The 70,717-nt window shown below is 31.4% G+C and overlaps 8 protein-coding genes and 2 long non-coding RNA genes across 11 annotated transcripts; 8 read left to right on the forward strand and 2 right to left on the reverse strand.

Moving 5' to 3' along the window:
• Window positions 1-5,961: 5,961 nt before the first annotated feature.
• Window positions 5,962-12,890, forward strand: LOC112714902 (serine decarboxylase 1). The gene is made up of 6 exons (XM_025766599.3): window positions 5,962-7,125; window positions 9,405-9,709; window positions 10,564-10,795; window positions 10,877-11,070; window positions 11,156-11,292; window positions 12,063-12,890. Exons 2-6 carry the CDS (start codon window positions 9,430-9,432, stop codon window positions 12,633-12,635), a joined length of 1,416 nt encoding a protein of 471 aa, XP_025622384.1. The 5' UTR covers window positions 5,962-7,125; window positions 9,405-9,429; the 3' UTR covers window positions 12,636-12,890.
• A 5,298-nt stretch (window positions 12,891-18,188) lies between these two features.
• LOC112714903 (vacuolar iron transporter homolog 4) lies at window positions 18,189-19,143 on the reverse strand. The gene has a single exon (XM_025766600.2). The coding sequence runs from the start codon at window positions 19,056-19,058 to the stop codon at window positions 18,408-18,410; it is 651 nt and encodes a 216-aa protein (XP_025622385.1). The 5' UTR covers window positions 19,059-19,143; the 3' UTR covers window positions 18,189-18,407.
• Window positions 19,144-21,771: 2,628 nt separating this feature from the next.
• Window positions 21,772-24,636, reverse strand: LOC112714904 (cytochrome b-c1 complex subunit 6-1, mitochondrial). The gene is made up of 4 exons (XM_025766601.3): window positions 23,990-24,636; window positions 23,153-23,237; window positions 22,094-22,183; window positions 21,772-22,000 (listed from the first exon to the last, which is right to left on the reverse strand). Coding segments are annotated over exons 1-4 (210 nt in total). The 5' UTR covers window positions 23,992-24,636; the 3' UTR covers window positions 21,772-21,967.
• Window positions 24,617-27,665, forward strand: LOC112714905 (actin-7). 2 transcript variants are annotated; one of them, XM_025766602.2, is made up of 5 exons: window positions 24,617-25,035; window positions 25,461-25,530; window positions 25,644-26,037; window positions 26,384-26,997; window positions 27,120-27,665. In XM_025766602.2, the coding sequence occupies exons 2-5, from the start codon at window positions 25,471-25,473 to the stop codon at window positions 27,183-27,185; spliced, it is 1,134 nt and encodes a 377-aa protein (XP_025622387.1). In that variant the 5' UTR covers window positions 24,617-25,035; window positions 25,461-25,470; the 3' UTR covers window positions 27,186-27,665. The 2 variants fall into 2 exon arrangements, with proteins under 2 accessions (XP_025622387.1, XP_025622388.1); XM_025766603.3 differs by having other exon boundaries at window positions 24,639-25,031.
• Window positions 27,666-27,797: 132 nt separating this feature from the next.
• Window positions 27,798-32,612, forward strand: LOC112714906 (fructose-1,6-bisphosphatase, cytosolic). The gene is made up of 13 exons (XM_072204497.1): window positions 27,798-28,732; window positions 28,813-28,860; window positions 29,007-29,081; window positions 29,170-29,231; window positions 29,319-29,385; window positions 29,469-29,582; window positions 29,656-29,742; window positions 30,009-30,079; window positions 30,291-30,356; window positions 30,428-30,514; window positions 30,752-30,827; window positions 31,037-31,990; window positions 32,330-32,612. The coding sequence occupies exons 1-12, from the start codon at window positions 28,574-28,576 to the stop codon at window positions 31,151-31,153; spliced, it is 1,029 nt and encodes a 342-aa protein (XP_072060598.1). The 5' UTR covers window positions 27,798-28,573; the 3' UTR covers window positions 31,154-31,990; window positions 32,330-32,612.
• Window positions 32,613-36,677: 4,065 nt separating this feature from the next.
• LOC112714907 (WAT1-related protein At1g68170) lies at window positions 36,678-39,225 on the forward strand. The gene is made up of 4 exons (XM_025766605.3): window positions 36,678-36,929; window positions 37,154-37,216; window positions 37,982-38,098; window positions 38,191-39,225. The coding sequence occupies exons 1-4, from the start codon at window positions 36,730-36,732 to the stop codon at window positions 39,086-39,088; spliced, it is 1,278 nt and encodes a 425-aa protein (XP_025622390.1). The 5' UTR covers window positions 36,678-36,729; the 3' UTR covers window positions 39,089-39,225.
• A 6,158-nt stretch (window positions 39,226-45,383) lies between these two features.
• On the forward strand, window positions 45,384-46,799 carry LOC112714910 (uncharacterized). The gene is made up of 3 exons (XR_003159398.3): window positions 45,384-45,600; window positions 45,710-45,938; window positions 46,430-46,799. It is a non-coding gene; the product is annotated as an uncharacterized lncRNA (long non-coding RNA).
• A 5,461-nt stretch (window positions 46,800-52,260) lies between these two features.
• On the forward strand, window positions 52,261-59,391 carry LOC112714909 (WAT1-related protein At1g68170). The gene is made up of 5 exons (XM_025766606.3): window positions 52,261-53,185; window positions 53,635-53,697; window positions 58,190-58,306; window positions 58,377-58,946; window positions 59,053-59,391. Exons 1-5 carry the CDS (start codon window positions 52,992-52,994, stop codon window positions 59,246-59,248), a joined length of 1,140 nt encoding a protein of 379 aa, XP_025622391.1. The 5' UTR covers window positions 52,261-52,991; the 3' UTR covers window positions 59,249-59,391.
• A 1,475-nt stretch (window positions 59,392-60,866) lies between these two features.
• On the forward strand, window positions 60,867-61,789 carry LOC140175453 (uncharacterized). The gene is made up of 2 exons (XR_011866259.1): window positions 60,867-61,172; window positions 61,260-61,789. It is a non-coding gene; the product is annotated as an uncharacterized lncRNA (long non-coding RNA).
• Window positions 61,790-68,102: 6,313 nt separating this feature from the next.
• LOC112714911 (WAT1-related protein At1g68170) lies at window positions 68,103-70,075 on the forward strand. The gene is made up of 4 exons (XM_025766607.3): window positions 68,103-68,582; window positions 68,661-69,183; window positions 69,377-69,528; window positions 69,614-70,075. Exons 1-4 carry the CDS (start codon window positions 68,326-68,328, stop codon window positions 69,795-69,797), a joined length of 1,116 nt encoding a protein of 371 aa, XP_025622392.1. The 5' UTR covers window positions 68,103-68,325; the 3' UTR covers window positions 69,798-70,075.
• Window positions 70,076-70,717: the final 642 nt, after the last annotated feature.

The following is a 70,717-nucleotide window of genomic DNA, read 5'->3' on the forward strand; positions in this document are numbered from 1 at the left end:
GAACTTATCCCAAGGCTAAAGGAAGGCCTTTCATCTTTCCTTTTCCTAGGTTGAGCAGCACTACAAGATGATGGATATTTAACAATGATATTAAACAAAAATGATATCTAATCACTATAGTGAACCGAAATCCAAACAAATAGTGAACGTAAATCCAAACTTACAGTGAACCGAAAATATATTAAACAAAAATGATATTAAAGAAAAGAAAGTAACATACCTGTCAAACGATGACAAGATTAGAGTTTCTTTTTCTAATTGCCGTGCCACTTGAGGTTCTTGTGATTGTTCTTCATCAGAAACTCGATAGACATTGGCATCCTTGAAAAACTCTTCAATAACAGAGCTTGTAATAGACTCTGTAACACCCTGCTTGTTTGATTCTGGCGGACAGCTATAAGAAATAGAAGAGAGTCATATTTAACAATGATATTTAACAGAAATTACACTAATCATTATAGTGAACCAAAAACCAAACTTATACTGAACCAAAATCCAAACTTATAGTGAACCGAAATTATATTAAACAAAAGTGATATTGAAGACTTTAGTGCTTACACATTAACAGCTGCTTCTTATTCTGATTCTTGTTGCACCGGTGGTTCTTGGGCTTGTTGCTGTTGTTCTTTTGCAGGGCTGTTGCATTAAATAGAAAACAGTTCAATAAAACCATTAAAATTAATAAAAAGAATTTTTATGCGCAATTTACTCTTCATTAGAAACTTCATACACATAGTCATCTTTCAATAAGTCTTCAATTACAGAACTCGTAAGAGATACTGCAACACCCTACTTTTCAGCTTCTTGAGGGCAGCTGTAATAATCAGAAGAGAGTCCAAAGACAAGAACACATTGAATTCTTTTCTGGTTTCAACTGAACCATAATTAAACCATTTATAAGCAGTAAACATTGAACAAGATTCGTGTGGTGAATAAATATTTATTAACTTACTCATTATTAGAAGTTTGTTGTGTTTTCTCTTGTGGAGGGACATAGATGATGTCATCCTTCATCAACTCTTCCTGAACTGAACTTGGAAGAGACAATGCAAGAGGAGGTCTAAGGAATGTAAACAAAAATAAAGTTAATGTTGAATAATTAGAATTTGTTTTGAAAAATAGGAATTTGCACATTGAAAAACTCACACTTCTAAACGTTCAAAACGAGTTTGTTGTTAAAACTCAATGATTTGTACTTTAGATTCAGGTATAGCTCTAGTGACATTTAAACACAATCTCCTTGTGATTAATTAAACAACAATTATTAACTAAATTTAAAAGAGTAACATAAATATTTTTAACTTACACTCGTGGAGTTTTAGACATCTTTTTTGGGAAGATTTTCTTTTTTCTAAAATATTTGACCGAGATTTTCGGGATATTTTTCCTAAAAAAAATAACAAATTAAAATTAGAAACCAAGATTAAAAGCAGATGTCTAAAAAGACATTAAATTCATTTTTGGGCAACCACCGAACCGAAAATACAATATGCAGTGAACCAATTTACCTGGTATTGCTCGCAACATTTACAGAAGGTGTAGAGCTTTCTTGAGTCTGTAAGAATTGTTCACTATCCATATTTACAGTCGACACCCTAAGCAATATAAATAAATATTAGTAATTGAATCTAGAGGAATTAGAAAAGGTTGTAGCAAAAGTAAGCAAAGTAAGAAAAAGAATTCGGGAATAATAAACTGAATCTTACGTATGAGAGAAATCATTTTGTCCCTGTAGAGAGTCAAACTGATCCGGAGAAATATTTGTTGACTGAGCTCCATCATTTCTTTTCTTTGATATTTTTTTCCTTATTATCTCCAATGCTCATTTTCTTTTTCGGCAGCATTGTCTTTTGCTTGTTCGGTTCTGAAAGTTCATAAAATAAGTATCAAGAAACCTAAAATGTAAGTATCACTAAAAGAAAATATGATTCGAGAAACTTACTCCTTGTTAGGTTGGGTTGGTATTTTTGCCACTCCTTCTGGTTGTTTTCTTCTTTTTATTATGGGTGTTTTCTCAATTTCATTTTCTCTATAAAATAGATAAACACATTGAATTTATGTCGAAGACAAGATACTAACAATGAAGTCAACCAAACCCACAAATACCACTGAACCGAAATAAATTAAATTGCTAAACCGAAACTTAGAAGTCCACCGAACCGAAAATAGATATATATGCAATCAACAAAACATCTCATGAAATTATGCAATACTTACTCATTTTCAGATTCGCTTGTGCTCTCTGAATCTATACGCACATGCTTTGTTTTTTTGGTTTATTTTTTAACCACCTTCAATGGTTGTTTTCTTTTCTTTGTTGTAGTTTTTTTATTTCTTCTTCTCTACAATACATAAGAACAAGCGCATAAGAACAAATTTAAGCAAATACAAATTAAATAAAATTGATATGAAAATTAAATTTACTGGCTTTCGGATTCAGATTTGGAAAGTCTTTCCTCTTCTAAAGAAGAATCCGTCTCAATATTTTTCTTTTTTATTTTTTTTTCAAGTTACTTATTTTTGTTTTTTCTTTCTTTTTTTACTTTCTGTACAGAAGTCCCTAAAATAGAAATAAGGTCTAAATTATTTAATCATCAAAATAACAAATTAACAATCCGGTGAACCGAATGAAGTAATCCTACTGAACCGAAAAATATTCATATGGTGAATAGTACATGACAACTATTTATTCATCAAGAAAAATATTTCTTAATGTAGAAATATTCAAATGAACAAACTAACAATTGCAAGTAGGACAAATAATTTAATTATAACCTAAAAGCATTTCAAAGCAAATTTTTCAGGAAATTTCAGTAGAGTACCTACCAATGATTGTGTTGTTTCGGAAGAAATCCATACAATAATCATTTTCCTTGTCCAATGGGCCACCCATGGTGCAGGGAGAGTATCAGGTACAAACAGGCGGGGGAACTTTGTTTTATGGAAGTATATAAACATTAATACGAAAACACAGCCATCAACAGACTGTTTCTTCCCCTCTCTTTTGTTTTCAACTCCTTTCATTAAGAAGTTGAGAACATGCTTTACCCAATCTCATTCCCAAATGTTGTCCACATGAAAGATCGGTGGCTTGTGGATTAGGGAGACCACACTTACCGTTGTAGGGAGCAAGAAGCACTTTTGTATGAAGACAACAAAAGTCCTCTTGAATTTTTTCTGGTTCTCCTCCCCTTCTACACTCATATCCAGCACATTCTTTGCCAAAGTTGCCAAGGAAATATTTTTGACGCTGTCAAATATTTCCTTGTCTGCTGAATTTAGCTTGTTGTAATCAATCTTTTCAGGAAAAAGATTTTCTACAATATTTTAATAGCAAAAATAAGATAAAAATGGTCAGTTTAATTATCCAGACACCAATGAACTGAAAATAAGCAGTAAGTAAAAAATGTATTACCTCCATTGGTTATGCCGAGGGCAGCTGCTACTTTCCGAGGAGTTATGTATATTGTCCCCTATAGAGTTTTCAGGCATCCCCTCTCTACATCAAACTGATCAAGCAATTCTATCAACAGTGTATTAGAGATGTTCATTTCTGGCACATGTGCTAGACCACGAAATCCCATTTCATCTACAATATCTTTCTTTTCTTGACTCATTTCTCTGTACACTGTTGCTATTGCCTTTGTTTGGCATCTGCAATAGTGAGTTTTCTGCAAGTTTTGAAACAGAATATGAGGATATATTTATAATACAAAATAGATATTATTCAAATGAAAGTGGATAAATATATTTAATCTGCTTACGTTATAATGTGTCTTTTCCTTCATTGTTGCCATTTTCTTGTTGTGTTTTGCTGTAATAAAAAATTTTGGTCAATATTTCATTCAATATATCAACAACCCACCGAACCGAAAATCTTTCACTAACAGAATCAAGATTACAAAGGCTACTGAGCCGAAAAATATTCATGTGGTTAATAAATGATGATCAACTTTCAATCAACAAAAATACTATTATAGTAGTATGACTTATCAAAGTGAAAGAGTTGTCTCTAATGTGAATTGTCCTAAACAAAACTCATTCAATACATTAACAATCACAAGTATGTGTATGTTAAACAAGTCAATTAAAATGCCACAACCCACCGAACCGAAAATTCTTCATGCACAGAACCAAAATAAAAAATGCTACCGAACCGAAAAATGTTCATGTGGTTAATAAATGATGATCAACTTTCAATTAACAAAATACTATTATAGTAGTATGGCTTATCAAAGTGAAAGAGTTGTCTCTAATGTGAATTGTCCTAAACAAAACTCATTCAATACATCAACAACTACAAGCATGTGTATGTTAAACAAGTCAATTAAAATGTCACAACCCACCGAACCGAAAATCCTTCATGCAAAGAACCAAAATCAAAAAGGCTATCGAACCGAAAAATGTTTATGTGGTTAATAAATGATGATCAGCTTTCAATCAACAAAAATACTATTATAGTAATATAGATTATCAAAGTGAAAGAGTTGTCTCTAATGTGAATTGTCCTAAACAAAATTCATTTAATACATCAACAACCACAAGCATGTATATGTTAAACAAGTCAATTAAAATGCCACAACCCACCAAACCAAAAATCCTTCATGCAAAGAACCAAAATAAAAAAGGCTATTGAACCGAAAAATGTTCATGTGGTTAATAAATGATGATCAACTTTCAATCAACAAAAATACTATTACAATAGTATGGATTATCAAAGTGAAAGATTTGTCTCTAATATGAATGGTTCTAAACAAAACTCATTCAATACATCAACAACCACAAGCATGTGTATGTTAAACAAGTCAATTAAAATGCCACAACCCACTGAATCGAAAATCCTTCATACACAGAACCAAAAACAAAAAGGCTACCGAACCGAAAAATGTTCATGTGGTTAATAAATGATGATCAACTTTCAATCAACATAAATACTATTACAGTAGTATGGCTTATCAAAGTGAAAGAGCTGTCTCTAATGTCAATTGTACTAAACAAAACTCATTCAATACATCAACAACCACAAGCATGTATATGTTAATCAAGTTAATTAATATGCCACAACCCACCGAACTGAAAATCCTTCATGCACAGAACCAAAATCACAAAGACCACCGAACCGAAAAATGTTTATGTGGTTAATAAATCATTATCAATTTTCAATCAACAAGAATAGTGTTCTTCAATGGAAAATAAGTACTGAAGATAGTAACAGAGCTTTAATTAAACTATCCAAACCAATAAGAACAAGCAACTATATCTTAAAGCCCTAGTTATACTGTAAAAATCATTCACAATAGTTCAATCCACTAAATGAAGCAAATCAAACCAGTAAAACTAAAATGAAACTAGGTGAAATGCGACATTGCAAGATTTTAAATGAACAGTAGTTTTCTCATACCTTTTGTAGTCTTTGTTGCTGTTTTCGTTTATTTCTGGTTGTTGCTTGCGAAATCTTCTTTCGATTCGTTTGCAGTAGTGGTTTCGCAAAGAATGTGATTGAAGTTTGAGTGATGTTCAGAGAGATTCGAAGAGAGTGAGTGTTTTCGTGTATTAGTTTCGTGTTGAAGTTGTAGCGTTCGTTCATAATGAAGCGCAAATGGAAAATGAAATTTTTTTTGTGTCTGGCGTGTGTTTCTCGATCTCCATTTAATGCGCTTGAATCAATTTGGACTTGGGCCAACTTGGTTATATGGTTATATGAATGTGTAGCAAGTCTGTTTCTTTTAATGAGTAAAAATTTATAAAATTAAGCACTTAAATTAATTTCTAAAGAACTTTAAATTAGACAACTTAATTTTCAATAAATTTTTATTATTATAAAAATCTTCAAGAATTATTTTGATTAAACAAATTATTATTATTTTTAATAAAATTTTTAATATGGATATTGACTAAATAATTTTTTATTGGAGAAATATGATCACCCTTTATTAATGGTGGATTATTATTCTCACGAGTGGAATCCATCCCACTATTTGCTTTAACCATCTCCAATGCCCCAAGCAACTCACAATCTTCAAGGTCATTCAGCTACAACCCTAAATTGTCCTCACCAAAAACTTCACCCGCAATATCTTCCATCCCATTCATAATATCAATATCACCAAAATCAGTGATCAAAATTATTATTATTGTTATTGTTGTTGTAGAACTAGGGGGAGGGGTGGATCAATATTTTTGGGCAGAGACCAACAGCCCAGCCCAACTCCAAAACCGACCCGAAACTAACCCGCTCTCCACCCCCTTTGCGCGAGAGAGGCTGAACCTGTTGGCCTTCACTGCAGCTTCATCTCCTCAGCAGCGCAGCGCAATGATCGGACGCATCTTCAACCTCGCCGTCGACGACCTCCCGTCTCCCAGCAGCGCCAATCCGCGTCTTTGTTGACTCACCGTCATTCTAACCGCAGTTGACACTTCGCTTGTCTCGCCTTCCCGCAACGCAATGTCGCTATCTCCGCCGTTCTACCAACAAAACTAGGCCTTGCAATCATACTCCAGGGTTTTAGATTCGGCTGGCCCCAAATTATCAGCATGCACCAACGGTTCTCATGGGGAAGTGGCCTTGTCTCGTGGGTTTGAATCTGGGGCAGTGGCCTTCCGGGTCCCGGTCCCCGGGTCGGGTCTGTCCGGCTAAAAAAACCCACAGACACATGCAGTGTGCGTGGAAGCGCGTGACTGTCTCTCACAAGGTTCTGAAAACCGGACCGGACCGGTCAAAAATCGGCCGGTTGGATCGGACCGGTGACCGGCCGGTTCGAATAAAACGACACTGTTTTGTAGTTTTGTTTATTTGTTTTAAGAAATAAAAAAAGAAAAGCCAAAACCATGCGTGAACAATACACCCCCCTCTTCCCCAAATCATTCGTTTACTCCCTGGAGACGTCTGAAGCAAAGCAAAACCATAGCCCTTCATTGCCGCCGTCGTGCCCGAGGTCCTCAGCGCCGCCGCCGTTCCCAGGTCCTCAGCGTCGCCGCTTCTTCCTCTTCCCCGTGTCCGGAACTCAGGTAGCTCGTCACGTCGTCTTCATCTTCGCTGGCTTCTCTGTTCGTGGCTTGGAGCAGCTCGCCGTCGTCTCGCCTATCGCCTCGTCTCGCCGATTGCCGTCCCTTCCTCCATCGAAGGTTAGTGGCTTCGCCTCCGCTTCTTCCTTTTAATTTCTGAATGTTCGGTCTTCGTCTTCGTCTGAAGTTCTGAAATTGTTGTTCAATTTTTGTTCCATTTTTCTTGTAATGTTCTGTAATTGCCTGTTGGTGATGGCTGTAAATTTTTTTTTCAAATTTACTGATGGCTCGATGGTTCTGTTCGTCTATTTTAGTGTTTTACTGTTTTGTAATTGTTGGATAGTGATGGCTCTGAAATTTTTGTTCAAATTTCCTGATGGCTCTGTTTTGTAATTACTAGTTGCTGATGGCTCTTAATTATTTTGTTCAAATTCACTGATTGCTTTGTTTTGTAATTGTTGGTTTTGCTGGGTGAAGGTTTAGTGTTTTGGAATGTTTTATAATGTGCTAATGTTTGTAATTTCTGGGTGAAGGTTTAGTGTTTTGTGATTATTGCATTGGTTAATGTTTTGGTTTGTTTTATAATTGTTGTTAGCTGGTTGCTTGTTGCTGGCTCTGTTTTGTAATTTTGCTCTGGTTACTGGTCTGTTTCATAATGTACCAATGTTAGTGTAATTGCTGTTTTCTATCGTTGTTAGCTGGTTGCTTGTTGCTGGCTCTGTTTTGTAATTTTGCTCTGGTTACTTGATTAAGTTAGTTTGTGTTTGAAATAATAACCTGTAATACAAAAATTTATGACATAGCTCTTGAAAATGGTTTTTTCCCCAAAAATCTCTTAGGGTGTTCAAACTAAGCTAGTGTATATATGATTGTAGATGATCTCATAATAACTGTTGAATCAATTTAATCATAGTCTCGGTGAAACCACTACTGAAGACCCTGCTTATGCTGTGTTGACTTTTAGTTTAAAGGAGATGGTAATTCATTGGTAGGGTTTGTCCATTTTGGCCTTAAGCTTAATTTGGTGCTGAAGTGATGGCTTTCTTTGTGTTTGTTGTCTCCTTCGATTTATTGCAGGTATCAATGGATAAAATGAAATGAAAAACCTGCTCCATGGGAAATTACTCCAATAATTGTATCTAATCATGTATCTTGTATTGAACCTATTTTCTACTTTTATGAATTATTTTCCACTATTGTGGCATCTGAGTCTCATGACTCCATACCTTGTATTGAACCTATAAGCAAAATTTCAATGTGCTGACTGCAATCATTTTGTGTCAATACTAAGATGCTTATGGTGTTAAATGTTTGATAATTTTAATAGTGCCCTTTACTCTCAACATGAACAATTATGAATGTAAATGGGAACTATGCCAAAATCAAATTACAATATTTCTCGCTTGGGCCAATTAGTGATTACTATTCTATATTGGGAAGTTTGTGTTGTAGAGTGTTGACCTGTTTGAAAGTTCACTTTATTTTTCCGATTCAATTCAGGAATTCAGCTGGTAATGTAGCAACAGTGGCTGCTAGTGTTCCACAGCATCAGATCCCTTTACATTCCATTGTTACTAATCTTATTTTAAGATTTATGTTAGACTATAATTATATTTTAGGATGTTTATAATTTATTTATTATTCTATTCTAAAACGGTTTTTCCGGTTGAACCACCGGTTGGACCGGTTAGACCAATAAACCAGTGAACCAGTGACTAGAGCGGTTTGATGACCACTCCGGTCAGTGATTCCTCTTCTCTTAGATCTAATTCACTCTTCTTTTCGCGTTCCGACATTTTTCTCTGTCTCCTTCATTTTTCCCTTCGGTATTTCGTTTCTATGAATTTTGTGGATTTAGCTGTACTTTGAACATTTCCTCTTCAAATTTGCATCGCACTTGCCTGAGTTAGTGAGTTTAGATATTTAAATCTTGCTTTCTGAATTTGATTACTTTAAACATACACTTGTGCTGCGTAGAATTTATCCATTTCGGGAATTGTGCAATGCATGTACAATGTGTTTCGTTTTATTTTGTTTTGGTCAGCTTCCTTTGGCAATTATTTTGACATTAAAAAGTGTACTGTAGAGATATTAATATATTGAGCAATAATGAGTGCTGCAGAAATAAGGGATCAAGGAATTGTACGTCTTTCCATAAATCTGTGATCTTCATTTATGTCATAATTTTTATATTCTGTATATAAATGACTCATGTAATGTATATGAAATGAAGAGATTTGTGTGAGTTTCCTGTATTGGTGGTAATCGTGATTTGGTCTGGCATCCTTTTTGTGTATAGAAATTGGAAAATGCTTTCACTAAAAGGAAAATAGGGATGGCTGCTTTATTTAACCATGGACTTTGTTGCTCAATTCACTCATGGACTCCATCTTTTACAGGTAATCTTGTGTTGCGAGCAGCAAAATGGTTGGAAGTGGCCATTTGGGCGCCAATGGAACAGTTGAACCATTGTCCGAGGATTTTGATGCGTCAGCTGTGATCAAAGAACCTGTGCCACCCACAGTTGCAGAAAGTGAGAACGTGAAAAGAGCTATAGTACTGGGAAAAAATGTTCACACACTGTGTCTAGAAGTTACAGAACCTGATGCAGATGATGAGATTACTGGGGAAAGGGATGCTTACATGGCAAGTGTATTGTCCAAATACAAAAAATCATTGACTGAAAGGACAAAACATCATTTAGGTTTGACAGCATTTGCTCTTTTAATCTTACTGCTTTCTTGATTGTATTTACCTTGTTGCATTTAGCACAAAGCAAATGCTTCATGATATGATATCATCATTGCTTTTGTTTGTTCCAACTAGTATTTCTGTAATTCTGTTCATTTCTATGCCCTGTGATTTCTGACTTGACATACAAGAAAGTTTGTTAACTTGATGGTAATACCAACCAAGCATCAGCACACACACAATACTTGGCACCAACTTATGCATGTTTAACCTCACCTGCTTCCCTGTTATCCTCTGTTTGCATAGTATTCCAGCTGCTGAGTTTTTATTGCTACGTTTTTTTTAATTATCCAGGTGGTTTCATTTTAATGCAACAAATATAATGTAAACATTTTTTTATTTTTTCTTCAAAAAAACAAAGTGCGTAAAAATCATAATTGAGATTTGATAGTGTCGGTGCATACAAACTTGTTCGTTGTCCAACCTGCAATGTGCGTTTTAGTTATCCTTCATTTGTAGTTGAGATTGTTTTATGTTTAATGTTTTGGCGAAGAATGAGATGCATTTGAGGCTGTTGTGCCTGTGTGAGGAAGTAGATGAAGCATTCAATCACGTATTACAGAAGAAGTCTTCCTGTCTATTACATGAAGAGTGCTTTTTTCACTAGTTAGAGGGAAACGAAAAATGTTTATGATCCATTACAGTTCATTAATGCATCTATATTATTCTGGCTTCCATTTTGTGCAAAAATTACCTAGAAGATGTGTAGCTTTTCAAGGCCTATATTCATTCTTTTAACCTATGGAGTTTATAGGCTATCTCATATAGTCATATACTTATATGTAATTTGTGAACAATCTATGCCAGGTTACCCCTATAATTTGGATTTCGACTACGGTGCACTCTCTCAACTTCAGCACTTCTCCATAAACAACCTGGGAGATCCATTCATTGAAAGCAATTATGGAGTCCACTCCCGGCAGTTTGAAGTTGGTGTTTTGGACTGGTTTGCCCGGTTATGGGAAATAGAGAAAGATGAGTACTGGGGCTATATGACAAACTGTGGTACTGAGGGCAATCTCCATGGCATCCTAGTTGGGTTAGTTTTAAGTTTGACTTTGTTCAACATTTTGCAAATTTGGAAAGAACACGATTATATTGTTAAATATGACATTTGCAGGAGAGAGGTCCTTCCGGATGGGATTTTGTACGCCTCACAAGAATCACATTATTCTGTATTTAAAGCTGCACGTATGTACAGAATGGATTGTGTGAAGATTGCAACTCTTCATACCGGAGAGATTGATTGTAATGATTTCCAGGCCAAGCTGCTTCTTCACAAAGATAAGCCAGCTATTGTAAATGTGAACATAGGCAAGTTTCTTTATCTCTATTGCCCCTCCTCTCCCGCCCTTTTTTTACTTTGCTGATGTTGACTCATACAGACGGAACTTTGCAGGTACAACTGTCAAAGGAGCAGTGGATGATCTTGATCTGGTGATAAAGACACTTGAAGATACTGGATTTTCACGTGACAAATTCTACATCCATTGTGATGGGGCCTTGTTTGGTCTCATGATGCCTTTTGTGAAACTTGTAAGTTTCTCTTGTTCACGGTACCAGAAATCTTTAAACTTCAGACATGTGCTGTTGAAGTCATATTTGCTATCCCTCTGTTATCTAATTGGAACTCCTATGTATTATTCTACTTTTGTTGTAATTCGTTGTTTTCCATGTCAGCAAATAGCATTTTGGTTCTTGCACATAACCTTCTCTATGCTATTATAGCTCATTGTTGTTTGTCTTGCATCTAACAATTTACAAGTTTAATTGCTTGCCAAAACAAGATTGAGACCAATTCCTTTAGGCTGCGTTTGTTTCTGAGAACAGGACAAGACAAGACATTGAGAACAGGACAGGACAAGACACTAATGGACAGAGACACAAAATTTTGTGTTCTTGTATTCTGTTTGGTGATAAACTAGAACAAATTATGAGAATCTAATTTATTCTCATCTTTTTCATTCAAAAAATTTGAGATGAAAAATATAGTAATAAAAAAATACAATTATGAAAAATTAACAAAAATAATGAAAAAAAGAATGAAAAATAAGTTGTGTTCCTTGTTAGTGTTTCTGTGTCCTTCCTGTCAGGATGGACACAAAATACACTAATTCAGTGTCTCTGGACACACTGTCTCTGTCCATATCTCCTCTGCCAAACATGATTTTGTGTCTCTGTGTCCATGTCTCAGTGTCCTGTCTCGTAAACAAACGCAGCCTTAGTGATGTACATCTTGCCATCTTATTTTTGAGTTTGTGTTATATAAGCAATGATGTTGATTATTCTGTATTCTGCAATATCAGGCACCAAAAGTTTCTTTTAAGAAGCCTATTGGTAGTGTTAGTGTTTCTGGCCACAAATTTGTGGGGTGCCCAATGCCTTGTGGTGTTCAGATAACAAGATTGGAGCATATCAATGTTCTTTCCAATAATGTAGAATACCTTGCTTCTAGGGATGCCACAATCATGGGTAGCCGGAATGGCCATGCTCCCATATTCCTTTGGTATACCCTTAACCGGAAAGGATACAGAGGTTTCCAGAAAGAAGTGCAGAAATGCCTGAGGAATGCACACTACTTCAAGGACCGCCTTAGGGAGGCTGGAGTTGGTGCAATGCTTAATGAGCTGAGCAGCACAGTTGTGTTTGAGAGGCCACATGATGAGGAGTTTGTACGGAAGTGGCAGTTGGCATGCCAGGGAAACATAGCACATGTGGTGGTGATGCCAAATGTCACTAAGGGCAAGCTTGATGATTTTCTGAACGAGCTTGTGGAGAAGCGTGCTCAATGGTTCAAAGATGACAAGTTTCAACAATATTGCATTGCCTCAGAAGTGGGTGAAACCTGTTGTCTTTGCCCTTTGCATAAGGGCAAGTGAAAGTTGTAACAGGTTCCCAATCTTGGGTTCAAGGTTTTAGTTGGTGTATCCATGTTTTATCGAGATTTTGATGCACTTGATAACCTATTGGTTTCCCCTATTATTGACATTTTTATTTGCACTTGATAGCAACTAGTTCGCAGAGAATTTTAGATATTAGCTTGTTATCAACATTCATTCAGAAAACTTATTCTTAGCTATCTTATATATTAACTATTTAGCAGAAATAAAACAGACTATTGATGGTGGATTAAATTATCATACTTTAAAAATTTTGTAAGCATAAAATATTATAGAAATCACTTGAGAATTAAAATGTTAAGATGCATTCTTTAGAAACTAATTATTGTAATTTTATAGAACATCATTTGAGAATCAAACTTTCAAAACGCACGTCTGTTAAAATACTAGCATGGAATAACACTTAATTCAAGTTCATCAACATAATAAAACAGGTCATTTTTCTTTGGAAAAATCGTATTAGTACAAAAAAAAATTAAGATATACAACTGGCATGGATCCAGTGTTCATCAATTACACAGCCTTGTTTTGCGTCAAATCTAAATTGTGGGCAGTACAGTGTAGCAGTAGAAAACTTGCTTCTAAATTCTAATATTGTGTGTCGTACGTCTCAGATTGCACAAGAGAGCAATGCACTTGTGATTTTTTGCTTCTTTCCTTTAAACTTTGGAGCTACTCTTTTATATTTCATCATCTTTTTTAAAGAATAAAGTGTGTAGTTTATTTCAATGAATTCTTCATACATTAACAACATTTTTCTTTTTTGACTGAATATCTATTGTATAACATGTATATAATATGTCCGATCCAACACAGCAAATAAACTCTGATCTTTACTCATTAAGTAATTACAAGAGTAACATAACTACTCTCCGCTCAGATTATTATCCATCTATAATTAACTACCTATACTCATCAGCAAGGGAAGGATACTTAACCTAATCTCATCTAATTTCATCTCACATGATCCTTAACCTAATATCTCTTACCATCCATAATTGACTTTATCATGGGAGTATCTAGAAGTACGCTTTCCACTGTTGAAGACTACAAACTTGGAACTAAAAAAGTAACGACAAATTCCATTTTAGTTGATATTTGATTATAAAAGATTCCATTATATTATTAATTTACTAATTCCACCAAAATTTATGCACGTAAAAAAGATGTGACATTTTATTTCTCTAGTTACAATTGCTGCTGATTATATATTCTGTCACAATCTAATTGTAATCAGATTGACTTTGGTGATCCTTTTCTTCTAATAAAAAAACAAACGGCCTGTGGATTCCGTGTGGAGAACACGTACCAAGGTTTTTTATTTTTTACTTTCAAAATGCTTAATTAATGAATGCATGATGCAAGACAAGACAATGGGTATTTGGCATATTGAATATGTTTAATGGACGGTCATGGTTAGAGAACATAGCGTGTTGCTTAATCTATGCTTATTAAATAGCCTCTGGATTTATGCCAAAACAGTTTTTACTTTTTATTAGTGCAACTTCAGTAGCTAAATTAATGAAGCTGCGGTGATTTAATTTAATTTCGTATATACTCAGTCACTTACATTCTGAATTATTCACTTTATATCGTTGCAACTTTGGACTCAACTGCGCCAAAAGCTCCAACTAATATTCCTTGACATTGAATTGAAACATAATTCATTAATAAATGTATAAAAATATTTTCGTCAATCAAAATCAGTTATTAAAATCAGTCATTAATATATTTGTATATAAATATATGTATAATTTAATTTATTTTTAATATATATTTATATTTTAGCATATATATTATTAATGATTTTTTTTAATAGTTAATTTTAATATATAAATAACATAGTCGTATAAATAATGTATCACGTAGGTACACATGGATTTGCAGTCAACCTTGGTAAAGCAAAAATTATTCCGATTCTATCATATATTGTAGTTTTCTTAAGCGCGTGAATCTCACTTTTAATTACTTTCATAATTCACATTACCTTTTTCTTTTTTCTTTTTCTTTTCAATATCAGATATCTTGATGAAATTATTAAGATGCTGGATTGCAGATTTTCATTATATAAAGGATATAAACTGTATATCAATTTAATATGATTTCACATTTAGAGATAGCTAATAAAGTTTATAATTATTTTTATCATATTATACACATGTGCAATATATATCCCTCATATCCAAATTTTCCCCGGGAGAAAGGCATTATTGCTAACTTTTCTTAGGGACACTCCAGTTCGATGGTGTACAGATTTTGATTCCAATTTATGGAGAACTTTGTTCTTTTAATTCACCTTTTCGCTACTGTTTCAATGTTCCTTCTTTTCTTTAAGTTTTCGTGTGAACAGATTCAGGTTCAGTCTATACTAAGCTATTTGACATACGCATTATGACCAACTCCTTTCACATGCATGATATAGGGGAATAAAGAGTTTAAGTTCCAACATAGAATTTAGATTTTATAATATGAAATGAAATACTATACATAAAGAAGAGAGATCGAGAACATATGATGATCAAAGAGAAAAAAATTTAGTAGATGCATTCTAATATAATTATAATGAACGCCATTATTGTTATATGTTTATACGATATTTTTAATTTTATCCGATAATCATTTTCTTAAAATAAGAGTTTTCATCTTATTATCTAGGTTATTTTTTAATATTGTATAAAGTATTATTAATCCAAATTTACCTTCCGCTAATCATGTGTTGGTGCATAAAACATAGGCTTAACTATAAGGTGTGCACCGATCCTGTGGTAAATATAAAAAGAAAATAGGGCTTATAAATAATAGTGATAATATAAATTAAACATCCCCAGTTAAACCAAGATAAATACATAAATAAAGATCCCCTGTATTATAGCATGCATGCGCAGCCTAAAAGTAATGTCTATTTGCTACCTGCTTCTTATTGCTGAGGATTCCTAATTTGTTTCATTGTTAGAAGCTTTATTACTAAGGACAGATTTTGGTAGAAGCTAAGGGGTTGGATCACCATTAATGTTTTACTTGAATAATGCCACCATCTATATTACTATATTACAAATAGGGGCGTTCATGGATAGGATCCGATTTGCATATCTGCGATGTTTATCCGAATTCAATCCAAAAATTACAAATATGGATCCGATCCGCAAGGCTTTCGGATCGGATTCACACACTAATCGAATCGGATTGCGAATTTTGTGTTGCTATCTGCGTATCCACAAAAATAAAGAAATAAATAACTAAATATTCTTTTTATGTTTTATTTTAACTAATAATTATCATATATATTATATTATTTTAATTTATTATTTAAGAAAAGTATGTTTAATATTATTTTAAAAGTAAACATATCTAAAAGAATAGAAAAAATGAATTTTATTGATATTTTTTAATAAAAATAAGTTTTTAAAAATATTTTTGTATTTTGCGAATATATTCGATATCCGATATCCGATCCAATCCGCAAATGTGCGGATCGAATCGGATCCAACTTTAAAAACTGCGAATATTCAATCCGATCCGATCTGATAATTTTAGTGTGAATTGGATTGAAATTTTGGCCATATCCAATTCGATCCGATCCGCGTTCACCCCTAATTACAAACGTTTTGAATGAAAGATAGATTGATTAAACCTAACAATGAGTTGCATTAGAATTTATTAATCATATGATGAGTAGTCTTTTAATTTATTTTTAAAAGACTAAAGTTACAGCTATACATAAATTACATATATTACTCGAATTGTGACAATATCTAAGATATAGAATAAAATTTATTGAAAATAACACCTTAACCTTATGAGTAAAATTAAGTTGATGCTAAAAATCTTGATCATGTGATTCAAATAATTATTTATTTATTGACTGAAATTAGTCACAAAAAAAGTGTCAGTAATAGTAACTTAAATTTTAATAGTACTAATGTACTTCTAATAATTTAAGATCCGAAGAATTTTATGACATATATAGAAATTAAAGAACCACATGCTGCTGTAGCAATAAAATTTTGCAAAGTCAATTTTTTACCAAATCATGCATTCTTCTATTTAACCTTATTTATTAAATTAATTACTATTCAACTTCCAAGGAAAAAAGAGAGTTATAATTTAACTATAAAAGTACATTAGGTTGCATTAGTATACGATCGACTACAGGAATACCAAGATATAAATATAAAATATAAAATTATATTTGACAGATAAAATATAAATAAAAATATTATATTTTATAATATTAAATTAATATATTTTGTATTTTTTATACAAAAAAGAATATATAGACATACATTAGACAGAAACAATTTTTTTTATTATTATCACTATTAATTTATGATTATATTTTTTACTATATTATTTTTTTGTGTAAAAAAAATAAAATAAATTAAATTTATATTATTTGTTCTCTATCATATTTAATTTATCAATAAACAAAATATAAAAATATTAATTTTTATATTTTTATTTTTTGTGTCATATTTTTAGCGGTATGCCTTATTCTTTTCTCAAAATAAAAAACTTTATATATCTTCTTTAGATTTGAACTCACGTGCGTACTTCCTATACCAAGAGGTTGGAATTATTACTGAATTCCATTTCATTCACTCTTTTCTCAATTAATTATTTGAAGAATGGTATAGTATATTTATGACATAAAAACGTAAGGTAAAAGTTAATCCCTACAAAAGTTTAATATTAATTTTCGGATGAATATTATGGGAGCTATTGAGAGAAAAATATTTAAAATATTTTTTTAAAATTATTTTTTACAATTAAAATTTAACATATGTAATTGATTAAATCGTATTATTTTTGTCATAATTAAATTGGACAAATCAATTTGACCAAAAAATCGATGAACTAAATTTTAAATCGGTTTAAATTAATATTTTTTTATAAAAAATGACTACAATACCTCTATTATAAAAAATAACTAAAATACTCATATTATATATATAATATTAATTTTGAGAATCTTAAATTATAATCCTTCTCTTCTCTTTACGTTGTTATAGGGTTAAGATTTAGGATTTTCAAAATATATATATATATATATATATATATATATATATATATATATATATATATATATATATATAAAAGTGTATTTTAATTAATTATTTTTTATAATAAAAATATTGTAGTTATTTTTTATAAAAAATATTAATTTAGACCCGTTCAAGATTTAATTTATCAATTTTTTGACTAAATTAATTTGTTTGATTTAATTTTGATAAAAATAATATAATTTAATTAAAATTTAATTACTAAAAAACATATTAAAAAATTTAAATATTTTTATCTAAGTCACTCTCAATATAACACTTATTTATTTCACACCAGTTTTCGACTTGGAATCAAATCTATTAATTATGAAGATTAATTATTTTAATTTTAACGATAGATATTTCTTCCAATATAATCCAGATAAAAAAAATGGAACTTGATTCCTTATGAAAAATAATTAACAAATACTTGAACGAATCAAATATTTCAAATATAAAAGTTCTAACTAATATTATTGCATCACATCGAAAATCAAAAAACAAAATTATTCAAATATTCCTACTATCACTTTAGATTTGATACAATACAGCATGAGATAAACCATAAACATGTATATTCCTATGCATACATCAAATAAAACTATGTTACACACTGCAAAGTTGGTGGTAAAAAAATTGCATCAAATCCAGAAGGAGATTGATCCAACGTAACTAGAAGGAGCTGGTGTTAAAAAATACAAAAATATATAAATCAAACTCCAACATGACCAGCCAACTTGGTTAACCCAAAAGTAACCGCCATAGCCAACCATCCTCCGATCAAGACCCTCAAAGATGACTTCACAAATGGTGCTTTCCCTAAAACAGCACCCACCCCTCCAAACACCAACAAGGCAAGGCTCACCACCGCCACCACCACCGCTAACCTCACCTTATAATCTTTTATGAAGGCGGCAGCCAGTAGGGGCACCAAGGCCCCGACTGAAAAGGCGACGGCGGAGGCCATGGCCGCAGTATAAGGGTTAGGAAGTTTGTTTTTGTCTTGCGTGTTGCCTTCCCTCTTCATCTGCGCAAGCTCGATATCATACTGGGAATAGACGGAGACAAACTCTCCAATTGCCATGCTGCAAGCTCCGGCCACCAAACCGGCGACTCCGGTGAGGATCATGGTCTTAACATCTTGTTTGACGGCTCCAACGCCCATCATGAGGGATGCTGTTGATAGCAAGCCATCGTTTGCACCTAAAACTGCAGCCCTAAGCCACTGTGCCCTCTTGGCATAGTCAAAAACCTCCACTTCCTCCGGCGTTACCACCACCACCCCCTCTTGCTTCTCCAGATCCATGTTGAAGACCTTTGAAGACTTGGGGTTGTTGTCGGATTCAGCAATTGTATCTGCCATTGGCTATAATAAGGTGATAAGAAATGAATTACAAGCTGGTTTTTGGTGTATAAGGTAAAAAGGTATGAGTTGGAATAATAGCAAGTGTGGTGAACACACGCCATGGATTAAAGGGTATTTATAGAATGTTAAAGTCAGTGTGTGTGGCATCTTAACTTTCGACCATATGGCCAGGTGGGACCAGAATATAATATATATGGAATCTAATGCGTTCATACTTCCTAAAGAACCATCCATATTCATATTTTTTTGTTTTCAAAATAAAAACCTAGTGACATTTTTTATTTATAATTATTAATTGATTATTATTAATTTTTTAATAATATAAAATTATATCTAATAATATTAAATTATATATTTTTTGTTGATTAAATATTAATTATATTTTAATTAATTAGTAATAATTTATACTTATATTTATAAATAAATATTTTATATACAAAAAATACATAATTTATATTCATATATTACTAAAATTTGTATACATAAATTAATACAATCTGTATTCATATTTTTTAAAATTTATATACATAAATTAATAAAATTTGTGTATTAAAAATAATTTAATATTTATACAGATTAAATAATAATAAAAAATAACTAAAAATTAATGGTCCAAAAATTTCTCTTTCCAAAATTTTGGTTTTGAAAGAATAAATACTTAATCGCGCTAATCAGGCAGAGCATGGTTAAATAAACGTGTTTACTTTTCTTTAAATTATTTTACTAAAAAATATCGAACAAGTACTTAGCACTTGTGGCTACTTATGATTTGAATGCACTTGCTTTTTAGTTAAAATATAAAATTAGTATTTCAAGATTAGATCTTAACGTGGCCAAGAGGGGTATATCATGAACTTTTACTTTAAAAAAATATATAAAATAAATACATGAGTTATTTAGTTTGTATTTTTTTCTCTATGTTTTAATTTGTAATATTTTTATTTTAGAATTTTATGAAAAAAATAGATGCAAGAATAAAAAATAGGATTCTCTATCTTTTTTACTATTTTTTTCACAAAATAAAAAATTAAAACAATAATCAAATACTCAAATTTTGTATGTTCTTTATAAAAAATTTTCGTTTAGTAACATTAACACGTGTCTTACGAAAATGTGTTAGTTAAATCCTATATTTTATAATGCTTATTGAAAGGTAAGTTTTTCTTCCATTTTTCTTTATTTTGATTAAATTTAAACCATATATGTTTTTAAAAGAAAAAAATTGCCGAAAGAAGAAAAACATACGTTACACTTTGTTATTAGGCCTTATGCCCGTAATTCGTTGTTATTAGGCCTTATATCCGTAATCCGTGGATTCCACAAATTGATTAGAAGTTTAGAACGGCTATTTTTTTAAATATTTATTAAATATGTGTAATACACTAATACGTTAATATTGAAAGTTTGGGTATTTTTTTTATATGATGTTTTTTTAATTGATATTAATAAAATCAAACGATTCGATTTATTTGAAAAGAAAAAATAAGCTATAAATCGAAAGGTCTGATTTTAATATAATTTTTTATTTTCAAAAAGCGTAAATCAAACGATTGGATTTGTGATTTTTTTTAAGTTAAACATCGTAAATGGACAGTAGAATTTATAGACACCGCCATACAAAGAAAAAAAATATAGGTACCTCCGATTTTCTAAAGGCTACACTTCATGACTCATCTTTTTGTTATACATATTCAGATGGAACATAGGATAAATAAAAAGTGGTTTAGAACTATTTTTAACAAAAGATTTTATTCGTATACTCAATTTATTGTTTAATTGAGACATCTTTCAAATTTAGAAGTGGAGAAAGTGAAATAACTAAAAACTTGTAAGAGTCACAATTTAATCATATATAAATATGGTATATGACGAACTGTTAATGTAACCAGATAATATTATTAATATTTGGTCATGGCTAGCATAGGAACAAAAAAGAAAAACAAAGATTTCGTGTGTTTACATGAAATTCTTTATAAGCCATTGGATTCCAAAAGAGGAAGTAGCAAGAAAATGAAAAAAATAAAGTGGATGCCAATTTAACTTTGTGCTATGAGTGTGACATCGACGAGATCCCCTTCGTATTCTTCATCTTGTCACTCAAAACCATTTAAATAAGAGAAATGCTAAAAAACTAATCGAATTTATTAGTTTCTGTTAACCGTTAACCAACAATATTTAAAAATATGAATTAAAAATATATTATTAAATTACTAGACTAAAAAAATTAGACCAATAAATAAAAATACTGACAGAAAATAATAAAATTTGAAGAGCAAAAATTATTTCAATGATAAAGCTATCAAGATCAATATTCTATTTATAGACCATATTGTGAGAGTCTAATACGCCCCTCCAAGATAAGGACTAAACTAGACAAAAACCCTGTTTTTGTTGTGGTCAGTAACTAGACAAAGACTTATTAGAACATAAACTTTGACTATTTGAGCTTAATAAGGTGGGCCTGCGTCAACAACCGTGGGCTTATCTAACCGACGTTTCTTCCGTAAATAAGGCGACTTGCCCAAAGATTTAAAGCCCAATCCACAAGTCAATGGAGTAAATTTCAAAAAGTAAAGAAATATTTCTTTTTTTGCCTCTGATTTTGCATTATTCAGCTGCAACACTTGAACCAGAAAAATTTAAAAGAACCACACTTCAAATCACAGTTTACAACTTGCTAAAAATGTCAGATCGGTATCAGAATACATCCTGAGTCATAATTTGGCAAAGTTCTTATTATTGATCATTATCAAAGGTCAACAACAAGAAGAGCTCAAAATTCCGCAGTATCCACGTAACCATACATGCCATATAGTTTGGTCACAAAATCAATTGTGTGAGATCAGTTGTGTAGGAATGAAAATAGAACATAATGCAATGACGATATACCATAGATTTATCCCCCATTACTTCAGTTTGGAGAATAGCTTTTGTGCAACCTACATTGCAGGATAACAAAGTTGTCAGAGAACAAAGAACCAAGCAAACCAAATGACGGAACCGTTATTTACTAACTAAATAGTAATACTTACACATTTGTCTATACAAGACCAATAATCAAAATATTGTCCAGTGCAGTGTTTGTTCCCGGTCTCATCACCTTGGATCCTTTTAACACATGCCTGTAGTAATTTCAAGCATTACTTTTCTGTCCCAAGCAAGAATTCTTTGTAGAAACAGAAGATATAAAGCAAAAAGAAAACTGCCAACATTGATTCTCCATTCCAAAATATATTGTTCTATTAATCAGACAAGTCAAAATCTGAGGTGCCTACAAATAATGAGTTAGGTGCTTCTCTAAACTAGAAAGAGAATGGATTTTAGAGGAAGGCTCCACTGTGCAATCCTTTTAACAACATCAGCAACAACATAAAATCTTTACTATAAAGCTGTGGTGCCTATATATATGTTGAGGCCTTGCTTCTTAAATAATTTGGGCACAGCAGATGTATAGGAAAAGGGTTTTATTTCTAGAGTATGGTAAGGGCATAATTATCATGTTATAGCTATGTATATTAACCAAATTTTTATAATTGTCTAGCATATTCATTATCTCTACAAGAATCAATCAAAGTTCAGATCTTAATACAATATGCTCTCAGCTAAAGACAACACAAAACTCCTGTAATCTTATCATTGATACATTACATTCTTGATTTCTTGTCTTTTGTGGGTACTCCCTGTCAACCTTCTTTTTATACCTGCTGACCACTCTTCGAAACTCAAATTGTGTTCTCTACTTCTCTTCATTAAATTGAGAAAAAAAAAAGAAAAAAAAGAAAAGAAAAAGAGAAATGACTGAATGTCCTAAACCAAACTCCTATTCTAAATAGAGAAGATATTGGAATATATTTTAGGACTCAATCATATTTTTTTTTAAAATGTGGTCAACATAACAAGTGCAAAGAAGAAAATTAACAAATAATCAATGACTGACATTGTAAAGTCCCCAATTACAGCATTTGAGTACAAGAATACATTTGAGGTCATAGTATACTAGCAACAAAATAATCTTGCAATCGTATTAATCACTTCAACTAAGAATAAAGTGCATAATACAATCTGGCTCATTATTCTACACGAAAGTGCACCTGATATTCAAGCAATGCTTTTACACATTTTGGTTTGCAAGATTCTTCAAGATATCTCTTCTGATCAACAGGTTCCTCATCAGCCCTGAATCCAGAATAAAATCCAAATCAAAACAAATAGGAGAGGGATGCAATAAAATTATAAAAGTGAAGAAAAATGAAAATGACATAACAAAATGAGCAGGAATAGTTAAAGCAACAATTCAACCATTTTTCAAGCAGGCACACCAATCCTGTAGGATAATAATTATTGATGTACCAAAATACATTGCACTAGCAACTGTTTACATAAAGCTTACGCAACAAAGTGAATAGAAGAACACATTGAAAAGCAAATCATTAGCCATCATCTTGCCGCAGATGAACAATGTATACTATCACGAAAGTCAGATACTAGGATTCAGCTAACAAAGTAATACCGATTCATTTCTAGCTCCTCAAGGGTTATCCCCAAAAATTCTGGAAGACAGCAGAATCCCGTCATGAATTCATATCATGCAAGCAGAAGCTAACTTTAGCAGACCAAATAAACCAATTACAGTGAAAATTAAACTTTTGCATGAAAGTCAAACATACTTCAAAACTTCAACTTCCAGTCTCAACCGTTTCTGCAGCAATCAGGCGCATGCTAAAAAATCTCATTTCAGAGTTCATCATCGCAATACCATTCGTACGTAATTAATACTAAAGGAACACTACTAAAGCGGCAGCAGAAATTGAAAACCCTAGATTGATAAACAGTGAGACATGAAGCGCTTAAATTGAAATGATAGATAAATAACAGATAGATATTGAAGATGAGAAATGGAAGAGAAAGAGTAAAGCTTAGGAGCATACATTGCAGCCGGAGAAGAGTGCGGAAAGGTGTTGTTGCAGCTTCAGATGGTGGTTGTCGCGATAGGCACTACTATCAATAACCAAACTGCGTTGGGTTCTATAGAGAGCAGAGAGCAGAGCATGTATTTTAGATCCGTCTCCGATTTGTCAATACCGGATCCGAATACGGATTCGGATTCGGGTCGGATTCATGTGCATAAAACCGTGTCACTAGAACTGTCCAGAAGATTGTATATTAAGTATTAACTATTAAGATATTCTATTTGGAATTTGGATTAATAATTAGGAAATATTCATAAATAAGTGTATTTCATGGCAGTGTAATTGTTAGGAGTATTATATTGTGAGTTAATATAATCCCATGTAGTTTAATGTATAATAGTCTATATATTATTTTAGAAATGGATCTAAAATATGTTGAAATCATATAAATGTTCCTTCATTTCCCTAAAAAAACAAAAGATTGAATATTCTAAATATATTGATTAATAATTTTTTTTTAGTTTAACATATTATATTATATATACAAACATAGAATATTTTTTAATTTATAGTTGAATTTACAATATGATTAAGGCGTTAATTGTCTTGTATTGACAAATACACCAAAATTTTGAATAAGTCGATGGGAGCATCGAATATGGAATATATGATTAATGAATTGAAAGAGGAGGTGGAGGTGATAGGGTACAGCAAGACTTTGCAGAATTGGTCGGCACCAGCCGGGTCCAAAAGGCCATCAGAGCCGCCCAAAATGACGTGGCATGGGACCCACAACACCAATCAGTCTTTGATCTACTAGAATGGACGGCTGATTGCTTCGGTGGATTCCAATTCCGCGCAGGCACTTGGTTTCCACAGAAAAAGTCACCCCACCTGTGTAGTAGAGTCCGCTTTTCTTCCCCGACCAGTCCACTTTATCACCGAATATAAAGCTGCTGCTTCTTCTTATTCTCTCTCTACAGCCAATTTCACCTGCTGCTGTTGTTGCTGCTGCTCACACCACAAAACCAATTTCTCTGCAACTTTTGTTTCCTTTCAAGTAGGTGTGTTTCGATCTCCGATCTTTCTTTTTTTATATATATTTTTCTTTCTCAATTTTTTTGGTGAATTTTTTAGCTCACGAGGTCTTGCTTTTGTCTTTTTTGGTCGAGAATTTTCTGATCTTGTTGATCTGGTTCTACTTTGTGGCTCTTTGTTTTCTGTGCGAGTAGATTTCCAGTTTTATTTGATTTTGTGGTTAGGTGACTCTGATGCACCGAATTTTAAAATTCGCTTTTCTAACCTGCGATTTTGAAGTTGATGAACTTGGAAATGATAATAATTTTCGTGTCTTTTTTATTCTGCGAGCTATGTGGTTATGTTCTGCTATGCATGTAATATAGGATTGTAATTTGTAAGATCGTACATGGAAATTGATTGATGAATTATGCATAACTGAAAAGTAGTGGAATCCCTTGCTGTTGTACAGGTTTTGAAAGATGGCTGATGGTGAGGACATTCAACCTCTTGTTGTTGACAATGGAACTGGAATGGTCAAGGTTGGTTAGTTTCTCTGTGATCACGTATTCTTTTCCACTTGATGTTTTTCTTATGCTTTGCAGGATTTTGGCATTCTACTCATGATAATGTATATTTTAATTCATGTTTGCAGGCTGGTTTTGCTGGTGATGATGCTCCTAGGGCTGTCTTCCCCAGCATTATTGGGCGACCTCGTCACACGGGTGTGATGGTTGGAATGGGTCAGAAGGATGCTTATGTGGGTGATGAAGCCCAGTCAAAAAGGGGTATCCTCACCTTGAAGTACCCTATTGAGCATGGAATTGTCAGTAACTGGGATGATATGGAAAAGATTTGGCATCACACGTTTTACAATGAACTTCGCGTTGCCCCTGAAGAACACCCTGTGCTTCTTACTGAGGCACCACTCAATCCCAAGGCCAACAGAGAGAAGATGACCCAAATTATGTTTGAAACTTTCAATGTCCCTGCCATGTATGTTGCAATTCAGGCTGTCCTGTCTTTGTATGCCAGTGGACGTACTACAGGTTTGTTTCAATAGTTGATTTTGGTTTTTGGTGTTTTTTTTTTTTTATTTCTTTCAATTTTTTATTTTACATGGCTAAATGGTGTATGCTTGCTAAATTAAAATTTAACGAATATGAAGCTGATCTCAAGGTTAAATTTGTAACCTAAGCTGTAAATATTGGGAAGTGGGAAGCTGGTTGATGTTCAACATAAGTTGGTTGAGTGAGTTCTATGCACCAAGAACAACTTCATTAATACATGCATCAGACATTTATCTATTTTGTGACTTGTGTTTGTTCATTATGATTAGCTTCAAATTTTATTCTACTGCTGATATTCTTATTGAAGTATTGGTTATGTAAATAGGTATTGTGCTTGATTCCGGTGATGGTGTGAGCCACACAGTGCCCATATATGAAGGGTATGCACTTCCCCATGCAATTCTTCGGTTGGACCTTGCAGGTCGTGATTTAACAGAGTACTTGGTGAAAATCCTTACTGAGAGAGGATACTCCTTCAATACCTCTGCTGAGAAGGAAATTGTCCGTGATGTGAAGGAGAAATTAGCATATGTTGCCCTTGATTTTGACCAAGAAATGGAAACTACTAAGACTAGTTCAGCAGTGGAGAAGAGCTATGAATTGCCAGATGGACAGGTCATTACAATAGGTGCTGAGCGATTCCGATGCCCTGAAGTACTCTTCCAGCCTTCTCTAATTGGTATGGAAGCTCCAGGAATTCATGAAACTACATACAACTCCATCATGAAATGTGATGTTGATATCAGGAAGGATCTTTATGGAAATATTGTGCTCAGTGGTGGGTCCACTATGTTCCCTGGAATTGCTGATCGGATGAGCAAAGAAATTAGTGCACTTGCTCCAAGCAGCATGAAGATCAAGGTAGTTGCACCCCCTGAGAGGAAGTACAGTGTTTGGATCGGTGGTTCTATCTTGGCATCACTTAGCACCTTTCAGCAGGTTTGTACAGTTGCTTTTCCCCCCTGTTCTTTTATTGTATTTTTGGTGGTGTCTCGTAATCAGTATAACGGACCAGTTTATGGAAGTCACTGAATTCCCTTTTTCTGTTCTGCTGTATACAGATGTGGATTTCAAAGGGTGAATATGATGAATCTGGACCTGCTATCGTTCATCGGAAGTGCTTCTAATCGGGTCAAGTTGAGAAGGATCAAGGATGATGATCAAGTTCTTAATGCATCGTGTCTTGTGCCATATTGGAGTCAAGTTTGGTTGACTTATTTGATTCTTGAGATTTTTAATAGAGCTGTATCTAGTTTAATGGATGAATTGGTTTTTAAGTTGAGTATGTTTTTTATTAGGTCCTTGGAAGCTGGACTATTCCATGCAGGTGGAAGATTGTATTGGATTTTAGTAGGTTGTTTGGTTTGATTTTCCTTTAATTCATTTTTCATGTCTTGGCCATCAATTTGGGTGCCTAGACCTTGGAGAATGATAAGTTTTTAGGATCTTTCCCTCTCAAACTCAAACAGGGATTTTGGAGTCAGCTTTTGTTTATATTTATTTTATGCTTAAGTGGGTTTTATGTTTGCAGAGCACTCTGTTTTAGACAGAATATGCGTTGTTACCTTTCTCTATTGTATGATATATGATATGATATTATTTGATTATTCTGCTTTACACCACTGGGTTAATCTATATGAATGCCCCCATGAATTGAGGTAAGCCAGTTAGCGCAGATGTACAAGAACTGAAGTTAAAGAAATATGAAAATTAATGTTGCTTTTTGTTTCACATTGGATGGGCAATTTCATTTTAGTTTTGATTAGATTATTGTAATCCTCCGAAAATAGATTATTTGAGTAATTCAGGTTTGACAGCAGAAGGGATTATAAGACTAGCTAACAAGGGCTGTCTCTAATATGTGAATTTGCTTTCATTTCTTAACGGGGTTTCAATCTCGTGTGTATATTTATATATTTTTTAATACTGAATAAATAATTGTAAATAACTACTATAATGGAGACCAAAGAAGGAAAAAAACTACAATAGTTTTCTTTTCTGGTATAAATAGATTCTAATGATTTCTTTTCCAGCAATTCATTCCAATCCTGCTTGTTTGTTTGTTTGTTTCCTTTCTAATTTTTTTGTTTGTTTGTTTCCTTTCTAATTTTTCTTTTTTTTAACGCTAGTTCCCACAGATAGGGAGGGAATAAAAACCTGTTTTAAAAAAAGAAGAAACTTATATTTTCTGAAAAATAAGAAAGATTTAAAATAATAGTTCTTAAAAGATGATGTGTCAAATGTAAGATAAGGTGTGCATGTTTGAACAATTAATAGACTACATATTAATTGAGATAAGAGTAGAATAAAATCAATCAGAACTGATTTGAATTAGTTTTTATATTGAGTTTATTTTCCCCGTATTGACTGTTTCCATAAAAAAATTTGAGTATGAAATGAAAGAGTGGCAAAGAGGTCGGGATCCAAAGATTTCGCATTCTCCCCTGTTACTTGGGAAACACATATTACAAATATAAATTGGTTGTTTGTGGTGGTTACCATAACGGCGACCGGAATGGATCACGAAGGGGAAGCTAAGAGGACTGATTTGATGACTATCACTCGCTTTGTTCTGAATGAGCAGTCAAAGTATCCAGAATCACGCGGCGATTTCACCATCCTCCTCAATCACATTGTTCTTGGCTGCAAGTACGTTTGTTCTGCTGTTAACAAGGTACTCTCATCTTCCATCAACCTTTTCTTTATTCATTCTTTCTTTCTCATTTTCATAACTCTCTTTTCACTGCCTCGCAGGCTGGACTCGCCAAACTTCTAGGACTTGCTGGAGAAACCAACGTTCAGGTCTGTTCACTTTGTCAAATTGATCAATAAGTAGAAAAATATATTAAGAGTGTTTATAACTTTTTTTTTCCCCTTCATTCTCAAATTATAGTTGCATTATTCTGTTCCGTCATGTTCACTGTATTAATATTTCTAACATTGTTTAGGGTGAGGAGCAAAAGAAATTGGACGTGCTTTCTAATGAGGTGTTTGTTAACGCCTTAATCAGCAGCGGGCGCACTGTGAGTCTCTCTAGATCTGTAACTGTCAAATGCTCTAAGCCTAATCTACCTATTACATAGAAATTACTGCAATTTGTTTTCGTTTCAGTGCCTTCTTGTTTCTGAAGAGCTTGAAGAGGCTGTTTTTGTGAAGCCAAAACAGCGTGGAAAGTGAGTTCCAGAGCTTTAGAAATACCTAATACTCACTCTAAACTACATTGACTATTCCAAGTAACAATTTCCCTTTCCATTTTGCAGATACATTGTTGTATTTGATCCTTTGGATGGATCCTCAAATATTGAATGCGGTGTTTCTATTGGAACTGTATGAAATTGTCATCTCAAATATAATTGCTGCATTGGAAATAATCACTGAAATTACAATGATACCTGCCATTTTCCATATAGATCTTTGGCATTTACGCCGCGAAGGACAAAGATAAAGTTACACTTGATGATGTCTTGCAACCTGGGAACAGAATGTTAGCAGCTGGTTACTGCATGTATGGTAGCTCTTGCATGGTAAAACAAAACACCAATCTGATGAATTGTTTGTTTAATATAACATTGTATTGAGAAAACTCTCGAATCGCAGTTCGTGATTAGCACAGGACATGGTGTAAATGGTTTCACACTTGATCCTTCTCTTGGAGAGTTCATATTAACTCACCCAAACATCAAGGTTGGTACATGCATAGTGGTATTCAAATTGGTAGATTAAGAGTTATTGCATGTACACCTTCCAAATTTTTATTATCAACATTATGTCACTGGATTTTTTGTTATTTGATTTAATCCTAAACCATGCTACTTTTGTCCTTTATTCTTGCTCTGAAGCCTGAGCCGATACTGCTCATAAATCTTTTGTTGTGCAGCATGTGAATGCTAGAACTTAGAATATAAGATGGAACTTTCTGCTTTTTTTAACAACTATTTGTTACTTGACAGATACCGAAGAAAGGCAATATTTATTCAGTGAATGAAGGAAATGCCAAAAACTGGGAGAAACCAATCACTGAGTAAGTTTAAACATTTGTCCCAAAAGATATAGGTGCTAAGAAAAATATAACAAAAACATCCCCGAAATGGGATCTTTTCTTTAAAATCTGGTGATTTTATATCATGTGAGTGTCCCCATCTAGTGGGATAAGGATTTGTTGTTATTTGTTCTTTTATTCCTAAACTCATAAATGACAAAGTTCTTGTTTCTCAACCCTATATCTCTTCCAGGTATGTGGATAATTGCAAGTTTCCTCAAGATGGTTCTTCACCAAAGTCCCTTAGATACGTTGGAAGGTATTTGATGTTATCCATCTTTCAAATATCTTAAATTATTGTGTGCTAACAGAAATAAGTATATAATGCAGTATGGTTGCAGATATCCATAGAACATTGCTTTATGGTGGTATTTTCATGTACCCTGCTGATAAGAAAAGTCCAGATGGAAAGCTAAGGTGTGATGTGCTTTGTGTTCTAGACTCTCTTAACTTTTAACCATATAATATGATTTAAGCATCATGCTTTGTATTTTCAACTCTTAGTTATAACTTCTAACCGTATAACATGATTTAGCATCTAGGACTAGGATTTCCAACTCTGTATTTCAATTTCACACCATTGGCATCGCTCATTTTATATCCTAAATAGATATATACTTGTGGCTTAGTTATGGAAACTTCTTGTGAAATTAGGCTTCTCTACGAAGTGTTTCCAATGTCATATTTGTTGGAGCAAGCTGGAGGTCAAGCTTTTACAGGAAAAGGAAGGGTATATATTCTTCTTTGATTTGCTACATTTGTTAGCTTATATTAATATATACAAATTACATAATTTCATTGCATGCACCTCTGCTTCTTGAATTTGACATAAGCTAAGGATAAGATTTTAATTGAATGTTATATTATATATCAAATCTGGTATCACATCATAGGAAGTTTAGTGAATTAAAATGAGTTCTCTTCTGTCACATATTGTAGGCACTTGACTTGGTTCCAAAGAAAATACATGAACGATCACCTGTAATCCTTGGAAGTTACGAAGACGTGGAGCACGTGAAAGCTTTTTATGCTGCATCCAAAGCAAATGGTGCATGAATATTGAATATCAATTGGTCCTTGCATTATTAGCAGTTAAGTGGGTGGCACATCTTTCTTTCAATTGTTTCCTTCTTGTCAGGAATTTGTTTTAGTGAGTTCCTTAATTCATAAGATCCATAGTATTAGGCAGCACAAGGTGTTTAATCACACAATCTCGTGTTTCTAGTTCTAGTACTAATAAGTGTAACAGGGTCTTTATGTATATTTGGCAATTCACACGAAATTCTTGTAGTACCTCCTTAAAAATTACCATGTACATGATAGAAGCACCACTTCAAAAATAAAACTAAAAGAAGTAAAAAGCATACACATGCATGCACGTATATTGATTCAAACTATATAATAAAAAGGAAATTAATGTACCTAATTTTTTTTCAAATTTATTGTAATGAAAGCAAATTAATTAAGGAGGGGATATGATGATTGACCATAGCCCAGCCTGTGATTGCCAATCACACAGCCTGTGTTTGACCATACAGATTATATAGCATTTGCTAATTATGGTTAAGGTATATAATTAATCTAAGTTATTAGGCTCATTATAAAAACCATGTTAGGATGAAGTAGAAACTACTCCTTCATTTGCATCCATCTCTCACGTTACTCCAAAGGGGGAACACATCAAGAAGGAAACCAAAAGCTCCTTGATTCGTTCTCCCACAATTTTCCTCATTGAACATGGGCAACTGCGCTAGCGCTCCCAAGACCAACGAGGGTAATGATGCCCCATTGCCAGTGCCAGTGCCAGTGCCCGAGCCTGTCATCGACCAGGAGCAGGCCGCCACTGCTGTCTCCGCCTCCGGTGACAACGCTCTAGGCACCATATCCATTGAGGTATATACTAATATATAATTGTTGCATTCGGATCATACATTTTATCAAGTTTTTAATAGCAAAATAATCCGAAATTTTGTGTCAATTGCCATAGTGGTTATTGTAGAAATTTTTTGAATGAATAAAATGGGAAGAATGAAAATTTTTATTAAATTTATAGAAAAAAAATATATTACACATAAAAGAAACAATATTTACTCTTTATTAAAAGGTACAATATACTGTAATATTACTTTTATTTTATTCATAGTCATTGCTTGCCCCTTGTATATATAGTTTCGTATACTGCTTTAAAAGTTGTTCTACTTCATTGTCATGTACGTATATTATGATGGGCAGAAGGAAGAAAAGGAGGCAAAGTTGGAAGAAGCCAAGAAAAGCGAGGAGGTGGTGGCAGCTGATGAGGAGAAGAAAGAGGAGGAAAAGCCTAAAGCCACCGTAGAAGAGGCACCAAAACTTGAAGCTTAAAAGTTGAAGAAACTCCTCCATCACAAATATAATGCATACATGCAACGCTGTCGTCATTCGAATCAAATGTTTAATTTTAATCATTTTTCCATTATTTTGTGCTTAAAGATATAATTCATTAACATTAATTTCTTTAATGGAAAATTGATTCTTACTTGGGTTGACTACTCTCTCTCTTAATCAGCATTAATTTACCTTTGTTATTTATTAAATGTATAATAAAATAATAAATAATGCGTATGATAAAAACTTTAAACTAAACGATTTTGAGGTTGATTCGGCCGCAAGTTTGTGAAAAATAAATAAATAAATAAATTAAGAGAGATTAAGTGTATGTAAAATTTTTATAAATATACTTATATTATTAAGCAATATAAGACCTAAAGATGTGAGATAATCAGATAATGATAGAGAATAAATATTGAAATCTTCATTAATATATAACAGAATGAATATTTTTTTTTTAAAAGTGAACAAAATTTAAGTAAAATGTGTTGTCAAATGTTCTGGTAGAATATCCAAAAATTAACAACTTTATTAATTTTCTTGTTTTAGTTGTTAAAAGTAAAGAAAAATAGAACGAACTAGTATAGCAAGTGAAGTTTGAAGATGGTCTCACAAAGTTTTAAAAAACTTGATAAAAGAAGTGAGAAAGGTCTTTTTATAGTCTCATATTCTCACAACTCAGTGACCAGTCATTATGGAGGGAGAAAACATTACTCTATATTGACAAGGACATGTTTATCCTACTTGTCTCTTCTTCCAATGCAAATCTAGTCACTAAATAAATTAATTGTCAAGGGGTGTTTTTAAGTATTATTTCCTTGTTTCAAGTTTTCTTCAGCTAAAACAGTGAAAGAAGATAAGCTAATCTCCATAAATCCAGACAGAAATTCTGACACTGCTTTAGGTGTTTTTTTTCGATAGGTGTTTAAAAAAAGAAAAAATAATTGTCATGTGATATTAGTGAAAAGATATTTAATTTTATTTATTTTTAATTAAATAATTTTTTTACATTTTAAATAAAACTAATTCACTTTTATTAATTTAGTTTTCATTAAAGAATAAATTCAACTCCTTAGGATATCATTTTAAGGTTCATGACTTTCATCCTTTTATTCCAACACTCATATGAAGAATTTTATTCTTTTTTAGCTATATTTTAGGCTATTTCATAATTATTATTGCTATTTACACACAATAAAATACACTTGTGATATACAATCAGAAATCAATTTTTAAAAAATCAAAAAATATATTTTTTGCAAATCAGTCGAGAACCGTTATATATTTTTTAGTTATATATATTTTAGTGGAAACTCATATGAAGTTGATAGTCGAAAATCGTGAGATGAAAATTTAATCAAATCAGTCAAACTATTTAACGGCTATCGCTTATCAACTTCACGTGAAGTCTACTACATTTGAGTTTCCACCAAAATATATATAACTAATGATACAAAAATATGTACACCAAAAATTTTTCAATCTTCATGCATGCATATGTATACAATAATATAATGGATGACGTTTTATATATTAGCTCATCACCAGTATGTGGAATGAGTATACATATATATCAAAATTAGTTATTAAAATTAATTATCAGTATAAAATATATGTTAAAATATAAATACATATTAAAAATAAATTAAATTACACATGTATTTATATACAAATATATTGGTAACTGATTTTAATAGCTAATTTTAGTGTATAAATAATATTTTTGATGTGAAATAATATTATAATAAAAAAGCGACAATAAGAAAACTTATAAAAAAGAAGGAAAGGAAAGGCAAGTTGAAAATGAAAAAATTGAAGAGCGCACGAAGATGATCAGTTAAACTTAAACTTCAATGAGTCAGCACTTTGATATCCTGATTAATGATTTTGATACGTTAATTTAACTTTCCAGTTTTCCAATTTCGGAACCGTTTTTGGTTTCTTTTTATCTTTCAATGGTGCACGCAAAATTGAGGCTGCTGCCTCTAAATTCTAAAATATTTTGTAAAAAAGGATGATTCTAATTGGAATAATAATAAGTCCCTATACTTTTTAATACGTGCTTTCTCCATTATATATTGCCTTTACCATATAACTCTTCCATTAATAAACCTTTCAGTCTCTCTCAATTGATTCCACCAGTTTATTCCATTTCTGTGTCCTACATAATACACATGCTTTTAAACAATTTGTTTTTAATAAAACTTTTTCTCCCCCAATTTTCATACTTTATTATATTTCATCTTCTATTTGTTCAAATAGTAGTTTATTTGATATAATTTTATCTAAAATTAACTGTACCTAAGTTTTTATCATAAGAATTAGCTTCCAATTATATACTATAATAATGCAATTTTTATAGAAATTATTTAAATAAAGACGTCTAAAATTTTTTTTAAAGATATTTTTAATAATTAAAATCTAACATATATAATTAATTAAACTATGTTATTTTTATCAAAATTAGACCAAACAAATTAATTTAACAAAAAATAGTAAATCAAATTTTAAACTGATCTAAATTAATATTATTTTTTATAAAAAATAATTACAATAATATTTCTATTATAAAAAATGTCTAAAATACTCTTTTATATATATATATATATATATATATATATATATATATATATTGAGAATTATAAATTCTAGTCATTTTTTTCTTTATAGTCATAGGATTAAGTTTTAGAGTTTTTAAAATTAATATATATAATAGAGATATTTTAATTATTTTTTATAATAGAAATATTATAATCATTTTTTATAAAAAAATATTAATTTAAATTAATTTCAAATTTAATTTATTTATTTTTTAATAATTTTAATAAAAATAACATAATTTAATTGATTAAATATATTAAATTTTAATTATTAAAAATATTTTAAAAAAAATATTTTTAACATTTTTATCGGAATAATTTTTAATTTTTATTATTGCAATTATAACTTACAATTGCTTATATCATAATAACCTCAACATCATCGCTCATTATTCTAATTGGAAGCACGTTAAGAGCTGCAAATAATGACTATTTTAATTTTAAAATTTATATATTTAAATTCTAATAAATTTTTTAATTTTTAAGAATAAATCGATGATGAATTCTGAAAACTCCACTAACCGCTATGTTCCTTCGGACTTCGTGGATATTAGCCCTTTTCATCCGTTGTGTGCTATGTTCCTTCGTGGATATTAACCAAATCTAATGTAAGTGTTTAGCATCCAAAATGGCATTTGATTCTTGTTAATTAAGGTAGCTAAATTAAGTGGTAAAAGACTTCTAACTACATTAATAATATTGTGATTATTGTCTCAAAAATAAAATGATATGTTAAGAAACCATTAGAAAATCCAAATTTTAATTCTTTCTAGCTAATTCCATGGGATTTTTTACCGGTTATAAGGCTCTTTCATATTAGGTTTTAAGTATTCCTATTTCTTTACGTGTTCTTTACGTACGGATATAAAAAAGAATAATAAAAAATATAAAAATAATATTTATATACTAAAATCAGCAATTAATATATATGTATAAATATATATATGATTTAATTTATTTTTAATATATATTTATATTTTAGTATATATTTTATATTGATAATTAATTTTAGTAATTAATTTTAATATACACTTAGTATAACTCTAAAAAATATATCATCATCTATCGGCGATGAAAATATTTTTACCAAAAAAATCGGCGAAAATATATATGGACAAAAAATATGTAACACAAGTATATATAATCTCATTATTGTTTAGCATGTATGTAACAGTTAAACTAAAGAAGCCGGCGGAAATATAACTCTAATTAATTTTATGTAAAGTTGATAATTAAAAATGATAATTTAGTTAATTTTATTTAAAAATTATTAAATAAAATTAACTGTATTTAAATTTTTATTTATAAAATATAAAATATTAAATTAAAAAATAAAAAATAGATAAATTTATTGTTGTGTCTTTTATTTTATATATGTCTGTATATTTTTATCTGGAATGAGAAACTAAATATTAAAAAATTATGAGCGAGTTTGATAAATGAAGTGAATGCAAGTGATTGATGATGGATGCATGCAGGCAGGCAGGCAGGGAGGGAGGGAGGTGGAGATATTGACCCATGAAGACCCGATGCACACATGTCGTTTGTGGTACATGATGACGTGGCAATGAGAGAAGCAGTGGCTCTGCCCCATAAATAGCCATCCCACTCTCTGCTCTCATTCCACTCATCATTCCTCAGCCCTCAGCTTTCTTTGAATTCCACATGACCACCAAGCCCAAGGGCAATGCCTTGCAGGGCTTGAAGCCCGTGATTCTTATGGTCATAGTTCAGATTGCATTCGCCGGTGTCAACATCCTCTACAAGCTCGCCGTTAATGATGGCATGAGCCTCAGAGTCACTGTCGCCTACCGCTTCATTTTCGCTACTGCTTTCATTGCTCCCTTTGCTCTCTTTTTCGAAAGGTATTCCTTCTTCTTCTTCTTCTTCTTCTTCTTCATTCATATATCTAATCATTCATTCCCACTTATTAATATATATTGATGCATGCATCAGTTGAAATATTAAAGGATTAATAATGTTATATGTGTCTTTTCGTTACTATTTGAAAAAACTGAGTAAGCAAGAGGCATTACATCAAATAGTAGTGTGCATTATAGTTGAATGAGAATGATGTTTGTGGGTGCAGGAAGAAGAGGGTGAAACTGACATGGATGGTACTATTTCAATCATTTCTATGCGGCTTATTTGGGTATGCATCAATTCATTCCTATTCGTTAGCTACCTAGCTTGTGATATTATTATATTATTTGAATATCAATGTTGCTTGCTTTCTTGATGCTCTTCTTTCGGTTAAGATGAAAAGTAGTATTGCGTTGATGGCCACATAGTCTCCGAAACTATGCATGCGTAACAGTTTCAAGAGCATTAAGTAGTTATGTGTCTCCCATGACGCGCCATCTTTTCAGCACCTTCCATCTCTTTTTGACGCGATCTTTTCACCAAATTTAATTCTCTTTCTTTAATGTCCTATATTATGTCTATTTTGATTTCTTAGTAAAGATGCAATGTTTTATACTAAAATAAAACTAAATATAACTTAATGTTATTAAAAGAACAGATATTTATTATTTAGACAAACAAATATGCAAAACTATTTAAAAGTCATACATGCATGTTATTCTTTTTATAATATAAGGTTTTTTATTAAAATATATATAATACAGCAATAATTAAGGTACTTATTATAACTATAAGTCACTCGTTAATGTCTTATGCCGAAATAAGATACTTTATTATAAAAGTTATAAAAGTCATAAATTTTCATATCATCCCGTGATCGTTGTGCCTTAAAGAAATTAAATAACAAAGTTATAAGAGTTAAAGAACAATAATGTTATTTTGTCTTTTTTTTAATGGTTATTATTATTATTATTATGTATATAACTTGTCTTGTATAACAGCAAAGTTAAAATACATTGTTTGGACATTTGTGTTGAATCTTGAATGTATACAGAGGAGCCTTAGCTCAGAATTTCTACCTGGAGGCTCTGGCTTTAACTTCTGCAACGTTTGCATCCGCCATGGCCAACCTCATACCTGCTATTACCTTTGTGATGGCCGTTTGCATAGGGTAATTAAGAACTAATAAGAATCATGCAAGTTAATTATTAAACACGAATTCGTTTTTAGTTCTAAATAAATAATCAATTATTTTTCGGTCAGTTTGGAAAGATTGAATTTGGGATCAGCAGCAGGGAAGGCGAAAATAATCGGAACAATGGCCGGAATTGCAGGAGCAATGGTTCTGACTTTCGTGAAAGGCCCGGAAATCCAGATTGCATCGCATGTTAACCTTATGAATCACAGAAACAATAGTTCTATGGCGGCTCATGGCGGCGGTGGTAGAACGGTGTTGGGATCTGTGTGCGCGTTGGCGAGCGGGATCTCTTACGCGCTGTGGCTCATCATACAGACAAAGATGAGTGAGAGGTATCCAAGCTATTACTCCAGCACTGCGCTCATGTCTCTCTGGGCGGCGATCTTGTCCACGGCGTTCGCTCTTTCCGTCGAGAACGATTGGAGTCAGTGGAGGCTTGGTTGGAACATTAGGCTTCTGACGGTTGCTTATTCCGGCATGGTTGTTTCTGGAATGATGGTGGCTGTGATCTCCTGGTGCGTCCGCATGAGAGGGCCCTTGTTCGCCTCTGTTTTCAGCCCTCTCTTGCTCGTCATTGTCGCCGTGGCTAGCTCCACCGTCTTGAACGAGAAGCTGTACCTTGGAAGCTTCATCGGAGCGGTGTTGATTGTGTGTGGGTTATACGCTGTTCTTTGGGGGAAAAGCAAAGAGAGGAAGAAGATGAAGAATATGAGTCAATTACCACAATGCCCTCATGACGATGATGATGACACTCTACAAGTAATTGTGACCAGGACTAATTCTAAAGTAGGAGAAGATCGTAAAAGCAACAACAATGGACATGTGGATGATAACCAAGGTTCAATAGATCATGGTAATAATAATAAGGGAATAACAAGAGATCAAGAACAAGAAGAAAAACAAGATGATGAAGAGGGAATTTCTCCCAATGCAGAAGACATCATCCCTAGTGTAGTAATATAAATTAGATAATCAACATCTAGATAGCTTGCCATGCTTTTTAATTTAGAGTGATGTTATATGTACAAGTTTTTTTTAGCAATTAAATTCGAACAAAATTAGCCTAACTACAATAAAAACTATATACCCTCAAGATGAAACATAGACTATATGTATAATTTTTTTTTACACTTTATATAGCACACAATTTTTTGTTGGGAAGCACACAAATTTCAAAATATAGCACATAAATTTATAAATTATAGCACATAAAAATGGGAACATAACACAAACTTATTAACATAGCATACAAATTTTTTAAGCACAAGACACAAATTGTGCTACACTAAAATCTATGTGACTACATCACATGTATAAATCAAAGTGAAATAACACATACCTTTTTATTTTTACAGCACACAAGTAATCGAAACTAATAATTTGATAGTTATAATTTGACAAATATCATTAAACAAATTCTGATTTATCATAATACACAAATATTTAAGTATAGTACACATTTTTATTCAACATAATTTTTCAAACAACTCAATTAAAAAAAAACTAAGATTATCATAAATAACCATAATCAATATATATAATAGCACACAAATATTGAGTATAAAAAAATAACACAAGTAATCGAAGCTAATAACCCAATAATTCACTAATTTGTCAGAAATTTTTAAACAAATTTTGGTTTATTATAGTACACAAATATTTAAACATAGCACATATTTTTATTCAACATAACACATAAATTCACACATATAGCACATAAATATTGAGCATAAAAAATAATATAAAAGGCATTTATACTATTTCAATTTCACTTATTAAAAAAGATATATCCAATTCACAAAGAAGAACGACAACGACAATGATAACAGTGGTAGCAACAGTAACGACAAATTTATTGTACCGACGATGACGATATTGAAAGAAGAGGAGGAGCGTGACTAAGTTTAAATTTTAATAAATTGATTGATGAAAATACTTGAAGAGAAGGGGGTTGAATCTTAGTCCCTTTATGCTGAGTAATACTTTTTTCCTTTTAAGAGTGTTTTAGGACATATTTCTGCCTTTTGTCTCGTCACTAGTCAAGAAACATTTTCTTTTTGTTTCATAACTGGTAAGGAGATAATTTGCAATTTTGTCTCCTTCGCAACAGAAACAGTAATGAAGTATAAGAGAAAGAGAGAATCACACTAAGAAGTATCCTGGTTCAGCTACTAACTGCAATGCAGCCTATGTCCAGTCTCCATCACAACAGTGACGGAATTTCATTATAATCAATTGATTACAGACTCCAAATTTTTCCTAGGAACTACCCTTTGTTGAGTTAAGAAATTAACTAAATTAATTAGTGATGACAAACATTATTTTATTAAGCAAAGTAAATAATTAGTGTTGATTATTGATGATGATATGTTGCAGGCCAAAAATAAATATAATAGAGCAGCCCAATTGGATGAAAATAAAAACAAGGTTGGAAGGCTACTAATCAACAACAGCCCAACTCAAAGCAAGCTGAATCTATTCTAATGGGTCACAAAAAAATAGAAGCCAAAAGGTGATGAATAGAAAGCAAACGGGTTGCATGAATGAAGAAAGCCAACCCAAGCCCGGGTTGCTCACCCAAGTTGATCCCACCAAGCTTCTCATACAAGATTGAAGTCTTCACTCTCTCTTATTGCTTTGGTCAGCAACAAAATACAAGAAAGAGAGCTTCGTCGTTCCTACTCATTTCAACAAAAAAAAAAGAAAGAGAAAGCTTATTCAGAAAGCAAATGTCTAATTACCCACATCAAACTAAGTCAGAAATTAAAAGGTGATTTATTTCTATTTGCATGCAACTTACTTTCTTCACTTCATCTCAAATCTTCTGCTTTACCATTTTTGGATAAATGAAAAAAGTGTTCTCTGTTCTACACTGCTGTGCATCCACGATCACAAGTGTATCTTGGGGACAAAGTTGGTTTTCAATGGCTAAGATAGGGGTTAGCTACAAAGAGAAAGAAGAAGAAATCAGAAGCTAAGGCAAAATCAGATCTTAGACAAATTAGAAAGATCTTTCCATTATTGGTACCCCAAAGTAACTTGCTGAAACTTCTTTTCCCCTCATACCCATTTCTGGTTAAATGAAGAAAGAAGCCTTTGATCACTGTTGCCATAAATCAAGGGTTCACAAAGTTTCTTGGAGCCAAAGCACATCATCAATGGTTTAGATTCAAGTTTACCTTTGAAACTTGTATCTTTGCTGATCTAAGGCTTTCGGTCAAGCAAAAAAGGGTCTGTTCCAGCATTCCATTTTTGGAGGTAAATGGAAGAAAGTGAAAGGTGAGTTGGTGAAGCACACAGCTCAAGAAGTTGACCTTGAGAGAAGATCCCAGCAACATGCAAGGAGAATAAAAGAAGACTTCCTGCTCATTCAGAACTAAGGAGAGAAAACCAGAGAGTGAGAACAGTGTTCTGTTGAGAAGTTCCTCTACTTGGATAATGCTTTCTTTCAAAGAAGCATTCAGCCAATACTGAAGAGCTGCATTTGAGGTTTGCGAATCTGGTTTTGCACATAGCTAAGAGGCTGTTGATGAAGTCAATCTCCTCCATGCTTTACTGATTGTAATGTACTTTTCTATGTTTATCTTTCTGTAATTTCTTGTGAGAAAAGGCATTGTGAGAAAGCTCAAGTAAAAGCCATGAGTGGAAAAAGGCTGAGTGATACACTTGAGAGAAAAGCCTAGAGTTATTTTCTGATTTCTTTAGGTTGGTTAAGTGTCTTGTATCTTGTACCTGTTTGGTATCCCTTTCTTAGTTGGGTTAGCACTAAGAGTGAATAGTTAGGAGTTAGCATAGCCAATGTCAAGTTAGGTTAGAACTTGAGTGTGAAATTGGTGTATGTAATACTGTTAACTATAGTGAAATTCTTCCATAATTGTGGAGGAGACTGGATGTAGGTTGCATAGTACAAGGCAACCGAACCAGGATACATGCTGGTGTTCGCTTTTCACTTCTCTGCTGAGTTCTGTTTTCTGATATTCATGAGACAAAAATAAATTGTCTCATAAATTTTTGCTGCTGAGTTCAAACAGAATCAGAATTGTAATTTTGTTTAAAAGGGTCATAACAGCAACTTAAAAAGGAAGGCATAGATTCAATCCCCCCTTCTCTAAGACTACCACAACCTTCACCCTTCCTATCCAGAACAAGTCCAGAATCTATCCCCAATTCTGAACTTGATTTGGTCACCTACCAAGTTTTCAACTACTAAGTGCTAACCCAACTTGTAAGGGGATTCCCACAGAATCATGATACACAACACAGATATACAAAGGACCTCCATGACACCTATGGTTTTTTCTTTAATTTTATACCCTTTGCCTTTTACCTCTCACTGGCTTTTTCTTACAAATCTCATACTATTTGCCTTTTTCACCAGGAGACTCAGACAGACAAAACTAAAGAAAATACAAAATGAAACATTGAAGGAGAAGAACTTTGTTAGCTAAGGGTAGCTATGAGAACTCTGTGCTTTCTCTTCTTGTCTCAAGCCTTGGCCGTTCACCCTTATTATAGAAAGGGAAGCTTCCAAGGTTTAAACGGTTCAACCGAGCCAACATCTTCTTCTTCAACACCAAAACCGGTTCGGACAGAGGGAGGAGAGAAGGAAACCGAAAGCAAAACCAACATGCATGTACCTCTCTCTCATCCCTTCTCATCAAGCTTCATCAATGTGAGCCTTCTATCTTGACTTGGTCCCCAAGAAAGAATTCTGATCCTTGATGAACTCTTGATCCTTGACAGCTCCATCTGTTCCATTTTTAGTTCCTCCTCCACGTAGCCTCTGTAACTACCTTCTGTGATGGATGAACAAAAGTGGAAATGAGATTCACTTCAGAGATCTTCTTCTCTGACCGAATCAGATTGCTTCTACTTTAGGCATGGAGATCTTGAGGCTTCTTCTCCACATCTTGCCCTTAGTGGCAAAAATCCTAGCCACGCCATACTGTAGATCTTCTTTTTGCAAGGGTCATCATCACCTTGGCCGCTTGCTTGTTCATAGCTTCTCTGCTTCTACCTCTATTAACTTTTTCCAATTTTTTTCCTGATAGAAGTGACACACGAAAACAAGAGAGAGAAGAGAGAGAAGAAAAAGAAAACTTTGGAAGTAATGAGTGAAATTAAAATCAATTAAAATCCACTTCCTATCCTTATGCATTGTAATGTGTGAGACATTGAAAGCTATCAAATCAATGTAAACTTTCTCTTTCCTGTTACCAATGTAATTAAATCAAGTTAATTGAATTTGAATTTCACCAAAAGAGAACCACTTCTCTTTCCTTTCTTTTTCTTTTCAAATTCGGACCATGAGAAAATTGGTCTTTCAACACACGATTTTGGGCTGCTTCATAATTTTCTAGCCCAATTCACATTTGTGAACCATTAAATATATCAGCCACATATCATATAGAATTTTTGAACCAAAGATTGATTGTTTGTCAATATTTTGGGCTATTTGTTGCTTATGCCCAATGATCAAAATTATGCATAAAAAACAGAAATTATTTATCAAATAATTTGAATCCAAAATCAAATTAATAATTCTTAATAATAATTTGTAACAGTGTTTGATCATCATAATAATTTGGAGTTTTCCAAACTCAACAATTACTTAACCGCATGTTCGCTTATTAGGTGTTTTGCATATATATTCTTATAAAAAATTTCTAAGACGAAGTGATTTTTAATTAAATTTAACTAAGTTGTTTAATTATTTTTTATATTTATGCGTGTTTTTTTCTCTTTCGTACATTGTTGTTCTTTTTTTCTTTGTTTTTATATTATTTTCTGATAAATTCTGAATAATTCAAAACTCTTCTCCTTCTTCTTTATTATTATCATCATCTTCTTTTTTTTAACTTCTCGTAACTCTTTGTTTTACCTCATAAAATATATATATATATATATATATATATATAATGTTGTAAAAATTATCAAGAAGAGGATGAAAAAAAGAAAAAAATGCAGTAATAATAAAACAATAAAAAAATAAAGATGACAAAAAATATGTAAAGAAAAAAAATATAAAAGAAAAGAAAAAAATGCAAAAAAAAGAAAAACGTAAAAAAAAAATACGGAATATAAAATAGTAGCGTGTTCATACGCTATAATAATAAAACTAATTTTTGTTGGGCTTAAATTAATTTGATTATATTTAATTGTTAAAAAAATTTAAATGTGTAACATCGCTCTATTGTTATGTTACACTAATTAAACTAAATTACAGATCAGAAAAGCTATTTCAACTCTAATTTGGGGTCCAACATAAATATTTCATTCTTTCTCTATAGAATACGTTTTGGGCAATATGCGAGTGGATTCACATCTGATAGGATAGTTTTATATTAGTGAGGTAAGGGTGTGATGGACAAGCAATGCAATCAAGTAGTAGGAAGTAATTGAATCCTCATCACCATGCAGCATCGCATTTGACCATCAATATTTACTAAATCAGGAAGGACACAAACATTTATCATTGCCGCTACTGTTCCATGCCAAAGGAAACACACCATGAAAAATATTAGGTGATAATATTATTTTTTTTTATCAATATTAGTTAATATTTATTTAATATTTTATTTTTAAATCTTTAAAATTTAAATTTTAATATTTAGTGTTTAGAATATTAGTTAAAATTGATAAATTTTATTAGTTATATAATATTATTCTAAATGATTATACCACTTAATGAGATGAAGAACAAATTGGAACAATAAACAAAGTAAACAAAAATACAAAGTAATTATTAACTATAGATTTTTCACTAATATAAATATTACAGATAAAGGAGTTCCTTTAAATTAACTAATATAGTAATATGGTAATAGTAAATTAAAAAATTAATTTTCTCATTTATTTGAAGAATAATGTTAAACATATATTGCCAACGAGTTATAGTTCAAATGACATAATCTTTCTATACTCATCTAGAAGTCGTAAATTTAAATTTCACTCCTATTTTTGTAAGAAAAAAATGCTAAAACATTCATTGATATAAATGATTTTTTGTGTTGTTCAATATTTTATGGACTATTAAGGTTCCGGCAATAATAATTGCTTACCAAATTAAAAATCAAGCTTAGTCCAATTCAAAGTACAAGTCCACAAGCCCAATATGTTAACAATACTTTTGATCAAGGTTCTGAAAACCTGACTAAATGAGTCGGTTCGATTAGGTTAACCGAAAATTAGTTATTTAGTCGGTTTAATTGATTTTTAAAACCGTCTTATAAAAAATGGACAAAAAATTAGTTAAACTGATGGTTAACTGACAAACTGGTCAGATTTATTTAAGTTTCGATTTTTAACTTATTCTAAAACACATCGTTTTGAGTCCGGAACCTAATTCACTCACTAACCTAACCTAACCCAACAAAGCCACTCACTCAACTCTCACTCTCTACACCGTTTCCCTCTCTCAACTTTTGCTCTCACTCTCTGTGTCTCGTCGTCCACTATTTCCCACTTTTTTCGCTGTTTGTCTACTTCCCTTTCTTTTACTTTGATCTACGCCTTCAATTACGGATTTCTGACTCTCTATCTCTTTACTTTGCTTTTCTTTGTTTCTTCATCTCTGCACTGTAGATTGTGTCTCTGCTCTGCTTCGTGCCATCATTCTCCACCGTTGTTGGGTATGTACCTGAGTCTGCGTCGGTGTCAGCATCTCTAGCTCCTGATTCGAGCTTCTAATCAGTACCAGTAGCCAGCAAGTGTATAGTTCCTCCGATCTGAGATCCAACGTTATCACGGCGGCCAGAAATAAGATCTACCTCTCTTTCTCGTTCACTCGCTTTTCCGTCGATCTATCTGCCAGGTACTGGTTTATTTTTTTTAATGCAGAGTTCAATTTTTGAATTCTTACTGTTGTCAGTATGAGAAATCTTTTCTGTCTTGCTGTTATAGAAATTGAAATCTTTTCTGTCTTTTTTGTCTTTTACGGTCGACCCAATTGAACCATTGAATCAATTATTCGACTGGTTCAATGATCGATCCGATTCTCGTAACCTTGCTTTTGACTTTTTTACACCAATTTGATATCTACTTTTTATCTTAAAATTTATATTATTTGTTTCAAAACTATTAGAATAATTAGAAAAGTTTAATTTTGATATTTTAATAGTGTAAAATATTTTATTAAATTATGTAATTATATTCATTTTTTAGATAATTATTCATATAATTAATATAAAAAATAATATTTTTATTGATTTAACATTATATAATTAAATATACATATAAAATTATTTTATATTAATAATACATTAAAATTAAATTCTAATTAAAAAATTTAATTAAATTTTGCAGGAATGCGGAGTAGTGTACTAATCTGAATATATGTGTTATAATCTGAAGGTCATTTCAGGGTTATCATATCTTTAGTAGGCGGAAAAAATGTAGTAAAAGGAGCGAAAAGCCATCACACACTTGACACTTGCCCGAAAAAGAAACGAGTAATTAAAGAGGCAGAAGCTGCTTTAATTTGCCATTGCCCAAAAGTGGATTGCATGTATGCATGCAAATATCTTTCATTCTTTAATTTCTTTTTCTTTATTTGATATTTACAGAATTTTTCTTTCTCAATGACTTTGATTGATGCTGCCTCTATTTTTCCTTTTCGTCAATATGGAAGCTAAGTGCAATTACTATTTCATGGGAAGATTTAATTTGGAGAAAATCATGAGTATTATTGTCTTGTGGCTGGTCATTTATCATTAATATTTAAGAGACAATAAAAAACCAATTTAAATAATTTAAAATTATTTTATTTAGTAGTTATTAATTGTTACTAGAATAATTATACAACTAAATGTAATAAATATATAATTATAGATATTATATATAAAATTTTAAATGTTATATTATATAAAATAATTTTAAATATTATTTTTTAGCGTTACCGAATATCTATATATGTTCATTACCATCAACGTACAATCCAATATTATTAAGTAGACGTTACCTGTCTCATCAATTTGTTCAACTTTCGCAAGCAACTCTATTAATCCAGCAAATGATGAGACCAAGTACGACCTGGCTAGATAATAATATTAGTATTATAGGAGTAGTTAAGTATGCTCTATGTTTTATATAAAAGTAATGCTACTATCACAGCCAGTTAACATTATTCTAATAGATTGTCAAATAATAAAATTAGTACAAAATCTATTAAGATGAATTTTTATTAAGTTTAACAATATTACTTCTAGTTGAGTTTGGGATATTTTTTTAAATTTAAAAATTTTAGATGTTTTTAATATATTAAAATTGACTATAATATTAACGATACAATATTGACTCAGTTCTATTAGGTTAGCTATATGTTGCGTATTATCAACAATTTTCACAAAAGGTGGTAAAATGATATCTTGAGCGATTATATATCCGGAACCGTTGATACAAATAGATGCGTCTCGAGTCCCATACAGATTACTTCTCAATACTATTTCTTTCAAATTCATTAAAATTTCATGTATTGATTCTTGAATACCTACTATGGTCGAATATTCATATGATATTTTCTCAAATTTTGCACGTGTGATACATGTTCCCTCTATTTCTCCAAGCAAAACTCTTCGCATCGCAATGCCTATTGTATCAGCTTGGCCTTTTATAAGTAGAGACAGAATAAAGCGTCCATAATAAAGGCGCTTACTGTCTACTCTTGATTCAACACACTTCCACTGTAGTGTTCGAGTAGATACTCTAATTTTCTCTCGAACCATAATAATCAATTCTTTTTTTCAAATCCTTGAATTGTTTATTTCTCTTGTCTTGAAATTTATTCTATATTTTCTATTTTTATCTTTTGTTTTACATTACACACGTCGTTTTTTAGGGGACCTACACCCATTATGTGGCATAGGGGTTACATCCCGTATAAAATTTAAGAGTATGCCACTTCTACGAATAGCTCTTAATGCCGCATCTCTTCCGAGACCAGGACCCTTTATCATGACTTCTGCTCGTTGCATGCCTTGATTCGCTACTGTTCGAATAACATTTTCTGCTGCGGTTTGGGCAGCAAATGGTGTTCCCCTTCGCATGCCTTTGAATCCACAAGTACCTGCAGAGGACCACGAAATTACCCGACCCCGTACATCGGTAACAGTGACAATGGTATTGTTGAAACTAGCTTGAACATGAATAATGCCCTTTGGTATTTTACGAGCATATTTATATTTTTGCGAAAATAATACGGTTAATTTTTGTCATAAAATATTTATCCAAAAAATTTAAATTAATAAAAAATAGTAACATAAATAATTATATCTCTGTAATAGTAGGCCAAGTTAAATGTGATCTCTTGTTGGTTATTTAGTTTACAAGTTAATGTGTTTTTCCTAATTCTGATTATTAAAGTACCAATATTTAAACTTGTTTATAAGGTACCATTTGTTTTGAGGTATTGAGACAGAGATTAAAAAGTTGAGATTCAGTATTATGTTTATTGGTTCAGAGACTGATACTAAATTTTTCGTCTCTGTTATCAAAATTTCAGTATTTCAGTACTTCCAAAAAATAGGGACACAGTGGACTAAAATTTTTAATAACATTTTATACCTAAAATACTCTCATTTCAATTAATTAATTCCAACTTCATTCTTTGTACAAATTAAATAGAGTTTCATTCTTATTTTAATTTTTGTCTCCTACTTTACACTAAACAAAATACTAAAATTTATTTCAATTTTTATTTTAGTTTTTTCGTCTCTATCTCTCCACCAGACGCTACCTAATAATTGTAAGCTGATAAGTTATATAGTAGAAGTATAGAACACATGCATTAAAGTGTTGATGAAGAAAAAACGAGTAAGAACCATATGAGCCTTTTCCTCTACTTTGCTTACTACTCTTTCATTCTTGTTTTTTGTTTACTATATACGTTGGTTTACTAATCTTGCACGGCTCTAAAAACATGTATATATCCATCATCAACATTACTACCACTATACGGCACTATCAGCATGCAATGCTTTTTGTGACGCTTAAAAAAGATTGGATTACAAGTTACAACAGACCTGAACTCTGATCAAATTAATGGAGAGTAGCATATAATAATAATCTTAGTGATGAGGTTTCATTTTCATGTTGCTATAGTGCGGTAACCAAATTAGGGAAAGTAAAATATAATATTATGTGTATGTGTGAATTGAATTTTTAAAGCAGGGAATATTATTATTCTATAAAACCCAAAGTGCCAATGTCTGTAAACGTAACCTCCACAACACTAATAAGTAACACAAGTAGAAAGGTGTTCATCATCATCATCATAACTATATATGATTCATCTCCTCCTTTTCATGAATAGTTATTGATAGAATATAACTAGGATGAATTAGTATTATTTAGTATATTTGAATATTTATTATAGAAAATTACGTCTTTATTATTATGATTCTCTTAATATCTATAAATATTTTTTTATATTGTATTATTTTAAACAAGTTGAATAGACAACTTGAGTAGACAATTTAAATACACTCAATAATACACAAATTATAGTCTCTTGTTTCTAACATGGTATCAGAGCCATAGTATTCTCCTTGAAGATGATAGGTTGTTTTCCTTGCGGTAAAATTACTGTAATTTTTGTTTTTTTTTTTCTCTATGTCATTCTTCTTTCCCTTTTGTCACTCCTTTGCTGTTTTTCACCTCACCCACTAGCCTATTTTCTCTGTTTTGTATTTTTTTCGAGTCGAATGATCAAACACCATTGTCATCCGCTGTTTACTTATTCTCATGAAGAAATCATATAGTTTTCGTTCTCTCGTGGCAGTTTCGTCAGCGTTTTCTCGTGGCAGTTCTATCTGCCTTCTCTCGTGGCATTTTTGCCTGTATTTTCTTGTTACAGTTCCGTTTGCGTTTCTCTCCGGCAGTTCCATCTGCGTTTCATTCAGATAGCGTCAGTTCCATCTGCGCTTACTTCAGACAAGCGGCAGTTCCATCTGCGCTTCTTTCAGACAAGCGGCAGTTCCGTCTGCGCTTCCTTTAGACAAGCAGTTCCATCTGTGCTTCCTTCTAGCAGTTCCGTCTGCACCTGTTTTATCAATTTATGCATTTTTTTCTCTTTCTTTCGTTGTTTTAAATAAGTTTTAACTTGAGTTTGAAGGGGATGTTAGAATATAATTAGGATCAATTAGGATCAATTAGTATTATTTAGTATATCTGAGTATTTATTATAGGAGATTACGTCTTTATTATTATGATTCTGTTAGTACCTATAAATACCATCATTTTAGACAATTTAAATAAACAACTTGATTACACTCAATAATATACCATTTTTTCTCCAATTATTACAAATTTCATGTCTTTTAAACGTTAAATATTTCTCATCTCATGAGTTAATTTTTTTTTTAAATTGAGTTAGACACATTTAGTACAATCTCAATTCTAATAAATAGATTATATAAATTATATTATAGCCGAATTTAACAATAATATCATAATATTAAAACAAAAATATCCATAAATATTAAAATTCAATTACTGATTAATCAGTTATAATATATTAGTGTATATTTATGCATACTATTTATATATTTTTCAGTAAGATAATCAACTATTAAAATAATTAAATTTAATATATCAGAATAATAAAATATTTTTACAGCGATTAATCAATAATATAATCAAACTAATGGTTCATATTAAAATTAGTATTAATTATTAGATATATATCATGACTATTTGGTTGCATAAAAACATATATACCGAAGGAGAGGAAACATTGAAAGGGATTGGAAAAGTGTGATTAAATGGAAATAAATGAAAGGATAAAAGCATAGGACGATCCACTCGTGTACATGCATGAAGCCAAGTGGCTATTATTGTTGTCACTTTCATTTTCCACCATTTGCCTAAACTCACCATACATGACTCATTATGCTTATAAATGGAAGAGGCCAAGTTTGCTTTTTTGTGGTTATTGAATCACATACGGGATGCTTAATTATAATTAATTTATTGCCTTTAATTCGGAGTAGTAGTAATGAGTGGATGCTGATTTTCCTGACCCAAGGGTGAATGCTACCAAGCAAGCCAATGAGGACCATATATTTATCATCAAATAATGCCTTTGCGCTTGCAAAGAAGCTTCTTATTAGGTATGTCATTGGGGTTAATTAATTAATTAATTAATTGATTCCACTGAATATTATATAGTATATGACTAAGGAATAATTATTACAGAACATTTTCTCTTCTCCGGATCCGCTATTTTAATTTCCCCTACAACATGTTACCGGTATATTAATTACAACCGTGCACTATTTTATATATATTCACATAATATTATTCTTATAATATATATATATATCACAGCAATCCAATATTGGAAGCACGTTAGGTAGCTAGAGGCTAGAAATTAAAGATGGCGAGTTTCAAAAAGTTCATGCCACTATATTGTTTTTTAATAAGAAGAAAGTAATGAAATTCTGAACATCCCACTATAGAGCTTGATGATGAGAGTTCTGCTGCTAATTAGTTTGTTAAAGATATAACAATTGAAAGCTCTATGTTTAAAAAAGTAAAAATTTAAACTTTAATGAACTCCAAAAATAATAAAAAAGATAGGCTTTTATTTAAAAAATATTAAAAATATAACTATTTATATTTTTTTATTAACTTAAATATTTTGAAAAAAAAATAGTATCATAAAATAGTTTTATTTCATGCCTAGCTGAATCTCTAATTTCTTGAGTGTGTGCTATTATAGTATAACACCAAAAATGGCATCTGTTTAAGGCCAGATTACTAGATTCGGCTAAAAATGAGGTACAATCGTCCCAAAACAAAGAGTACTATAGCATTAAATAATTATTATAGAAACAACCCACATCCCACAAATGCATACTCTCCAATTCCACCCATGTTCTTTGACCTGCAAGGTTTTTGAGTTCATGTATACAACCATTGCATACATGTGGATTTGTAGTATATTCTACTCTTTAATTATTTTAATTTTCTGCCACACAAACCCACTCAGGATTAAAATAACATATTTAACGTGGCACGCACTTAATATATATATCTTAATTAGTCAGAGTTTATGTTATATGTTGCCAATAATAAGAAATACATCAATCAATAAACTAACCTATATATGTTGTAATACTTTTTGAAAGCTGATCTTCACTACTAATAACAATAACTGAGATTCTCTCATATTTAAGCTTAACCAAGAAAAAAATTTCATGAGAGATTTGGAGGTACAAGGGAACATACATATCAATAGGATGCTTCTATATACATGATGCATATATCCCATATCTCATGTTTGAGGCTCAAGTTAATTAAGAATAGAATAAGAACAGAGAACACGATGAATTGAAGGAGGCAGAGAGGGAGACCTCACAAGAATTCATCACTGAGATTCAATTCATATTGCAGCAGGAGTTGATTGATGTGCACAGTAGCCAGCTAGTAGTAGCTAGTGTTGCACCCATATTCATATATTCTCTAGACTTGAAATTGACCCTTAATGAAGGTCCACTATCCACGTGGCAGCGCACCAACCAAATAAGAAGATTGATTTTTATAGATATTTAATTTATATATTTTATAAGGATTGCACAAGTGTGCTAAGGTTTTACTTTTATTACTCTGTTACATGACACATCATCACGCATATCTAGTTTGACATTAAATGATAACGTGGGAAACAAAGAAAAACAAATTAGCACCGCTTCTTTAATTTCTTTTTGGGTTGAAAGAGCACTTACCTTGCATTGCCCATAAATACCGACTCTCCACTCTATAATATGCCACTGCCCCACAATCACACTCCACACTCTACACTCTTCACTCCTCATCACCCAATCAACTAATTAATGTATATGCATATCTCTGTTTAATTATATTGAGGATGAAGAACATGTGGAAGGTGGTGGAAGTGGTGAAGCCGGTGGTGTTGATGGTGATTGTGCAGATAGCAAATGCATGGGTCAATGTTCTCTACAAGCTTGCTGTCAACGATGGCATGAGCCTCAGAGTAGTTGTTGCCTACCGCTATATCTTTGCTACTGCTTTCATTGCTCCTCTTGCTTATATTCTCGAGAGGTAATTAATTAATTAATTAATTAATTTTCTTCTTCAGTCTCATCATATCATATCATATCATATATAAACACGTAATTAATAATACTAGTTTAGATTCAACATGCATAGTTGATTGAAGTCCCTTCAATTCTTTGATTTGATATTTTCTATTTATCTATCTCTGTGTCCATCATGCATGATGATGATCAGATAGATGTTGTGAGTGGAGAAGAATCGAGAATGATTGTTTAACTTTCTAGGTTGCAGTAGTTCATCAAATCGAGGTTCTGCTTTTGGTGTAGATATGGAATGATGAATTGAATTATTATTAGTGGGAGTGGGGTGGACCCACGAGGTTGTAGTAGTGTTCATAATGATAATGGTTTTGAAACAACATATCATGTCCAATCCTTCAATGCTATTACTATTTCAGATAATTACTTTGCTTCTTTGATGATGATTTTTCGCAGGAAGACAAGGACAAAGATGACTTGGACCATTCTCTTTCAGTCATTCTTGTGCGGTTTATTTGGGTATGTATCTTCACTATTCACTATACTCATTCAATTCATCATGCATGTTTATAATTGCTTCTTTTTATATTGTATTTCCATGCATCTATCTAGTAGTGTAGCTATACCTAAATTTAGAAAAACAAAACTTTTAATTCTTATTATTTCTATTAAAAACTGGATTAGACTCAATCATATAGTTTTTTTTATATTGTTGATACTTATTAGTATATTAACCTCATTTATTCTGCCACTTTTTCTTCTTGCGTGTCTGTTTTACATAAAGTTTGGGGAAATGAAAGTTAGCTTTGTATTAGTAGTTAAAATTTACCAGATTTCTCTAGCATTCCAAGGCCAGGCCTTGTTTATTAACTCCTACTTTTTCTCCTAGCTATATGAAAAATATAAATAAAAAAATTAGAAAATTATCAAAATTTATTGTTTTTTATTATTAAATATTTAAAATATTTAAAAATATAGAATAAAAAATATTATTAAATTATTAAACAATAAAATTATACTTAAAAAAATTAAATTAATAATTAAATAATATAAAAAATAATAAATTTTAATAATTTGATAGTATTTTTCTGACAAACAATACTAAATTGTAACGGCATGTAAAATTTAAAACTTGGATCGATAATGACAAAGATCCCTAATGCGCCACGTATTTATTTAAGGTGACATGGGCTATTGCTTGAACATGTAAGAAGACTCATTTATATATCAATACAAGCAACAAAAAGTATGATATATTTTGATTTTATTAACCCTTTTAGACACTGTGTGCGTTACACACTGGTCGCATTATAAACTTAAAAAAAAAAAAAAGAAAAAATTAACACTTTAGGTCAGGGCCTTTTTTAAATTTTTAAGATTTAATTACTCTATTGGTTTTATAGTTTTATGAAATTTTTAATTAAGTTTTTATATTTTCTTTAATTAAATCTTTGCATTAATTTTTTTTAATTGAGTTAATACATTTTTTTTCTTTTATTTGAGTCCCTGTGTTAATTTTTTTTAGTTGGATATCTATATAATTAAGTTAATTACTATTAAGAGAAATCTAATTAAAAAAAATTAGTACAAAAATTAATTAAAAAATATAAGAACCTAATTAAAAATTTTACAAAATTATAAGATAAACAGAATAATTAAATCAATTTTTAATATACAACTCCTATTTTTATTACGGGTGTATTTCAGGGGCGGGGTCTCTCACCTGAAAGGACCATGACCCTCTAAATTAACTTGTCTTTATAAATTAGATATAAAATTTTAGCTTTTTTTATTTTTTATTTTAATATTTTTATATTAAAAAAATTAAATTTTGGTCTCTTCCTAAATTTCATTCTACCTCTGGTCTTAGCGTATTTGTTTCTGTTTTTCTTTTAAATTAATTAGATTCATCAATTACAAACAATAAGTTGAAAAATTTAAGTCGAATTAAAGTGTCTAGAGTATTCAAGATCTTTAAAGATGAGTTGAAAGCTTTTTACTTGATCAAAGTATAACTTTTTTTTTTTGGACAGTAATCAAAGTATAACTTGAAGATTCTAAAAGTTTAAAGAAACAAAAATAAAATTGAATTAGAATATGACAACTAAATACAAGTTTAATTTGTAAGTAAAGAAACATATAATAGAATTTTACTTTTTTTCACCACCAATCAGAGAACATCTTAGATATTCAAATTAGTTATAATTATTTACTTATAAATAAAAATTTTCATATGATATTATTCTTAAGTCCAGTTTGTAAGAAATATAATGTGAGTTTAAGAGGTTTTTTTTATTAAGAGAGTTAATAAAAAATAAAGATATTTTTATTGTTATAATATTATTCTTTTTTTAATATATTGTTATATTATTATTGAAAAAAATTATATTAAAATTATGTTATATCATTGTTGAGATATTGATGTGAATGAACGATTTTAGGACCAATTAATTATAGGATTTATACTTACAGTTTCTAATTTAAAAAATTATTTTTTTTATTAAAACAATTACTTTTCACATATTTTTAAAAATTAATATTTTATTTCTTTTCAACCATAATATAAAAAAGAAAAGAAAAGTTATAAAATAAATCTTTTTAAAATAAAGCAAACTATACTCATTCAATTCATCATGCATGTATATGTTCATCTTTTCCTTTAAACTTTCAACACCTATAATTGCTTCTTTTTATATTGTATTTCCATGCATCTACTAGTGTAGCTAAACCTAAATTTAGAAAAACAAAACTTTTACACCATGTTTTTAATTCTTATTATTTCTATTAAATACTGGATTATACTCAATCATGTAAATTTTTTTATATTGTTAATACTTATTAGTATATTAACCTCATTTATTCTGCCACTTTTTCTTGTTCCGTGTTTGTTTTACATAAAGTTTGGGGAAATGAAAGTTAGCTTTGTAGTAAGTAGTTATAATTTACCAGACTTCTCTAGCATTCCAAGGCCGGGCCTTGTTTATCAACTCCTACTTTTTCTCCTATATGAAAATATAAATGAAAATAATGGAATTAGAGATTCTTTAAATATTATTTTTTATTCAGATTTTAATTTTTAGAAGAAAATAAATAAATATTTTTTTTATCTTTTGAATAATTGATACGTAAAAGTAAATATTTAAATTAATTAATCAGTGTAATTAGGTATTTTTAAAAATTATCCATTGTTCAACTTTTAGAAAAGGAAAAACTAAAAAACAAGTAAATCTAAAAGTTGACTAAACACAAAATCTAAAGAATAAGTAACATTTCTTTTAGCTAAATAATAATAAATTCTTAAAAAACTGAATAAAGACGGAAAGTTAAAGAAGAATTAGTATTTTTTAAATAAAAAAAGTTAAAAAATTATTAAAAATTATTACTTTTAGTTATTAAATATTTAAAAATATAAAATAAAATATATTATTAAATTATTAGACAAAAATTATATTTAAAAAATTAAATTAATAATTAATAATAAAACTAAATAAATTTTGATAATCAGATAATATTTTCGACAAACAATACTAAATTGTAACGGCATGTAAAATTTGAAATTTGGAATTTTGGATCGATAATTACAAAGATCCCTAATGCGCCACGTATTTATTTAAGGTGACATGGGATATTGCTTGAACATATAAGAAGACTCGTTTATATATCAATACAAGCAACCAAAAGTATGATATATTTTGATTTTATTAACCCTTTTAAACACTAAGTGCGTTACACACTGGTCGCATTATAAACTAAAAAAAAAAAAAAACAGAAAAAGAAAAAATTAACACCTAGGATATCAGGACCTTCGTTAAATTTTTAATATACAACGCCTACTTTATTACGGGTGTATTTCAGGGGCGGGGTCTCTCACGTGAACCCCTAAATTTTAACTTTTCTTTATAAATTAGATATAAAATTTAGTTAATTTTTTATATTAAAAAATTAAAATTTGGGGTCTCCCTAGATTTCATTCTAGCTCTGATCTTAGTGTATTTGTTTCTGTTTTTCTTTTAAATTAATTACATTCATCAAATACCAATAATAAGTTGAAAAATTTAAGTCGAATTAAAGTGTCTAGAGTAGTCAAGATCTTTAAAGATGAGTTGAAAGCTTTTTTACTTGATCAAAATATAGCTTGAAGATTCTAAAAGTATAAAGAAACAAAAATAAAATTGAATTAGAATATGACCATAATTAAATACAAACTTGTAAGCATAGAAACATATAATAGAATTTTACCTTTTTAACCACCAATCATAGAACATGTTAGACATTAAAATTAGTTATGATTATTTGCCAATAAATAAAGGTTTGCATATGATATTATTCTTAAGTTCAGTTTGTAAAAAATATGATGTGAGTTTAAGAGTTATTTTTTTCTTTTTTTCTATTTAAAAAGTTAATATAATATTATTTTTTTAATATATTGTTATATTATTGTTAATATTATTTTTTTTAATATATTGTTATATTATTGTTAAAAAAATTATATTAAAATTATGTTGTATCATTATTGAGATGTTGATGTAAGTGAATAATTTTGGGACCAATTAATTATAGAATTTATACTTACAGTTTTTAATTCAAAATTTTTTTTTTTAAAACAATTACTTTTCACATATTTTTAAAAATTAATATTTTATTATTTTCAACTATATATAAAAAAAAGTTATAAAATATATTTTTTTAAATAAAGCAAACACACTTAGCCTCGAAATAGCAATGGTTATCTATTAAGATAAAAATATACCTCATTATCTATACACTATAATTCTGTTAAATTCATATTTTATGTCGTGCATTACCTGTGCCTTACATGTAAGCACATTAAATCTAGGTGATTAGTCATATGAAATTTTTGTTGTGTATGATAGTTAAAAATAATGTATATATTTAATTAACTTGCTTAACATAATCTAATACGATATATATTATGTTGAGATGTAAGTAATGTTAACGCATTTGTATATGTAGTAGGTTAGAAGTATTTTCTCAATTAATTTGATTTCAGGGGAGCATTGCCTCAAAACTTACAAATGGAAGCACTTGCTTTAACTTCTGTAACATTTGCAACCGCCATATCCAATCTGATTCCAGCCATCACCTTCATCTTGTCTCTTTCCTTCGGGTAATTAATTGATCTACTAAGATTATATATACGTTTGTATGTTTGCTTATAAAATGTGTTTGTTGATCAGAATGGAGAGATTGAGTTTGAAAAAAGCAGCAGGAAAGGCGAAAATAATAGGAACAATGAATGGAATTGGTGGGGCAATGCTGATGACATTCTATAGAGGCGTAGAAGTTAAGATGCTATCCTTTCACATTAACCTCTTTAATCAACGAAATGGCAGCGGCGCCGTACACTCGTCACGTGGTGGTGGAGGGTTGTTTTTGCTGGGTGCTGTGTCGTCGTTCTCCAGCAATGCGTCTTATGCGTTGTGGCTAATTATTCAGGCGAAGATGAGTAGAGCATATCCATATCCATATTCAAGCACTGCACTCATGTGTGTAATGGGAGCAATTCTTTCTGTCACCTTCACATTTTGTGTTGAGAGGGATTTGACTCAGTGGAAGTTGGGTTGGAATGTCAGACTACTCACTGTAGCTTACGCGGGTACAGTGGTTTCGGGAGTAATGGTGGCTGTGATATCGTGGTGCGTACGCATGAGAGGTCCCTTGTTTGTCTCTGTTTTTAGTCCTCTCATGTTAGTGGTTGTTGCCTTTGCTGGATCCACCATTCTTGATGAAAAGCTATACCTTGGAAGGTACTTACACACACACACATATATATATATATATATATATATATATATATATATATATTACTGCATCCTAGTTACACACTTGACTAATAATGTGTGTTAATTACAGCATAATTGGATCGTTGTTGATTGTGTGCGGCTTATACCTAGTTCTATGGGGTAAAAGCAAAGAGATGACGAAAAATCAATTAGTGTCATCAAAAAGCGACAAACTTGAAATAGTGGTCAAGCCTCAAGTAGTACATGGCGTCCATAAGGATGATCAAGATCAAGATTCATTCAAAAAAGGAGGAGAACAACATTAAATAACTAATTAATGGATTCTTAATTATGTGCCTAACATAGCACCCCAAATTAAGGCATTATGTATAACTTTTACAGCTTCTGCACATAGATGTATACATAGTATTATAATGTGCCACTTGATTAATTAATTGCTTTGCCATCCTTTTCGAATCGTGCCAACATCTGATGATTTAACTAATTTTCCTAGCGCATTGGGCTCATATAAAACCATATAATCATGAGTGTTAATTATAGCATAGTTGAATCAATTAGAGGCAGCAAAGCATGAAGATAACCATGGCGTTGCCAGTGAAGACCATGCACCACAAGAAGGAGGATAATATTAATTATATGTTTTCTCGTACAGACCAAATGAAGGCATTATATGCACCTTTGCTTTGCCATCTTTTTCTTTATTGTATGGAAAGGGAAACCCTGCTTAAATTTCTTATGTTCTCTTACCCATTTTATTTATGTAGCATTTCTTTATCTCTCTACATACTATTATTATTATCCGAAATGTTTAAAAAAAATTAGCTAAAAATAATCAGAATTTTTTATTTAATATTTATTAATTATTAAATTTAAGTTTTACTTTTTTTTTTCTCTCTCTAATATTATCGAATTACTATTATGTCCCTGCTCTTAAAACCTAAATTAAATGTACCTAGCTACCTATAAGAAATTGTAATTCAATTGGAACATATGTAGATGTTGTCTTTCTTTAAGAGGTCTTTTGTATTTTAAACAAAAAAAAGTTGCATAATGTTTTTGTTAACAAAATGTTGAATTTCATTAAATATAGTACAAATATTGAAATATAAAGTAGTAACAAGGTTTTTTTTAAAGTTTAATTTGGTTTTTTTTCATAAATATTATTAATTGTATACACTTTTTGAAATACATCATCTGCCACCCCGAGCAACTCAGCTTCCTTTATGCAAAAGTTGAAGATGTCAGTGGGGAGTATCGCCATGTGTAACAAAACTGGAATAACCGTGCACCAGTCACAGGCATAGATCTTTTTAGCATCCAAATTAAGTCTTAATTTACCATAACTAAAGTTAATTAATTGTAAAAAAAAAAAATTCAATACAGGAGAAAGTGCCTTCCAATCTATACTTGATCAAAACCAAAAAGTGAAAATAAGCACTAATTAAAAGGAATAAAATTGAAAACGGAAAACGGAAATTAAATACAAATGAACTCAACTGGATGTAAAAATGTTCGTTTATATTATTGCACATTGAGAATGTTAGGTGTGGAAAATGAACCCGAAACAAAAACACTAAAACAGGAGGCTAATTAAGTCATTCACCAACAAGGTTAGTTGAATGGAAGTCCCCAATTATATTTGTAGTGGGAATTGAACCAATGTTATTTGAAACTTTAATTTTTGAAGCATCACTTGTTAGCTTTATTCCAAGTGGAAGCTAGCTAGCTATAGCAAAAGTCTGCTTCTTCCCATTTTGGTGTGTCGCTACTGCCGCTACTACACACTATTTTTGGTGAAATGAACTTCATTCTTAAAAGACAAAATTAACACGTATTCCTAAAAATATAGGGAAATAATGTATATAGACATATAGTGGACAATGTATATTCCTAACACGTATTCGCCGTAGTACTAACATTTCCTCAACAAGACCACGCGTGCACATGCTTCGCCGCTAAATTAGTTTTTTGATTTTTGTTTGTATCTACGTTCTGCGCGTATACTTGATTTAAGGTTTCTACATCACTTTTTATAGTCTTGAAATCTACATGCTCAACCTCCTCATCGATTAGCTTTCTTTTCCCTCAAGTTGATTCCGAAACTCAAGACTTCTATGATGGTGCCACTCTTCCCACCCAGGATTTTGATAAGTTCTGTTCCTTTGTTCGTCGCCTCCCTGAGTTTAAATTCTGGTATTCAATCACGACTAGTTTAGGATGATCATTTTAGTAAGTATACGGATGGTTATTTTAATTTTTATGTGGATAATTATTTGATTGGATTGGATTTAAGTATATATAATTAAAATATGCTAGATGTTCAATTCACTAGATATGCGGATGATTATTTTTATCCTTGAGTGGATGGTTATTTTCACTAGAAGTGAGCGACGTCGGTGACGGTGCGTGGCAAGTCAAGCAACGATGGCGAGGAGGAATCCAGCGGCACCGTTCATTTCCGGTTTGGAGGAGAGCAACGTCGATGAGGGTCCTTGTTGACGAACCAACGGCGGTGAGGAGGATCCTGGCAGCGACGATAAGGGCTGGTTGGAGACCAAGTGACGGCGATAACCAGGGGCGGAGCTACATGAAGAGAAAGAGGGGTAACGGCCCCCTAATTTTAATTTTTTACATATAAATTTCAGTTTAGTCTCTTTTAAAATTTTATTTTAATCTTATTTTATTATGTATATATTTTTTGCCCCCTCTAATATTTCATCTAGCTCTGCTCTTGGCAATAGTAGTGAATTTAGAAAAAAAGTTGGTGGTTTGATAAATTATGATATAATGAATTATGGATGAAATTTGTTTTTTGATAATTTGTGTAGAATATTTTATTTTTTTTATTTTGTTGGATCAAAATTCCAAACTATTATTCATGTTGTTCAATTTTATTGTTTATCTAGTAGAACCGTATTCTTATTTTTTAATAGTTTTTTATTAAGCCATTGAATTAAAAATATTTAGGATAAATAAGTAGTGTAACGTAACTAACCAATAATGTATCTTGAAATTAAGAAGATACTAGCAGAATTGAATTTATGCTTCTTTATTACATTATGAGGCCAGGTCATACATGACGATGAAGTTTAGAGAAAAGGTAGCTAGGAATAATCACAGGATGAAAGTCAGTAAAAAAAAATAGAAAGAGAGAGTAGTTATATTTATTTACAACTCTTTTGTTCTTGTCAGTATTAGCTAGTAGTTATGGTGTCCATTTTTTTATTTTTAATATTAGATTAATAATGGTATTTTTTTAAATTGTGATCAATTATGGTATTTTTTTAAAATGTGGGATGATTTAATGTACGAAGTACAAATCGGACCGTCCGATTTTTAGGTACATAATTGGACCGTCCGATTTCTGTACTCGGACCGTCCGATTTGTGTTGAAAAATAAAAAAAAGATTTGGAGTACACAAATCGGACCGTCCGATTTGTGGAGGTATAGAAATCGGACCGTCCGATTTGTGAGAGGTATACAAATCGGACCGTCTGATTTGTGTTTAAAATTTTTTTAAAAATTTGAGGTACAGAAATCGGATCATCCGATTTGTGTACTTTCACAAATTTAAAAAATATAAAAAATTACAATGTTAAAGTATATCACTACTTTTACTTTCATAACAAAAAAAATTAGCCTTATGGTGTCCCCTGGTGTGAGTGAAAAAAGATAAAAAGCACTTTATATGTTAAATTATTAAATTAATGGAATGGTTTTGAAATATTAGAAGATAGAAAAGTAAGTTTAGTTAAGAAGATAGAAATAAAATGAGACTCCAATGTACTAACCTGAATGAAAGGCTACATACATGCATGCATGCATGCGGTCTCCATGTTTTGTTTTTGCTTATATAATGCACGCAGAATGCAACCTAGCTTCTTAATTGCTTCATGGAAACACTCAATGATGATGGTAATAGTGCAGATTGTACTTGCTTCGGTAAATGTGCTCTATAAACTTGCCATTAATAACCATGACATGAGTGTAAGACATTTTCGCTGCAGCTTCTACTATTCCTGGCAAATTTTTTTATATTAATTAAATATATGTAATACATTGTTATTAGAAGATTATGTGTTTTTTTATATGGTATTTTATTTAAATCGAATAGTCCGATTTATTTAAAGAAAAAAACAAATTACAAATCAGAGAGTTTAATTTGTATTTTTTATTTTTTATTTTTAAAATAAAAATTAAACGGTCCGATTTTAATATAAATTTTTTTTATTTTCAAAATCACAAATAAGACCATTCAATTTGTGATTGTTTATTTAAAAAAATAATACAAACAAATCAATACCTTTGTATATTTCATATCAATATAAAACACACCTCTCCTCACAGTTTCTTTTTTTTGTTATACACTTCTCTTTCACACACATGAAAAATAATAAGCAACTATTCCTCTTGCTCTTTTCTTTGAAAGGTGATTAATAATTAACTTCATTACCACGCACTCTGCAACCTAAAAGTAATTCATTAGTAGCACTTAATATTTTAATTTTCACAGGAAGAACAGGCCAAAGCTGACTTGGAGAGTTGCTTTCATGTCATTCTTTTGTGGCCTGTTTGGGTAAGTAATAATAATCATCCTTTGCTCATCACGTTTACTTATCAATTAACCAACATTTCTCGTTACTACTGCCTCTAATTAGTAATTGTATGCATTGATTAGGGTTGGGGAGTGCAGCGGGGAAGGCTAAGGTGTTAGGATACTAACGTTTTTCAAAGGTGTTGAAATTAACATTTGGACCTTCCACATTAACCTCTTGCATCATAATGGAAGTAAACCCACAAATTAGGAAGGTATATTAATACATCCTCAAATCTTTATAATGATACATAAATGAAGTGACATTTACGAGGAGGTACAGGGAGCCAATAGAATATTTGTATAACGTGTACAATAGAGGTTTAGAGATGTCCGATTCAATATTAGAAATATAACAATTAGTGCTGCCTTTTCTTGTCAGCTTAAGTTTTTGAGATGAGTGATTTCATGACATAGTATCAGAGCTTTAGACCCAAAATGTCAAAGAGTCGTCGGAGACCGTCACTGGTGGTGGTGGTGACGATGGATTTGAAGAAAATCAGGTTGTTGTGAGAGTTGAAAATGATAGGGAAAGTGGTGGATGTAACTGTGACAAACAGAATAATGATGGCGATAATTGATAGTAGTGATCATTCATCTAAGAGAAAAGAATAATATAAAGAAACTAAGTCTTCATATAGAGATGGGTTTCTGATGAAAAGTGCTCGTAATAATCATATAGTAAGAATGGATAACAGAATCGGAGTACAGTGGATGCATCACATATAGTTGGCATTTCGTATAATTCCAACTTACCCAGATATTTCAAAATAAATATCTTAGATCAATCATTTATTCATTGAATTAATACTCAAATTCATTTATAAAAGAAAATTTATTTTTGAATATTTTATGGGAAAGTTTAGGGGACAACAATTCTATTGAATTTTGGCCAGCATGTAAATAGAAGAAAAATGTGAGCCATTGAATGAAATCTCACACCATCAAATCATCATTGATGACTAACAATCACAAAAATTGCTAACTCCTAGCATTGCTCATATTTTATTAATCATATTAGTCTCTAAAAAAAATAAATTTATACATCACATTAGTTCTTTTATCTACTAGACAATAATACATTACTTTAAATGTCCCGTATCATAATAATATCATAGGTTAAAATTATGATATAAAATAATTAGTTGATATATTTATGATTATAATTGATTGACCAATTATTTTATGATACGTGACATTATATATTACATATCATTCTTTAAAATTTCCTGAAAGATTAATTAATTTACAGTTATAATTTTTAGACACTATTTGTTCAAAAAAAAATTTTAGAGACTAATATAATTAATAAAATTTTTTGAAAACTAATTTAAAAAATAAATTATCTTTCAAAAACATATTTAAATGTTAACTCTTTATTTATTCATATTAAGAATGTTATATTATTATAGCTACATTTGTGTATTTATGTGTTCTAACTTTTCTACCTTTTTACGTTACCTCAAATTTTATTCCTTTCTCTTCTCCTTTTAATTCAGCTATGGAATTATTCTTGGTAATTTTTTTTCTTCCATAGTTGTTCTACTACTAAGTAGCAGTACATGAGATATCTTTATCAATTATGATCGTGAATAGTTGACGAATCCTGGAACATTAGTTTATTAGGTTGGTTGATTAAATGAACCTGCACAATATATATAGTGTACAATCTTCATTCCATTTGAATTTGGTATAGAACATAATGCCAAAATAGAAATAAGAAACACTAATATAACACGAGAAATGAACCTAGAGTAGTAGGCTACTGTATTGGTTCTGTGTAAATATGCTCAGATAGAGTTGGCACAATATGGAGCTTACATTGTGGTGCATGCTTACCAAGAATCATTCAAAAATGCCCCAGCAGACCGCCATGCCCATAACATATTAGAATTAAGAATATTTTATTTTATTTTTGGCTTTCAATCAAACAAGATAAGTATTCTGTATTATTCCAGCATTTCATTTAATTTGGCTTACCCCGGACACAGCGAACGGTTTAGAATTCTTTTCTAAGAATAATATGCAATGTACATGAAATATTCATTATTAGATTTAATGGGTCATAGCATGATGGCCCCTCCTTTATATTTGGGTTTGGGCCATACATGCTATATTTTATGCTCTTTTTTAGGTTAGTTCGAGTGATCATTTACTTATTTGTTTAATTAAGTATTAAAAGTTTGAATTCTATTTTAGGTATGTAAAAATTTATTGACTAATAGAAAATTTTTACATAAAATTTAGATCTGCGATAAATAGTTCTTAACCTGTCGGATCAAAAAATACTACGAGCAAGTGAGCAACCACAAAACAATTATAGGTCTTCTCTAAGGAAGTGGAACCATGTTGTGACTTTGATGAACCTTATACATTGAATAATGGCTTTCTACTTTTCACGGTGATAACAAGTTATAATTAACTCATTAGTTTCTTACTTTTTTCTTCTTCTTTTTCTTTTTAATTTGGATCGTAAATAGTTAATGCCTACTATTACAATATATATATATATATATAAATATTGGATGACGGAAATTGAATTTTGTCATGGACAAAAATTAGTTGTTGATGAAATTAAGAAAACTATGGAGATCACTTCTTGTAATTGACTTTGCAAAATACAGATAATAATACGTACTATAATATGTCTCGCCGGTTTGTTCAATGTCACATTCATGCTTCTGTTTCCATCCACCTTAGCTTCAGTATTATTTCTTTGAATGCACTTAAGGAATAAGGTTTTATATATATAAATATAACTGGACCGATTATTGTCAACTACATATTATGTATTTATTTGCTTGCTTAGAGTGTAATCATCCGATCCACACTCTATCTAACTAATTACACCTCTTATGTATCATCATTATTCAACACTTAATTAATAATTTGACCTTTTATTCTGTGATATCTTGGCTGATTGTCGATCTCACTACACTTTTTCATAACAATTTGGTGGAGACATAGAGTTTGCACTTGAGGAGATTTGCCTAGCTAGGAAGGATACACGTAAATGTGACACCACTAGTACATCTTTCTATGATTTGTAGGTAGCAACAACAACAATAGTGGCACCTTTTGTTATAATGAGTTGTTTTGTGGCCACCAAAAGTGATTCCCTAGTTAGATAATTTGGATAACAACTAAAAGTATTCATCAATTTGATTCATTGAATCAATGGTAGGTAGGTACATCCTATCATATCTCCCTTTTTGTTTTCTGATTTTTCTTCGGGAAAAAAAAAATCAAACCAAATTGATATACATATACACACAATTATATTGCCTGTCTTGATGATGATTGATTAGGCCCTTTAATTAATTTGTTATATTTAATGTAATGTCTAGGAGAAAAGCATAAGATAAAGCAAAGCTCGCACTGAGTGCAACTTCTTAATCACATGAATTTGAGTAATGCATATTGCTTTGTATCAACAATCAAATCACAAATAATGTAGGTGAATTTGTTTCAAATAATAATTAAAAAAAAAAGAAAACGGATTTTGTGATACTTTTGAAGAGTTTAATTGGTTTGGCTGCGATTTTGTGAGAAGTTGTCGATAAGAAAGCGAGATTTTAGGATGTGGTTGGCTCCACTGAAGGAGGCTCTTTGAGTAGGTGGAGTTAAATGTAGCACATGCTAGTGTATCATCAAATTCTTGTGTGTTTTAATTTCTTCTGTATGTTTCTATGGGGATCACAACATGGAAATAAAAATAATATATCAAAAAGTGAACTCGTTCCCTGTACCAAAAAGTTATTAGTTCATTATTACCACGTTCTTTCAATTACTATTAAACTAACTTCAAATAATTGACATTTTCGCAGAGGCTCTTCTCAATTTGAAGTTGGACGTGCTTTATTTATATATATTTAAGCTCAATGATTATCCAAGTTGCTATTGAATTCTTGTATCTTTTTAAATTACCAATGTTTAAAAGTTCTAGCATCAAAATTGCGTTCTTTTGCCAATATTATTACTTATAATTAATAAAAAAAAGGAAAATACTAGACCACTAGAATTTTATGCTGAGAATCATGTGCTACTACTAAGTCATAAGGTAAACCTTAGAATTAAGAAATGGTAGTTACTTTTTTTAATCAAATGTCCAATCACCTCTTTAATTAAATAAAATGTGGAGAAAATTCTGATAATACTTTTAGCAAATATAGAAATGAAGAATGGCAATTTCGATGAAGGACATGCAAACATAACACAAAAATACCAAAAGAGTTTTGATGCGAAATTGTGAATGGAGGGTCCTACAATAATATAAGTAGTGATGAGATGAGTCCACTAATTGAAAATAAATAAAGACATGTTCCAAGTACCTTACCGGAAAAAACATAAGGGGTCTAATTTGTCTAGCAATATCGTCCAATGTCAAAGTCTTTGTCTGAGAAAAGCACATGAATTAATTAATTTGAATTAAAGTTCAAAAAATTAAAGCCTAAGGTCTAATTGGCAAGACGTCCTCATTGACCCTGCACTACTTGATTACTAAAATTAAAAATAAATAATAATACGCATATTTATACATAAATATATAGTAAATGATTTTAGTATATTTGATTTGATAAGAGGCACATGTGAATAATAATTGAAAGCGTGCATGCCTCTTAGCTGTGTGTTACGTTTACGTACGTGAAAACAATTATTATAACTACTTGTAAATTAAAAGATACTCTTTTGTGGGAATCTGAATCTTTTTGAATAGTGCTATAGCTATAAATACCCCCTTATGTTGGTGTTCTTATTGCAAGGCAAGCAAGTAGTGAGTAGTGAAGATGAAGGGTATGGCGAATGTATTGAGCGGGTTGAAACCCGTGATTCTAATGGTGTTGGTGCAGGTTGCATTCACTGCTGTCAATGTCTTCTACAAGCTTGCCATCAATGATGGAATGAGTGTTAAAGTTCTTACTGCTTATCGTCTCGCTTTTGGTGCTGCTTTCACTGTTCCACTTGCTCTTGTTTCCGAAAGGAACAAGAGACCAAAGATGACTTGGAAGGTGCTTTTCATGTCATTTCTTTGCGGCTTGTTTGGGTATGAGAATTTATTAGCATTTTTTTTGGGTAGTTTTTATACATACAAATAAGATTAATAGATGATATATAATTACAGGGGAAGTTTGTTTCAGAACCTTTTCTATGAGGCGCTGGCTTTGACGTCAGCAACGTTTGTGTCTGCCATCTACAACCTCATACCAGGGATCACTTTTGTGTTGGCCATAACCTTCGGTTTTGAGAAACTGAAACTGGGGGGAGCAGCTGGAAAGGCCAAGGTGTTTGGAACCCTGATTGGAATTGGTGGGGCAATGGTGTTGACTTTTGTCAAAGGGGTTCAAATTAATATATGGCCTTTCCATGTCAACCTTTTGAAGAACCCATCACATGATCATAATACGCATACAAGTAGTAACGACTTGTTGGGGGTTGTGTGCGCCATTGCTAGTTGCTTCTCTTATGCTTCTTGGCTCATCATTCAGGCTAAGATGACCAAGGAATATCCAAGTCATAATTCAAGCACAGCTTTGATGCTTACAGCAGCAGCTATTCAAGCCACTGTTTTTGCTTTTTGTACTGAGAGGGATCTCAATCAATGGAAGCTTGGTTGGAATATCAGGCTTTTGGCTTCTGCTTATTCGGTACATACATACATTATATGTATTACCGTGAAAATTCAGATGCAGTCGAGTGATAGCTGAGAGCCATTAGATGAAAATTTATTCAAATTAGTCAAATCAACTTTACGTGAAGTCGACTGCACCTGAGTTTCTACCTTGTATTATTACTCTTAACTTAGCTTCTTTTTAATTAATTGGTTTGTTATTGTTGCAGGGAATTGTGGGGTCTGGAGTAGTGTGTCTTATCATAGCATGGTGCATACAAATGAGAGGGCCACTATTTGCCTCCATTTTCAACCCTCTCATGCTTGTGCTTGTGGCTGTTGCGGCTTCTTTTATGTTGGATGAGCAATTGTATCTTGGAAGGTACATATATAATAGACTTTTGTATGTATGTTGTTTATTATTGGTTTTAGTATTAATATAGATATATGGTTTGGTATATATGCAGTGTGATTGGAGCAATACTGATAGTGTGTGGACTATACATAGTTCTATGGGGAAAGAACAAAGAGATGAAAAAGGTAACTCAGTTGCTGCCATCTGAAATCATGCAATTACAGCAGCAGGATCAACAACAGACTATACAAGTTGTTACGTCCACGGCAGTTGTCAAATGTGAGCAACAACAATAATAAGGGAAAATTAGAGTCCAGCAAGAGAATAAAGATGAAGATCTATTGTTAAATATTCTAAATATAAAGTGTTGTGGACTAAGATAATGATGATGCTGTATATATTGGCATATGTGTCCTTGTCCATTGCTTCTGTTCCATAAATTAAATTCTTTTATCCACTAGCCGTAGCCGCCACTGATTAGTGATTAGTGATTAGACAGATTTGCATCTATGTATTGGAGATATATGATATGGGCTTCTTAATAAACCAAACAACAAAAACCCTTCCTTATAAACTGATGTCTAGCTACTTGGATGGACCCTAATAAAATCACCGGCCCAAGTAAGAGAAACTAATAGTGTAAAGTATGGTTGTTGTGCTCAACGTAAGTTCTATTTGTGTCCCTAACGTTTAAATCGTCTTATTTATATCTCTAACGTTTATAAAGGTGATTCAATGTTATCCTACTATCAATTATACTAACAAATCATATTATATTTTTCAATTATTCTCACTTGAATGTATTCATTCTCAATTAGGTCTCACTTGGATGTGTTCGATTTTAATATTATACCCACTATTTATGTTTAGATTCAATTATGTCCCTAGAAAAGTGAATTATGTAAATATACGTAGGAATTAGTTTCAACTTTTGATAAGCTATTTTTTGGAGTGGATCATCGATTCTATCCCATACATTTGTATTCTAATTTCAAGAAGAGATTTTTAAAACTCAAACTAAAGCGTTCATGATATGTAATTGATGGTAGGATAATATTAAATCACTTTTATAAATGTTAGGGATACAACTAGAACGATTTAAACATTAGAGACACAAATAGAATTTACCCCAAATATTGGGGACAAAAATAATACTTTACTCGAAAGCTGATTGTATATTAATAGTTTAATACACACGGGACAAAACAAGTTAAGT

The sequence above is a fragment of the Arachis hypogaea genome, chromosome 10 (genome assembly GCF_003086295.3).
Source record: "Arachis hypogaea cultivar Tifrunner chromosome 10, arahy.Tifrunner.gnm2.J5K5, whole genome shotgun sequence".
Taxonomy (NCBI): Eukaryota; Viridiplantae; Streptophyta; class Magnoliopsida; order Fabales; family Fabaceae; genus Arachis; species Arachis hypogaea.

What these genes read in the sequence shown, in the direction of transcription:
- LOC112714903 (XM_025766600.2), bottom strand. Translation starts at nt 19,058, where the DNA reads ATGGCAGATACAATTGCTGAATCCGACAACAACCCCAAGTCTTCAAAG.
- LOC112714902 (XM_025766599.3), top strand. Translation starts at nt 9,430, where the DNA reads ATGGTTGGAAGTGGCCATTTGGGCGCCAATGGAACAGTTGAACCATTG. An exon ending in TATTGTAAATGTGAACATAG is followed by an intron (nt 11,071 to 11,155) that starts GCAAGTTTCTTT and finishes GGAACTTTGCAG; the next exon opens with GTACAACTGTCAAAGGAGCA. An exon ending in TGATGCCTTTTGTGAAACTT is followed by an intron (nt 11,293 to 12,062) that starts GTAAGTTTCTCT and finishes CTGCAATATCAG; the next exon opens with GCACCAAAAGTTTCTTTTAA.
- LOC112714911 (XM_025766607.3), top strand. Translation starts at nt 68,326, where the DNA reads ATGAAGGGTATGGCGAATGTATTGAGCGGGTTGAAACCCGTGATTCTA. An exon ending in TTTCTTTGCGGCTTGTTTGG is followed by an intron (nt 68,583 to 68,660) that starts GTATGAGAATTT and finishes ATATAATTACAG; the next exon opens with GGGAAGTTTGTTTCAGAACC. An exon ending in GAGCAATTGTATCTTGGAAG is followed by an intron (nt 69,529 to 69,613) that starts GTACATATATAA and finishes GTATATATGCAG; the next exon opens with TGTGATTGGAGCAATACTGA.
- LOC112714905 (XM_025766602.2), top strand. Translation starts at nt 25,471, where the DNA reads ATGGCTGATGGTGAGGACATTCAACCTCTTGTTGTTGACAATGGAACT. An exon ending in ATGGAACTGGAATGGTCAAG is followed by an intron (nt 25,531 to 25,643) that starts GTTGGTTAGTTT and finishes TCATGTTTGCAG; the next exon opens with GCTGGTTTTGCTGGTGATGA. An exon ending in CACTTAGCACCTTTCAGCAG is followed by an intron (nt 26,998 to 27,119) that starts GTTTGTACAGTT and finishes TGCTGTATACAG; the next exon opens with ATGTGGATTTCAAAGGGTGA.
- LOC112714906 (XM_072204497.1), top strand. Translation starts at nt 28,574, where the DNA reads ATGGATCACGAAGGGGAAGCTAAGAGGACTGATTTGATGACTATCACT. An exon ending in GCGGTGTTTCTATTGGAACT is followed by an intron (nt 29,386 to 29,468) that starts GTATGAAATTGT and finishes TTTTCCATATAG; the next exon opens with ATCTTTGGCATTTACGCCGC. An exon ending in TGTATGGTAGCTCTTGCATG is followed by an intron (nt 29,583 to 29,655) that starts GTAAAACAAAAC and finishes CTCGAATCGCAG; the next exon opens with TTCGTGATTAGCACAGGACA.
- LOC112714904 (XM_025766601.3), bottom strand. An exon ending in AAGCATTGCTTGAATATCAG is followed by an intron (nt 22,184 to 23,152) that starts GTGCACTTTCGT and finishes AAATTACTACAG; the next exon opens with GCATGTGTTAAAAGGATCCA. An exon ending in GGTCTTGTATAGACAAATGT is followed by an intron (nt 22,001 to 22,093) that starts GTAAGTATTACT and finishes CCTGCAATGTAG; the next exon opens with GTTGCACAAAAGCTATTCTC.
- LOC112714909 (XM_025766606.3), top strand. Translation starts at nt 52,992, where the DNA reads ATGAAGAACATGTGGAAGGTGGTGGAAGTGGTGAAGCCGGTGGTGTTG. An exon ending in CTTGCTTATATTCTCGAGAG is followed by an intron (nt 53,186 to 53,634) that starts GTAATTAATTAA and finishes GATTTTTCGCAG; the next exon opens with GAAGACAAGGACAAAGATGA. An exon ending in GAAAAGCTATACCTTGGAAG is followed by an intron (nt 58,947 to 59,052) that starts GTACTTACACAC and finishes TGTTAATTACAG; the next exon opens with CATAATTGGATCGTTGTTGA.
- LOC112714907 (XM_025766605.3), top strand. Translation starts at nt 36,730, where the DNA reads ATGACCACCAAGCCCAAGGGCAATGCCTTGCAGGGCTTGAAGCCCGTG. An exon ending in TTTCTATGCGGCTTATTTGG is followed by an intron (nt 37,217 to 37,981) that starts GTATGCATCAAT and finishes GAATGTATACAG; the next exon opens with AGGAGCCTTAGCTCAGAATT. An exon ending in GTGATGGCCGTTTGCATAGG is followed by an intron (nt 38,099 to 38,190) that starts GTAATTAAGAAC and finishes TTTTTCGGTCAG; the next exon opens with TTTGGAAAGATTGAATTTGG.